Source organism: Eretmochelys imbricata, chromosome 27 (genome assembly GCF_965152235.1).
Source record: "Eretmochelys imbricata isolate rEreImb1 chromosome 27, rEreImb1.hap1, whole genome shotgun sequence".
NCBI classification, from domain to species: Eukaryota; Metazoa; Chordata; order Testudines; family Cheloniidae; genus Eretmochelys; species Eretmochelys imbricata.
This window is the reverse complement of record NC_135598.1, coordinates 1,964,314-2,025,261: the sequence shown is the minus strand read 5'-3', so window position 1 is coordinate 2,025,261 and position 60,948 is coordinate 1,964,314. Positions and strand designations below refer to the sequence as shown.

The 60,948-nt window shown below is 57.7% G+C and overlaps 1 protein-coding gene across 1 annotated transcript; it reads right to left on the bottom strand.

Annotated features, from left to right (window-relative positions):
* Positions 1-332: 332 nt before the first annotated feature.
* PLCD3 (phospholipase C delta 3) lies at positions 333-57,468 on the bottom strand. Its single transcript, XM_077806408.1, has 16 exons — positions 57,375-57,468; positions 30,254-30,415; positions 26,321-26,549; positions 25,102-25,231; positions 18,272-18,497; positions 14,352-14,553; positions 12,873-13,017; positions 12,386-12,538; positions 11,976-12,122; positions 7,945-7,980; positions 7,097-7,256; positions 3,477-3,593; positions 2,533-2,708; positions 2,085-2,217; positions 1,032-1,230; positions 333-405 (listed from the first exon to the last, which is right to left on the bottom strand). Exons 1-16 carry the CDS (start codon positions 57,466-57,468, stop codon positions 333-335), a joined length of 2,382 nt encoding a protein of 793 aa, XP_077662534.1.
* Between the last annotated feature and the right edge of the window lie 3,480 nt (positions 57,469-60,948).

Here is a 60,948-nt window from a genome sequence, read left to right as displayed (position 1 = left end):
AGCACGCTGGGGATGGGCGCAGCCCGCGGCCCTGGGGAGGAGGCAGGTGCAGAGGCTGGAGTCCTGGAGGAATTTAGCCCTCCCCAGGTTACTTTAGGGGGGTGGGAACCAAACCAGTCTCTGCAGCAGCTACGCCCTGGGCAGACAGAGCAGAGGCCTCACCTCCCCCTGCAGCCCAGCCCCCGGGTGTAGGTCTGGCTGGGCTGGGCCTCCACGCACCCAGCCGAGGAGGGTCACGTTGAACCGGCTCCTCCTGGGTCCTGCCACAGCCGCCTGGGTGCTGATCTCGCTGCCACTGATCCTCGGCCGTGTGCGCTCACATCTTCTTGGATTTAATGTGCACAAAGAGAGTGGCCGGTGCCAGGGACGCCCCGTCCCTGGAGCGCAGGTGGATGTGACGATACCCTGGGAACAGAGGGAGGGAGCAGGTGAGGCAGTGAAGCAACCAGGCCCTGGCCCTTTGGCCCCCTAGCCAGCGTTCGGAGCATAGCTTTGTGTAGCATTGTTGCAGTCCGCTAAGGAAGCTGGTTATCTGCTATTGAAATGCAGCCACCTCTGGGGTGGAGCAGGGCACAGCCGCGCTGCCCAGTGAGAGTAGGAAGGAATACTGTTGCCCTGGCTGGCACTGCAGGGCAGGGGTGTGGGCAGGCTTCCCTCCCAGCGATGCAAAGAAGAATGGGGGAAAGGCAGGTTGGGTCCCCCACTCTGGCCTGAAGGAGGGTGGCTAGCCCCAAAGGAAGCCAGCCAGACACCCTCTGCTCTGGTCTCCCTCGCAGCTTCTGGAGAGGGGATTGTGTGGTCCATGGAGCTGTAGGACACAGAGCCTGATGGCGGCAGGCCTGCAGCAGGAGTCGCTCAGCTCTGGGCCAGCGGGACTGACACCACAGGGTGAGCCCTGCTGAGCTGCGGGGTACCCTCCATTTCCCTAAGCATCCCCCAAACCTACTTTCATGGCCCCTCGCTGCAGCTCCCACACCCCCCATACAGGGGGCCTCTGGCCAGTGCTGCCCCTTGGTCGGCAGAATAGGCACCGCTGGCTGCCTGCCCCGTGGGCCTGGCCAGCCCCTGCCAGGCACCCACCTTCCCTCAGGCTGGTGAAGGGCAGGGTGAACTGCCCCACGAAGTCATTGCAGGAGGTGGTGTCATAATCTTCCACCACGAAGCGCACCAGGGCCAGCTCCGGCACCCACAGCTGGAAGCTCAGGGTCTCCTCCCAGCGTGGATTGAACCCTGCAGGGGTGGAGAATGGACAGGGTCCCAGACTGGGGCCAGCTACCCCTGCCCCCCCCCCAACCCAAGAGGGGCAGGCAGGAGGTGGCAAACAACTGCTCTGGCCCCTTCGCGCGGCGAGGTCACGTGCCCCTGAGCTAACAGGCTGCTCCTGGGTTCCAGCAGCAGCGGGATCCACGTCGCGCTCTGCAGGGCCTCAGGTTCGGTCTCTGCAGACTCCCTGCCCACCAGCAGCAAGGATTCCCTCCCCCCCCCCATTGATAATTACAGAATAACCCTGTAAAGGGGGGGTGCCCTCAGCCCCGTGGGTGATTTACACCCTGAAGCAGGAGGATTTCCAGCCCTTCTCTCCTCCTCGCTAGCTGCTCTTCTCAGATAAATGTCCAGGCCTCTCTGGAATCCTGCCTGTCTTGTGGTAGGGAGTCCCACCGGCTAACCAGGAATGATTTTCATTTCTCAGGGGCATGATCTCCAGCTCATTAACCTGCCTGTTACTGTGGGGCAGATTCTCTCTCTCAACCTGCAGGGGGCACTGTGGACTCCAGCATGAACCCAGGGTCATTAACAGACTCCGGCACTCCTGGATTCTGCTTCAGGGAGTGGTTCTGTCAGCCCGGCTGACCCAGGAGAGGCCAAGGGGCCCGACTCCCCTCCTGCCCAGGGCATTCCACAGAGCTCCTCGGGGTGCTGACAAGAGCGCCCCCTGCTGAACCCTGCTCTGCTGCCTGCAGCATTCCAGCTTGTCCCCGCAGGTCTCCCAGCCAGTGGCAGACCAGGTCTCCTCTGCTTAGCTTGGCCAGGCCCCAGCCCCAAAATCACACAGTGCCATGGGGTGGGGTCTGTGGCCCACTCACCATTGTTGAGCTTGTACTCGGTCTGTTTACTGCTGCAGTCGGCTCGGACGCCGTGGATCTCCACGCGCACGAAGGGGTCCACGATGGAGCTCTTCTTGTTGTTCAGCTTGGGGAGCTGCTGGGCTGTGATCACCTGCAGGGAGGTGGGGTTAGAGCGGGGGAGGGGACTGGCCACGATGTGGGGCGTGGTCCCCTCACTTGATGCACCATCACCCTCCCTGGGGAAGCTGGAACAGGGGCAGCAGCAAAGCTGGCCTAGGCCTGGGGGAGGGCAACAGGCTGGGCAGGGCCCGGGCCCCCGGCATTCGCAGCTCTGAGCCCCTCCCCTGGCACACACTAGCCATGTGGCATGGGCACCTACACACCCCTGCTGCACAGCCATCTGGCACAGCCCCACTGACCAGGCACCCCCGCTCCTCACACCCACACATGCCCCACCCCGCTGCACCTTGACCAGCAGCAGGGTGGCTCTGTGGCCGGGCCCTCGCCCGCTCTCGGGGTCAAAGGAGGTCTGGCGGCTCCGCAGGAAGCTGGGCTTGAGCACGTAGCCACAGCGCCCGTTCACCAGGAACCGCCCGTGGTTCAGATCCATCTCGCAGCCGGGGGTCTGGAAGTTGAGAGCCACTTCAAAATGAAACACAGAGAGCAGGCGGGTTTATACAGGCAGGGTCCAGGGGAGCCGCGTACACGGGTGGGGGCTGGCGGTGCCAGGGCAGGGCAGGGTCCAGGGGAGCCGCGTATAAGGGTGGCATCTGGAGATACCAGGGCAGAGTCTGGGGGAGCTGGTGTACATGGGTGGGGTCTGGAGGTGCCAGGGGAGGGGGAGGGGGAATCTGTCAGTCTCCCCGCATGGGACAAACAGCCTGTCACCGCCTGGCTTTCGTGAGGGGCGGCTGCTGCGGCTCACGGCAGGGCCCCATGTCGGTGCCCCAGGCCCAGGCTCCATGCCCCATGCCCAGCAGCTCTCCCGTGAGTCCCCCTGGGCTGCAGGGCTGGGTCTGCAGCCACAGCACACAGGCAATGGGAGGGTGACATGGAGCAGTACCCTTGTCCTGGGCTGCAGACAGATTCGGCACCTCGGGAGGCCAGTCACAGGGCCATGCCCTGGCTGGGCCCTCAGGGACACTGCCCAGGAAGGATCCATGAGAACCAGCAGGTGGTGCCATTCCTGGGAATAGTGATCAGACTCCCTGGAGCCTGGATCTGAATATTCCCCCCTCACCGTCGAGGGCATCAGCCTGGTGCCCCATGCAGCCCCCACTCCAGTAACCATCACTATGGCCTTTCTGGGCCCCTCCCCTCTCTGCACAGCACAAAGGAGTCCAATATCATTATTATCAATATCATAGATGGGGAAACTGAGGCACAGAGGGGAGTGGGCCCCCTTCTCACCGAGCTGGCAGCCGGCGTTCCACATCTCCTGGGGGTTGTAGTTTGAAGAGTTCATCTTCAGCCCCAAGGGGTAGATGCGGCTCAGCTGTCGGGTGTTGTACCGGACCAGGCCATTCCCTGCAGGAGGGGAAAGCAGCTGCCTGTTAGCGGGGCTGGGAGTGCGGGTCAGCTCCTCCCTGGGCCACCAGAGCCAGGCATAGCGAGGCCGTATCGCCCAGCTGGGGCTGCTGGCCAGGGCAAGTGACCAGTGATCTTGGGAGCCCAACAGGAGACACCTAATAGTACCTGAGATTGTGCAGCTCAGAGCAGGAACTCCTTGGGGCAGGGACCATCTGGGCCCTATGTCTGGGCCTGGGGGAGTTGCACTGTATGTAAGGGAGCAGTATGACTGCTCAGAGCTCCGCTATGAAACTGCAGAAAACCCTGAGAGTCTCTGGATTAAGTTTAGAAGTGTGAGCAACAAGGGTGACGTCGTGGTGGGAGTCTGCTAGAGACCACCGGACCAGGGGGATGAGGTGGATGAGGATTTCTTTCGACAACTAACGGAAGTTACTAGATCGCAGGCCCTGGTTCTCTTGAGGGACTTCAATCACCCTGATATCTGCTGGGAGAGCAATACAGCGGAGCACACACAATCCAGGAAGTTTTTGGAGAGTGTAGGGGACAATTTCCTGGTGCAAGTGCTGGAGGAACCAGCTAGGGGCAGAGCTCTTCTTGACCTGCTGCTCACAAACCGGGAAGAATTAGTAGGGGAAGCAAAAGTGGATGAACCTGGCAGGCAGTGACCATGAGATGGTCGAGTTCAGGATCCTGACACAGGGAAGAAAGCAGAGCAGCAGAATACGGACCCTGGACTTCAGAAAAGCAGACTTTGACTCCCTCAGGGAACTGATGGGCAGGATCCCCTGGGAGAATAACATGAGGGGGAAAGGAGTCCAGGAGAGCTGGCTGTATTTTAAAGAATCCTTATTGAGGTTACAGGGACAAACCATCCCAATGTGTAGAAAGAATAGTAAATATGGCAGACAACCAGCTTGGCTTAACAGTGAAATCCTTGCTGATCTTAAACACAAAAAGGAAGCTTACAAGTGGAAGATTGGGCAAATGACCAGGGAGGAGATAATGCTCAGGCATGCAGGAGTGAAATCAGGAAGGCCAAATCACAATTGGAGTTGCAGCTAGCAAGGGATGTTAAGAGTAACAAGAAGGGTTTCTTCAGGTATGTTAGCAACAAGAAGAAAGTCAAGGAAAGTGTGGGCCCCTTACTGAATGAAGGAGGCAACCTTGTGAGAGGGGATGTGGAAAAAGCGAATGTACTCAATGCTTTTTTTGCCTCTGTCTTCATGAACAAGGTCAGCTCCCAGACTGCTGCACTGGGCAGCACAGCATGGGGAGGAGGTGACCAGCCCTCTGTGGAGAAAGAAGTGGTTCAGGACTATTTAGAAAAGCTGGACGAGCACGAGTCCATGGGGCCAGATGCGCTGCATCTGAGGGTGCTAAAGGAGTTGGCAGATGTGATTGCAGAGCCATTGGCCATTATCTTTGAAAACTCATGGCGATCGGGGGAGGTCCCGGATGACTGGAAAAAGGCTAATGTAGTGCCCATCTTTAAAAAAGGGAAGAAGGAGGATCCTGGGAACTACAGGCCAGTCAGCCTCACCTCAGTCCTTGGGAAAATCATGGACCAGGTCCTCAAGGAATCAATTCTGAAGCACTTTGAGGAGAGGAAAGTGATCAGGAACAGTCAGCATGGATTCACCAAGGGCAAGTCATGCCTGAATAACCTGATTGCTTTCCATGACGAGATAACTGGCTCTGTGGATGAGGGGAAAGCAGTGGACGTGTTATTCCTTGACTTTAGCAAAGCTTTTGATACGGTCTCCCATAGTATTCTTGCCAGCAAGTTAAAGAAGTATGGGCTGGATGAATGGACTATAAGGTGGATAGAAACCTGGCTAGATTGTCGGGCTCAACGGGTAGTGATCAATGGCTCCATGTCTACTTGGCAGCCGGTATCAAGCGGCATGCCCCAAAGGTCGGTCCTGGGGGCTGGTTTTTTCAATATCTTCATAAATGATCTGGAGGATAGTGTGGATTGCACCCTCAGCAAATTTGCAGATGACACTAAACTGGGAGGAGAGATAGATACGCTGGAGGGTAGGGATAGGGTCCAGGGGGCCCTAGACAAATTAGAGGATTGGGCAAAAGAAATCTGATGAGGTTCAACAAGGACAAGTGCAGAGTCCTGCACTTAGGACGGAAGAATCCAATGCACCGCTACAGACTAGGGACCGAATGGCTCGGCAGCAGTTCTGAAGAAAAGGACCTGGGCGTTACAGTGGACGAGAAGCTGGATATGAGTCAACAGTGTGCCCTTGTTGCCAAGAAGGCTAAAGGCATTTTGGGCTGTATAAGTAGGGGCATTGCCAGCAGATCGAGGGACGTGATCATTCCCCTTTATTCGACATTGGTGAGGCCTCATCTGGAGTACTGTGTCCAGTTTTGGGCCCCACACTACAAGAAGGATGTGGACAAATTGGAAAGTGTCCAGCGGAGGGCAACAAAAATGATTAGGGGGCTGGAACACATGATTTATGAGGAGAGGCTGAGGGAACTGGGATTGTTTAGTCTGCAGAAGAGAAGAATGAGGGGGGATTTGATAGCTGCTTTCAACTACCTGAAGGGGGTTCCAAAGAGGATGGAGCTTGGCTGTTCTCAGTGGTAGCAGATGACAGAACAAGGAGTAATGGTCTCAAGTTGCAGTGGGGGAGGTTTAGGTTGGATATTAGGAAAAACGTTTTCACTGGAATGGGTTACCTAGGGAGATGGTGGAATCTCCTTGCTTAGAGGTTTTTAAGGCCCAGCTTGACAAAGCCCTGGCTGGGATGATTTAGTTGGGGGTTGGTCCTGCTTTGAGCAGGCGGTTGGACTAGATGACCTCCTGAGGTCCCTTCCAACCCTGATAGTCTATGATTCTGTGAGTGCTACCACAACACAGATGCTACTTAACAATCAGAGGGGCCAGCTTTCAGGAACTGCTGAGCCCAAGCCCTCCGGCAGCGTCCCAAACTCACTAGCCCTTTCAGAACATCTCAACTGCTAGCTGCAGTGCTGGGCCAGGCCAGTGCCCCAGACAGGTCTCTGCAGGGTCACCTCCCCCTTCCCCAGCGCAGCTCAGAGCAGAGGGATGAAAAGCATCCAAGGAAGAGGAGAGCCCCCCAAGTCACGCCCAGCAGGGAACCAAGCCCCACCGCAGCAGGTCGGCTCCATGCTCAGACAGCAGGAAGTCTGCTGGGTCCCGTGGGTCCCTGGCCTGCCTGACCCCAGCTCACCGCAACCAGAGCCAGTCTAACCCAGCTTCCTCCAATCTAGTCCCTGATCTCTTATTTCGGCTCAATGCAATCCCACCCCATCTAATGCACTGGATCCCAGTCTGATCCAGGCCAGCCCTGCCCCATGGAGCCCAGCCTGACCCCAGTGTGACCCAGTGCTCTGCAGCCCAGCCCAGCTGCCCTGGGGCCCAATCCTGCCATCCCCACTGAGGCCCAGCACCCACCGGCTGGTTGGAGTCGCACTAAGACCTGAAGAACCCAGTCTGTCTGCCCCTCCCCCAACCTTACCTGACTCCTTGATGAGCTTCCTGGCCTTCCTCTCGCTGAAGGAGGACATCTGGCAGGCCTGCTTGCTCCTGAGTGCGCGCTCCAGGCTCTGGAAGGGGACGGCCTGGCAGTACACCACCAGGTCGGAGAGCTCCTGGGAGATCTGCGCAGTGTCCTTCGCCTGCCGGGGAGCACACGCAGCGATGGGGTCACTGCCCCGGGAGTGCAGCGCGGCTCCCCCAGAACATCCACCCGTCAGCGCTCAGCTGGGACCTTTCAGCACCTTGGTGGGGGCGGGGGGTACTTGCTTCGCTGAGCCCGCTACTGCGTCCTGAACTTGCCCAGGGGGCAAGGGCTGGTGCTACACCCCCCACCCAACATCCCACTGCTGTGACAGGCCCCAGCCCTGCAGGTGCTGGGCACCCCAACTTCCATCAACATCCAAGTGAGCGCAGGGTGCTGAGCACCTCCCAGGCCAGGGCCCTCCAAGAGAAACCCCAGTGAGCACCAAGAGTGGCCTTCGTGCCAGGCAATAGGCACAGAGCCCTGCTCTCATCCACAGGGCCCTAGGACCCATGGCAGCCGCCCGCAGAGGACTGGGGCCCATGAGGGGTGAGCCTCCTGGGGGAGGGGGAGGCAGGAGGGGCTCACCTAGGAGTCAGCAGCCCTCAGTCAACCACCCGGCCAGGACAGCAACAGAGCACCGGCCCTAGGACTTGCCAACCTCCACCCCAGCCTAGGCCCAGGGGGCAGCCCCATACAGACATGCAGTGGGGTGCAAGAGGGGATGGAGTCAGTCCTACAGTCACACACAGAGACGGTACGTCCCCCCCAGCTCCGCCTAGACTCCACCTGATGGAAGCACTCACCTGGAGTGGCCTGATCTCCTGCAGCAAATGGGACGACTGGAAGAGAACAGAAAGCGTCGTATCAGGAGTTGGGGGAGCAGAAACCCGCGGTCTCAGGCCCTGCCCGAGGTGGTGGGATGGGAACGCTGCACACTTGGCCTCTGCCCTCACAGCCACTAGTCACCGGCCCCGGGATTCCCTCCACCAGCTCTGACCCCGCTGAGTCCATGGCCCCCGCCCAACAACTGACCCGGCTCCATGAGCTCTCTTCTCCCCAGCCAGCCTGCATCGCAGCCCCCACCTTTACAGACCCTCTCCAGACCCCGCACCCCTGCGGTGCAAACCTGGCAGCTAAGCACAGTGCTCAGCAGTGGGACAGGGAGCAACAGACTGCAGAGGAACCAGCAGGAGAGGTTCACATCAGGACTGTAAAGTGTGGCCTGGCCAGGCCACTAACCCCCTGAACTGGAAAACGCCATGGCACCTTTAATGGCCCTACGTGGCTAGCACCATGTAGACAGCAGCGCAGCGCCCCCGAGCACTTGCCCAAGGCATTGTCCCAGCGGGGTTTCTGCGGGAAAAGCCCCCCCCACCAGCACTTCCTGGGAATGTGGATTCAGCCCAAAGCCACAGAACAAACGTGACTGGCTTTGCTTCCTGCAAACAGCAGATCCTACCATCAGCAGGGGAAAGCAGCCCCCTCTCCCTGCAGGGACGGGAAGGTTGCTCCTTCGCCCCTACGAGGGCTTTACAAAGAATAGGGCGTTGGATCCTGCGCCAGCCCAGGCAAGGATTTCAAGGAATCCCTGTTGAGGTTACAGGGACAAACCATCCCAATGAGTCGAAAGAATAGTAAATATGGTAGGCGACCAGCTTGGCTTAATGGTGAAATCCTAGCGGATCTTAAACATAAAAAAGAAGCTTACAAGAAGTGTAAGGTTGGACATATGACCAGGGAAGAGTATAAAAATATTGCTCGGGCATGTAGGAATGATATCAGGAGGGCCAAATTGCACCTGGAGCTGCAGCTAGCAAGAGATGTCAAGAGTAACAAGAAGGGTTTCTTCAGGTATGTTGGCAACAAGAAGAAAGCCAAGGAAAGTGTGGGCCCCTTACTGAATGAGGGAGGCAACCTAGTGACAGAGGATGTGGAAAAAGCTAATGTACTCAATGCTTTTTTTGCCTCTGTCTTCACTAACAAGGTCAGCTCCCAGACTGCTGCGCTGGGCATCACAAAATGGGGAAGAGATGGCCAGCCCTCTGTGGAGATAGAGGTGGTTAGGGACTATTTAGAAAAGCTGGACGTGCACAAGTCCATGGGGCCGGACGAGTTGCATCCGAGAGTGCTGAAGGAATTGGCGGCTGTGATTGCAGAGCCATTGGCCATTATCTTTGAAAACTCGTGGCGAACCGGGGAAGTCCCGGGTGACTGGAAAAAGGCTAATGTAGTGCCAATCTTTAAAAAAGGGAAGAAGGAGGATCCTTGGAACTACAGGCCAGTCAGCCTCACCTCAGTCCCTGGAAAAATCATGGAGCAGGTCCTCAAAGAATCAATCCTGATGCACTTGCATGAGAGGAAAGTGATCAGGAACAGCCAGCATGGATTCACCAAGGGAAGGTCATGCCTGACTAATCTAATCGCCTTTTATGATGAGATTACTGGTTCTGTGGATGAAGGGAAAGCAGTGGATGTATTGTTTCTTGACTTTAGCAAAGCTTTTGACATGGTCTCCCACAGTATTCTTGTCAGCAAGTTAAGGAAGTATGGGCTGGATGAATGCACTATAAGGTGGGTAGAAAGCTGGCTAGATTGTCGGGCTCAACGGGTAGTGATCAATGGCTCCATGTCTAGTTGGCAGCCGGTATCAAGTGGAGTGCCCCAAGGGTCGGTCCTGGGGCCGGTTTTGTTCAATATCTTCATAAATGATCTGGAGGATGGTGTGGATTGCACTCTCAGCAAATTTGCAGATGATACTAAACTGGGAGGAGTGGTAGATACGCTGGAGGGGAGGGATAGGATACAGAAGGACCTAGACAAATTGGAGGACTGGGCCAAAAGAAATCTGATGAGGTTCAATAAGGATAAGTGCAGGGTCCTGCACTTAGGATGGAAGAATCCAATGCACCGCTACAGACTAGGGACCGAATGGTTAGGCAGCAGTTCTGCGGAAAAGGACCTAGGGGTGACAGTGGACGAGAAGCTGGATATGAGTCAGCAGTGTGCCCTTGTTGCCAAGAAGGCCAATGGCATTTTGGGATGTATAAGTAGGGGCATAGCGAGCAGATCGAGGGACGTGATCGTTCCCCTCTATTCAACATTGGTGAGGCCTCATCTGGAGTCCTGTGTCCAGTTTTGGGCCCCACACTACAAGAAGGATGTGGATAAATTGGAGAGAGTCCAGCGAAGGGCAACAAAAATGATTAGGGGTCTAGAACACATGACTTATGAGGAGAGGCTGAGGGAGCTGGGATTGTTTAGTCTGCAGAAGAGAAGAATGAGGGGGGATTTGATAGCTGCTTTCAACTACCTGAAAGGGGGTTCCAAAGAGGATGGCTCTAGACTGTTCTCAATGGTAGCAGATGACAGAACGAGGAGTAATGGTCTCAAGTTGCAGTGGGGGAGGTTTAGATTGGATATTAGGAAAAACTTTTTCACTAAGAGGGTGGTGAAACACTGGAATGCGTTACCTAGGGAGGTGGTAGAATCTCCTTGCTTAGAGGTTTTTAAGGTCAGGCTTGACAAAGCCCTGGCTGGGATGATTTAACTGGAAATTGGTCCTGCTTCGAGCAGGGGGTTGGACTAGATGACCTTCAGGGGTCCCTTCCAACCCTGATATTCTATGATTCTATGATTCTAAGACGGGCACAGGAGGCTATTCCAGAGCAGCTGCTCATGCCCAGAGCTGGCCAGAAGGGACTGATCTGGGACAGGGCAGCCGTGCAGCCCCCGATGCTCAGAACAGTTCACAGCCACTCCGGCTCGTCCATCCTGAGGAGAGCCAGGCTGGAAATTTCCACCAGAGTGAATTTCCAACAGAAAATCCCCTTTCCGCAAAACTGCAATTTTCCACAGGAAAAATTTCCATTTTGCCAAAAAAAAAAATAATCCCGCCCCCACCCCCTCCATCAGCAAAATAGAAATGTGGCTCTGCCCTGCCCGCCAGATGGCATGTCTCAATTTCACCTTCTCCCTACAAAAAATGAAATTGACAAGAGCCAGTCAGGCGAGCTGCCAGGGGCTCTGTGCCCAGCTCTCTGCCTGTCCAGCAGCTAGGCTGGGGGGAAGTGAGGAAGCTGGGGTCTGGTCTACACTAACGCATGCTGGCACAGCTGTGTCAGCTAGAAATGTGAAAAAAAAAACCCACAACTGACACTGCTAGGCCGGCAAAACCCACAGTGTAGACGCAGCTCTGCTGAGAGAAGACAGCTTCTGTCAGCACGTGGAGGTGGTGTTACGGCCCGGGCAGAACTTCTCCCTCCCTCTGTCTGCACGAGGGGTTAGGCCAGCGAAGCGAGGCCCGCACAGGCTCTGTAGTGCAGATGTGGTCTGAGAACCCGGGCAGGCCCTGGACAGCTCCTGTCAATTTCACTTTCTGCCAGCAGGGAAACAGCGCAATCGACAAGAGCCAGGCAGGCAGCAAGCTGAAACCTTCCTGGGGTTCTCCTGAAAGGGAATTTGTCTGGAAATCCGGGCAGTGGGGCAGGGGGCAGCTACACACAGGGCAACTTTCTTGGGAGTATCTGAATGAGAGGGAGTGAGAGAAATCCCCGTCGAGAGGCAGTAAATGCCGTGTCTATCTCAACACTGACAGGCCAGGGAGGAGGCAGCCCCCTGCTGCGAACTGGCTGCAAGCCCCTCTGTACCCTTTCCGAGGTGGCTTTGGGATCTCAGGGGCGCTGCCAGCCCGTCCCATGGGGCTGTTGCTCCCCAGCCTCCAGCTAGCGGAGGTCACGCACCAAAGCTGCAGCAGATGCTTTGGCTTCAGTGCCGCAGCCCATCGCTCCGTGCCACAATTCGCAACACGAGGGGCTGGCCCACGGTACCCCCGTACCCTCCTGCGGTCTTTGCGCAGCACCCGCTCCTCTTCCTCCTCTTCCTCCTCCTCCTCGTTGTTGTCGGAGAGGAAGCTCATGTTCTCGGGGTCACACACCAGGTCCGGCAGCTTCTTCCCTTTCACCAGGATCTTCCCTTTCAGTTGCTGCATGAGAGGAAAGCCCCTGTCAAAGCTCTGCACCCTGCCCAACCCCCTCCCACCCCCATTCCCAGGGGCTGTCTGCCCCACTGCGTGGTCCAAGCTGGCCAGGGGGCAGGGGATGGTGGGAGGCAGCACCCAGGGATGCCCATGTGATGAAGCCATGGAGCTTGGGGGTCTGGGTCCCCTCTCTGAGCATTCCCCCCTGCAGGAGTCCATGGGAATGCTGCCCAGGGATCCCTCCCACGGGAAGTCCCAGGGGGTGTTACCTCTGGTGACGGGAGCTCCTTGGGGACCTGCCCATCCAGCATCTGGGTCAGCAGCATGTCTCCCAAGATTGCCTTCATGTGCTGAACCATGGTCACCTGCTGCTCCAGCCCGCAGTGATTCTCCAGGGACAGGATCACGGGGTACGAGGAGTGCTGGGGAGATGGGGGGGGGGGGTCAGGGACAGTGCCATGTGGGACTGGGCCCCACCCCCTTCCCAGGCAGGCCAGCGTAGGCAGGACCCTGCAGCAGGGTCCACAGACTGACACCAGCCCACTGCTATGGGCTGAGTGTGGGATCCCACGGGCCCAGCCCTGGCCCTACTGATGTCAGGGGCAAAACTCCCACTCGTGGGTGGAAGCAGGGTTCAGCTCCATGGCTGGTGGTCACCAGGCAGCTGGGGACAGAGGGGCAAGAAGCACATTGGTGCAAACTCCAGTCCCCTCCTGCTGCAGCAGAGCTGGGCCCTCTGCCCGCCGTGGCACTCACCTTGAAGGCATAGTCCCGGATGATCTCGATGACATCCCTGAAGAGGATCTTAGAGGTCAGGGTGTGGCCGTGGTAGATGACAGGCTCCCCGTTGGAGCCCTCCCAGCAGTCCAGCTCCACACAGCGGCAGCCCTCCATGAACGCCCTGTCGGGGATGGCACGGTTCAGCCAGGGGCTGGCACCACAAACTGCCACCTCATGCCCTTAATACGAGCCCAGAGACTCCAGCGCAGCTGGGGCCCCTGAGCCTCCCCAGGCAGCCCTGCCCTGGCCCCTGCCCTGTGGTCATGATGTTCTCCCAGAGAACGACTCCCCCCAGAGGCAGTGCAGTGCGGCTGTTCACCCTGAGCTAGTGAGGGGCCCTGACCGTCCATCGACATCCTGTTTTACCCTGAGGAGAGCCTGGTGCAGGACACAGCTCGGAGCAGGCACGGAAAGGCAAAGCCCTGGAATGGTGGGCTTGGCTTGATTAAGGCTAAGTGGGGAGATGGGACTGGACAAGGAGTTTTAGACACCTATGGGAGGTGCAGAGCTATTCTGCTGACTCACCCTGCCTGCCAGATTAGGTAGGTCTCATTTAGCTACAGCTGAGCCGGGACAGCTAGAGGGAGGGCCTGCCAGGAGAAAGAGCTGGCTCAGGACAGAACACAGCCCTGCTTCAGGGATTTGTCTTAGGGGTCAGAACAAAGGCAAACCCTGGCATGGGGAGGGTAGAACTTGTAGCACAGCGTGGGGCTTGGCCATTACCAGAAAGTGAGAGTGGGATCACACTGGAGCATGTCAGGGAGTGAGGCACAGGTGGAGGGGGAGAGAGAGAGACAGTTACCCTGTGGAATTCACTGCTGCAGGATATAGTGGAGTAAATTACTTTGTGCCAAACCCTCATCCCCCAATACCAGGGCTGGTGCAGGAGTGACACAGGGTGCCCGCCCCATTGTGCCCAGAATCAACCAGCAGCTGCTCCTGCAGCCTCAGGGTTGCAGTTCCCTCTGCCCCTGTTGCACTGCTCCCCTCCACTGAGGGTTTGACTGGGGGATCCACACCACAAGATCCACCCACGAGTCAACTGCAGGGGGAGTCCCCACAGAGGTCTGCTCTCTGATAAGCCTCCTATTATGCTGCATTCAGAACACAGGCCCCATAGACACTGAAATCAACAGGAAAAGGATTCTGCAGCAAGCAGCGCTTGCTGGGATAAAAGTGATAAGACCTTTTAGCCCCCATGCTTCAGGGCACTGCCTGCGCCCTGGCTGGGGTCAGGCAGGAATTCCTGCAGATGGATATTGTCAGACAGTCAGAGACTTATCCCTTCTGGGGAAGCGCTCAGCATGGCTGCTGGCCACCAGCGCTGCTCTGCTTCAGCAGGACCAGGCCTATGCTCTAGGCCACCTCTCTGCCCTGCTGGCACACCCCCCTCCAGATGGGTCTCAATACCCTCCCAACCCTGCCAGTTCCCCATGTTCTGCCCGGCCCCCTTACCTGATGTAGGCTTCCGTGCTGCTGGCCCCCCCGATCTGATTGTCGGTCAGGTAGGTGTTGTGGGAGGTGGAGATGAAGTAATGGCAGAGGGGCTGGCTCATGTCCTGGTAGACGTCGGTGTGCTCCTGGTTCAGGATGTCACCAGCCGCAGACAGCAGGTACATCATGAACCCGTCCAGCATCATGCGGTTGTGCTGTTTGGCTGCAGGGACCACATTTCCAGGGGCTCTTTAAAGGCTCCTCCCCAGATTTCGGAACTAGTGTCTGTGCACGAGGCAACGTGTCCATGTCGGGAATTTCAAGCTGTCACAGCCTCTCACCCCTATTTGGAACCCTCGGGGGTTAGCAAGCCTAGGGGTTAGAGTCTGGGAGTCCTGATGCGACCCTGGCTGGGACAGGGATTGCGGGCGCTAAAGTAGGGGCTGGGGTGGCAGGAATCCTGGGCCCCGTGCCCAGCTCCATGAGGGGGTGTGGTCTGTCCTGGCTAGAGCTTGGCACTAGGACCTGGGTTCTCTCTGGCTCTGCTGCAGTCTCACTGTGTGGCCTTGGACACGTCCCCTTGCCCACTCTGTGCCTCGGTTTCCCCAGCTGTATCGCATTCCCCTCTCGCGCACACTCTGGTGCCATGTCCCTCCCACGGGGAGTAGACTAGGAAGCAGTGAAAAGTGCAGGGGTTGAGATCAGGCACAGGCTGGGGCGTGATTTCTGTCAGCCGTGCATTCCCACAGGGCGGCCTGGGCTGAGAGCTCTGTCATGGGGCCTCCATTTGTCCAGCTGTCAGTGAGTTTCTAGCGCCCCAATCAGCATCTACGCCACGAAGGCTCAGCCCCAGCGTCCTCTGCCCCAGCCATGGCAGGTGTCTGGATCTTGAGTTAGCAGCAATGGGGCCACGGGAGCGTTTGTCCAACGCTGCTGCCGTGCCAGCAAAGAAACCAGCCAGCCAGCTCCCCGAGGCAGCCCCACAGGGCACTTCACCCCCCAGCCTTGGGCCACTTGGTTCCTTTTCCTTATTGCTCATAAACCATCCTAGACACAACTGTGTGCCAGTCGCCCTGGGCTGAGATAGCCCAGCTGGGGCAACCAGGGGTCAGGACAGGAAGCGAGGCTCTCTGTGCCAGCTGGGAGCACACTCGGCTCTGAGAGGAACAGGAGAGACACCAACCGGGAATGCGGGAGTGGGGCTTCTGGGATTGCTTCAGCTGCGATTAGCATAACGAAGCACTGCCAAACCACATGCAAAACCTCAGCAGATCTCCCTTACCCACGGATGTGGCTCCGCTGACCGCAGTGGAATTACCCCTGATTCCTCCCCCCAGTAAACTACAGCACAGCTGGACCACTGGAGTCTCCCTCAGTTCCAGCCCTATTGCGTGGCTGGCCCCAGCTGCTTCAGGGGCTGCAGCAAAACCCTGGGTCTAAACTCCCCTGGGCTCAGAGGAGGTTCAGATCTGGGTCTGCAGCCTCAGTGCAACCATGCTCACAGCATGGGAAATGCCGAGAAAACCCCTCCAGCCCCTGAGCGCCTCAGCGCCACGGCAAACCAACACGGCAGAGGGCAAAGCCAGGATAGGCCGCAGTGTGCACTGGGGCAGCGGGACTGGAGTCTCAAGGCCTCAGAGATGCTGGAGCTTGTCCCACAACAAAGATCTTTTCTCCAGCTCTGGTTTCATGAGCGCTGTCGCAGCGGCACCGGGGCTGGGATGCAAAATATGGATCCGGATCCAAACCTCCTCGGAGTCCAGGGATGTTTATTGCTGCAGCCTGTTTACACAGCCACAAAGTTCAGCCAAGCCAGCTCCTAATGGTAAAGCTGGTTGCAATGCGCATGGCTGAGGCAGAGCAGACAAGGCGGAGAAAACGGTGTTACCCCACGGGCTCCCAGCTCTGCTGTACCCTCTGGGAGAACAGCTCCCAGCCTGGAAAGTCTAGCTGCCTCTGGACCCAGCTTCCAGCCCCCATCTCAGCCCCCTCAGTCTGGATCGTCTGTGGGCGCTCCTGCCTTCCCAGCCCACGACAGCTCCGCACAGTCACAGAGACACAGCGTTAAAGCCAGAGGGGCCACCAGGGCACAGGCCACCAGCCCTCCCAGCCCCCCACAAGAGTAAAGTCAATGAATTAGTGTGTGCCACAAGCAGAGATGGGAGCCGAAGGGCACCAGGGCCCGAGGCCTCGCAATGGCAGGGGAATGATGAAGTGAGAGACACCCAGATAATCCTGGCCAGTGACCCGCTCCCCACGCTGCAGTGGAAGGCGAAACCCGCCAGGACCCCACTTAAACTTCCTCACTGTGATCACACAGCACGGCCCTGAAGGCTCTCCGAGCCGGACTGGACCCAGACGGGCTCCCAGGATGAGGCCTGGCTGAGGTCAGGGGTGTTCACACGGGGCTGGCGCGTTGGTTCTGCCCATTGCAGAACCAGGGGCCGGATCCGGACACAAAGCTTGGCCCTGTCTAGCTGAACCAGCCATTCCAGACAGAGGGGCCAGGCGGAGCTGACCCAGCCCTGAGGTTCGGGGTGTCCTCATAGAATATCAGGATTGGAAGGGACCTCAGGAGGTCATCTAGTCCAACCCCCTGCTCAAAGCAGGGCCAATTCCCAATTTTTGCCCCAGATCCCTAAATGGCCCCTTCAAGGATTGAACTCACAACCCTGGGTTTAGCAGGCCAATGCTCAAACCACTGAGCTATCCCTCCCTCCCAGGGCAGGGCTGCTTTGGGCCACTCAGTATGAGAGAGAGAAGAACTCGCACCTGAGACTGCGAAGCAGGGACCAGGGGTGTTCTGATGCTGCCGGGTGGTCCTGGCGCCAGTCCCCTGCGGCCCATGCCTGCTAGAGCAGTTAGACCCCACACCTAGCTCCAGCCTGTTCCAGCCTGCTCAGGGAGGGGCTGCCAGGCCGGGCTCTGGGGAGTGCTCCCCACAAATGCCAGCTGCCTTCCGGGGCAGGCCCAGCTCCCCGCCATTGCACCAGCCTCTGCTCCTGCCCCTGCTGCTCCGTCCCTCACCGTTCCCCTTCAATCCAGGCCTGATTTGTGCGGCCACTTGCCCCAGCTCAGGTCAGCCCCATCACACCCACGGTGCAGGCCAGCCAGGCTGTATAGCACCTTTGATGGGAATGTCTCCAATTCATTAATCCTCACCAACCCCCTGACAGATGGGGAAACTGAGGCACAGAGTGAGGACCTGACTTGTCCAAGGTCTTGCAGCGAGTCAGTGGCAGAGCCAGGGACAGAACCCGGAAGTCTGACTGCCCATTCCCCTGTTGTAACCACCAGAACTTCCCCCCTTAGAACACAGGAAAGAACCCAGGTGTCCTGATACCCAGCCCGCTGCTATAACCACTAGACCATGTCTCCGTCTGTCTGGGCTGGAGAAAGGAGCCAGAAGAACCTGTGGACACCAACACTTGGGTATGCACAGAAGTGGCGCTGGTTTAAAACTGACGTTTGTTAATCAGGAGCAGCAATGGGGTTTGGACCTGCCCTGAGACCCGGGAGCATCTCCACCATGCGCCATCAGGAGTCCCCATGTCGCACAGCTGGGAATCCCCATGGAAACCCACCCTGCCAAGGCTCTTGCCCCTGTGAGCTGAGTTTGTCCATTCTCAGCCCAGTTTCTACTGGGAGGTGCAGCCAGGTCCCCAGAACCAACCACCATGACGCAGTGGTACCAGGCCCAAGGACTGAAAGAGCCACAGAGACTGTATCCACCTCTCCTTCCTAGATGGGCTCTTTGCAGGATCGGACTAGGCACAATGGCCAGGCGGCTAGACAGGCACCCGAGGGAGCCATGCATTGCTCGGGGCTAGAGCGCCAAGCTCTGAGTGCTGAGCTGGCTGTTCTCTGACAGCAGGGGGCGGTGGTGCACACCCCCGTGCTCCGGCCAGCCGCTGGGGCTGGGGCTCATGGGGGGACCCTACCTTTCTCGCTGAGCTCATAGGTCTGGATGATGGTGTGGGCATGCGCCAGGTCAGCATCCTCGCCCTGGTCCTGCAGGAACGCCCCCAGCTCCTTGGCCGACAGCACGCAGTCCTGCCCCGAGTAGCGGTGGAACAGCTCCTCCAGCTCGGGCCGCTTCATCAGCAGGGTGCAGAACTCCTCGATCTCGTGCTCCTCCAGCCGGTCGTTGCTGGACTTATCGCACTCCTGGGGGAGAGAAAGCCCAGCTCACACGCAGCCAGCCCCTCCCATCGGGAAGGCATCGAACAGCCTGGGATCAAAGCGGGGCCGCTGGAGCCCCCCGTGCCCTGCCCGAGGGAAAGGGGCTGGGTGCTGGACCAGACACAGCCACCCTGCTGGGTGCTGGGAGAGGAGTCTGGCGGGTCTCCGCTGCCCTTCTGTGACACTTCCATGGCCCCGCAGTATCTGAGCACTCGCAGCCTAATGTCCTCACAGCCATGCAGGCCTGGAAGGCAGGGCAGAGTGCTCCCACCCCCCGCCAGCTCAGAGGGGAAACTGAGGCACTGAGAGGCTACATGACTGCGCAAGGCACACAGGGAGTCTGTGGCAGAGCAGAGCCTCGAACCCAGGTGTTCTAGGCTAGTGCCCTAATCACCAGCCCATCCTTCCTCCGCCTGGTTGCCAGGTGCCCACATCCCTAGAGAGGCAGCTGGGGCCTTGTCAGCAGCCAGGGCCAGAGTCTGAACTGCCCTTCTCCCTGGGGGCACCTCATAGGCTGGAGCAGGCCTGGGGGGTGGGGGGGGCATCTGCCTTCCTGCCAGGGCATCCCTGCTGTGCAGATCTGCAGACCTTTGGGCCCCAGGACGGCCACACAGGTACCTTCCCCTTCCCCCACCCCATGGGCCTGGTCCAAAGCCCCTCCACGCTCTCAGCGGGCACAGCCCCAGGCCCCAGTTCACCCCCCCCACAGGGTGGCAGCCCAGCGCCCGCAGCAGGGAGGGGGTTTGTCAGGCCACTGGGTACTCGAGAGGGGAGGGGCCCAAGATCCTATGGACAGCGATGTGCCCAGGGCAGGAGCAAAACAGGCCCTGCTGGGACCCTGGCTGGAATAACAGGGGGGCTGCAGGTCAGGACCGAGTGGCACTGGCTAAGCCCCGGGCGGGAGCCGCAGAGGGTGCTGGGGTCAGGCAGGGCTGAGCTGGGCAGGGTCTCAGGACTGGAAGAGCCGGGGGGCTGCAAGGCCCCGCTGAGGAGTATTGGCAGGGCGGGGGCAGGGCGGGGAGCAGGTCCTGGGGTGGAAGAGCCGGGGGGCTGCAGTGAGGTGCAGCAGCAGAGCGGTGTGAGGATGTTGCCCATGCCCGGCCCACGCCTGTGTAACCAGAGCTATCCGTCTGCCTGTACCAACACCACACGGGGCCACCTCATCTGCAGGGGGCACAGCACAGAGCAGCCTGCCAGCAGCGCCCCGTTTAACGCCTTGGACGGGCATTTCCGCCGCAGCCAGGCGCGCCAGAGCTGGGGGGTGCCTGGGGGTGGCGGCAGGCAGGGTCTCTGCTCCATTGCTGTTCAACAGGAGTGAGTTGTGAGCCGCTGCACGCAGGGCCAGGCTGGGAGACGAATCCATAACCTCACAAGCTGTGGTGGGTGAGGCAACTCGCAGGAACCCGGGCGAGCCGGCGACCGAGTCTAAGCTGCCTGCGGACAGTCAGAACGGCCTGACACCAGGTGCCGCATGCCAGGACAGGCCATTTCATCCCCGTCTCGGGAGTTTCCGAGGAAGGAGCCTGATCTGATGGCCAGAGCTGGGAGCCAGGATGCCTGGGTTCTCCTCCTGCCCAGGAGGAGAGAAGCTCCATGCTCAAAGCAGGGGTATTACGAAGCCCTACAGCTGCGGGAACTTGGAGGAGGTGACCAACCCAAGGTCATGCAGTGAGTCAGTGGCAGAGCAGAGAACAGAGCCCAGGGCTGTATCTACACAGAGCCTCTCACATACCCTGGCTCCGTCCGTGCTGGCATTCGTACCGAGCAGGTGGGTTTACAGCCTGGCACTTGGCCACTCGGTGACCTTTGGGCAGAGCACTCAACCCCTCGCCCTGGCCCTCCCTCACTGGGGCTGGGCTCCAGCTGCTGCGTTTGGAGCCAGGCTTGGATTTCGGGGCACCAAAGTGCATGGGTGGAAGTTCCTCTCTGCTGCAGTGCCTAACCCACCATGCTGTGCCCAGGCAAACCCTGGGGGGAAGGGAGGTGCCACACCGCTCCCAAGAGCAGGCCTGGAGTCTGCACAAAGTCATCCTAGGGAACCTGCCCTGCTAGTCTGTGCAGAGCAGCCCAGAGCCAGCCGTACCCCAGCCTGGGCTGCTGCGCTCGGGGCCAGTGGCATGTGAGGCCCTAATTCTAGCTGGCCTGGCAGACAGGCTTTGGCATCATGCACACACCCCTGCAGGCAGCAGCTCCCCTGCCCGGCGGGACGGCGGGGTCCAAACACAGTGCGGGAGTGCAGCAAGGGGACCCAGGAGGGACGCTCTGCCAAGTGGGGACGTGATTCTGACCCTCCCTTGGTAAAGCACCTGGAGATCTCCAGATGGAAGGGGGAGATCCAGGGGCCCTGGCTGTCGGCCCAAGGACAGACCGCCCCAGGGTGCTGTGGCCGGTGGTGGAAATTCCCGCCCACCCCGTTAAAGCTCCTGCTGCTTGTTTCCAGCAGGCCCCTCCCTGCTAAAGCAGCTGCTCTCAGCTGATGAACAGATGGCGCCATGAGAAGCAGGGTGGTCCTGGGCGAGAACATGGAAATGGGGGGGCCATGATCCAGCCCTCCGACCCGGGTCTTAAGAAACTTCTTCCCATTGACCTCCCTGGTGTCCAGGCCCCGCTGTGCTCAGGGTCTGCCTTTGCCAGCAGGAACACGGGTGGGAAACCAAACCCTGGAGCTGGGCTGGGAGCTCAGGGCAGGCTCTGGCCTGGAGGGGAAGGGTGGATGTGTGGCCACGGTGCTGGACGAGGACTCAGGAGACTGGGACTCAGTTCCTGGCTCTGCCACTGACTCAGTGGCGTGACCTTGGCCAAGTCACAAAGGCCTGAAGTTTCCCAAGAACTTGGCAGGTTCTGAGCCCTTGTAACTCTCCCTCCAACAGGTGCCGCAAGGCCTGCACCCCCAGTGATCCTGATTTCCAGCACTGCTGGGAATGTTATTTACAACTGAGTTCGGTGGTGATGAAAGCAGCTGATTGGGCAAGTGGCTGCTGTGGGTGGGAGCCAGAGAACTGCTGGGAGTGACTCTGGATTCAGACCCCCACCTTCTCCTGAGCTCCTACCAGCTGAAGTTTTGCTCCCGAGACCAACTCCGCACAGCAAGCTGTGATTCATTTCACAAACAGCATCTCGCTGGCTGCATGACCAGCGCCCAGCCAGCAGGGCACGGAATTCAGAGACCTCGTCCTGCAAGACTCATTCAGGGTATGTCTCCACTGCATGGACACACCGCGGCTCGCCCGTGACAGCTGGTCAGGCTTGGGCTCGGGGGCTGGTTAACTACAGTGTAGACATTTGGGCTTCGGTTGGAGCCCAGGCTCTGGGACCCTACAAGGGGCGACTTTAGGTCATCTATGGCCACTGCTGACCTCACAGCTCCGAAGCCCTGGCCAGACGCCAGACTGGGGAATTCCAAATTCCCCCAGCGCTTTCTGTTGGAGACAGGATTCTCCTTCACTTGCTTCCTAAACTCCTGCCGTGTTGTTGTATGCTGATAGACTGTCGCCATGTTCCACCCCAGAGGTGGCTGCACCAGTGCACTGTGGTGGTCGGGCTCCGTTCTCTCCCACATGTATTGCAGGATCAAGCCTGGCCCGGGGCAGCTTGTGACAGGCGCTGGGGACGTTCTGGGTAAAAGCAGCTCAGATCCTAGCAACCTGCTTCCCGAGGACAGCTGTGCTGCTCTGGGGGAGGCAGTGCGGCCTCGCGGCCCCAACATCCAACTGGCACCAGGAGTCCTGACAGTGACTCAGCATGTGGCCTTGGATAACACCTCACACCTCCATGCCTCAGTTTCCCCATCTGTTCCAGACACACACAGACAAGCTAGCTAACATGTGAGACGCTCAGGAGAAGCCACCTCCCTTGGGGAAAACGGGGGTAATAAACAGCCCACTGGACTGTAGACCCCAGCCCTGGCCACACACACACAGCTGCAGGTTGGAGCTTTCAGGCATGAATTCCGGGAGTGGACGTCGGGGTGGCTGGTGGCCCCAGGCAGCAGGTCTGTGCCTTGAGGCCCCTCCCTCCTCCTTGGCTTTGTTTGTGATTCCAAGGAACAGGCTCCGGTCCTGGAAGCAGCCCTGCCCACGCCCTGGTCCCTCTCTCTTGACTTCTGGTTGCTCCTGAGCACCTAATGGGACACAGGTTTCAGAGTAACAGCCGTGTTAGTCTGTATTCGCAAAAAGAAAAGGAGGACTTGTGGCACCTTAGAGACTAACTAATTTATTTGAGCATAAGCTTTCGTGAGCTACAGCTCAGCTTATGCTCAAATAAATTAGTTAGTCTCTAAGGTGCCACAAGTCCTCCTTTTCTTAATGGGACACAGCTGTTCCTGACGCTGCAGCAACAGGTGGGGCTGGGAATGTAACCGTTGGAACGAGCTGCTCTACTCCATCAGGCCTGCAGGGCCCACAGGCTGGCTGGGGTGGGGGGAAGCACGGGAGGGCCCTGATCCTGGTCCTGGCCCTGGCCCTGCAGCCTATGACAAAGGTGCTCACAGATGCACTGAGTCTGACAGTTCTCTGACAGTGGGATCGGAGGCTCTGCCTCACTTGGCTTGGCTGGACTCAGGACCTTGCTGTAGGTGCTGGGCAAGCATCCCCGTGTTGGACCCAGAGACCTCGCTCCCAGACTCTGAAACGAGATCAGCAGCAGCCCCTCTGCAGCCGAGGGAAGTTCACACCTGGGTCAGAACTCTGCAGACTGGGCCCACGCAGCCCTTGCCATCTAGGGTCCTATGGGTGAGAGGCACAGGCTGGTGCCATCCCCTCTGTGACGCCCTCCCCAGGGCCAACCTTACAGGGGGGCAAGGAGCGGGGTGGGGCTGGGGTGTGAGGCCATAGAAGAGAGCTCAGGGCAATGCGGGGGAGGCAGCAGGACCCAGGGGTGATGGGGGGAGAGGCAGTGGGGACCAGGGAGGACGGATGCGGAGCCCCGGGAGGTGGAGGGGGCCAGCGGCGATGGAGGGATGGGGGGGGCCGTGGGAGGCAGGGTGGGCCCAGCGGCGATGGAAGGATGGGGGGGGGCCGTGGAAGGCAGTGGGGGCCAGGACGATGGAGGGATGGGGGTTGGGGGAAGCAGGCAGGACCAGGGGCAGTGGACGGATGGGCGGCACTGTTCCCTCTAAGCCGTGCGTGTGTGTGTGTGCACAGATCCTAAACCCCCCACACACGGCGAAACATCGCGCACACAACAATTTGCACAGAAGACATTTTTTGCACACACGGCCTGTCAAAAATTAGAAGGAACATTGATGGGTGGTGGGGGGCGGGGCAATGGAGGGATGGGTGGGGGCCGGGGAGGCAGGGTGAGCCAGGGCGATAGAGAGATTGAATGAATGCACTATAAGGTGGGTAGAAAGTTGGCTAGATTGTCGGGCTCAACGGGTAGTGATCAATGGCTCCATGTCTAGTTGGCAGCCGGTGTCAAGTGGAGTGCCCCAAGGGTCGGTCCTGGGGCCGGTTTTGTTCAATATCTTCATAAATGATCTGGAGGATGGTGTGGATTGCACTCTCAGCAAATTTGCGGATGATACTAAACTGGGAGGAGTGGTAGATATGCTGGAGGGGAGGAATAGGATACAGAAGGACCTAGACAAATTGGAGGATTGGGCCAAAAGAAATCTGATGAGGTTCAACAAGGACAAGTGCAGAGTCCTGCACTTAGGACGGAAGAATCCCATGCACCGCTACAGACTAGGGACCGAATGGCTCGGCAGCAGTTCTGTGGAAAAGGACCTAGGGGTGACAGTGGACAAGAAGCTGGATATGAGTCAGCAGTGTGCCCTTGTTGCCAAGAAGGCTAACGGCAGATTGGGCTGCATTAGTGGGAGCATTGCCAGCAGATCGAGGGAAGTGATTATTCCCCTCTATTCAGCACTGGTGAGGCCACATCTGGAGTATTGCGTCCAGTTTTGGACCCCCCACTACAGAAAGGACGTGGACAAATTGGAGAGTCCAGCGGAGGGGAACAAAAATGGTCAGGGGGCTGAGGCACACAACTTACGAGGAGAGGCTGAGGGAACTGGGGATGTTTAGTCTGCAGAAGAGAAGAGTGAGGGGGGATTTGATAGCTGCTTTCAACTACCTGAAGGGGGTTTCCAGAGAGGATGGATCTAGACTGTTCTCAGTGGTAGCAGATGACAGAACGAGGAGTAATGGTCTCACGTTGCAGTGGGGGAGGTCTAGGTTGGATATTAGGAAACACTTTTTCACTAGGAGGGTGATGAAGCACTGGAATGGGTTCCCTAGGGAGGTGGTGGAATCTCCATCCTGAGAGGTTTTTAAGGCCCGGCTTGACAAAGCCCTGGCTGGGATGATTTAGTTGGGGATTGGTCCTGCTTTGAGCAGGGGGTTGGACTAGATGACCTCCTGAGGTCTCTTCTAACCTTAATCTTCTATGAATCTATGATAGGTGGCAGTTGGGGGAGGCAGTGGGGGCCAGGGGCGATGGAGGGAGGGTGGGGGGCCAGAATGCTAAATAACAAAGTTCACCCAGGGCCCCATTTTCCCTAAGACCGGCTTTGCCCCTCCCACCAGAGACACGGTTCCCCTGGGGGGCGCGGTAGTGGGTAGTGGGCACAGCAGCAGGGGGGTGGTACCTGGAAGAGCTGGTAGGCGTAGATGTCATTCATGTCGATATTGATCATCTTCAGCATGTCCTTGATCTCCTTGAAGGTCATCTTGTTGTCCTTGTTCTTGTCGGCTCGGTGCAGGATGTCATGGATCCAGATGCAGGAGATATAAGGAAGGAACGCGGGTGACAGACTCCCGGTGCCCCCTCCCCACAAAGACTCCTCTAGGCCAGGCCTGCCTGGGGCTGTAATGAACTGGGGGGTGTGATGAGTTCACTCCTGTCTTTGCCCAGGATGGGGCCGAGGTCGACTCCAAAGGCCTGACCCAAAGACCCTGCAGGCAGTGAAAATGGGAAGGGCTTTGAGCAGAGGAGACCTGGCTTCCCTGCTGTGCCCCGCAGCAGCTGTCCCGCTCCCAGCGCCCCCAGGCAGTCCCAGCCCCCTGCGCAGCTGCCTGATGGTGGTGCTATATCATCCAGTCATTTCACACACAGCTAGTGCCCCAGGGTAGCTCGTACAACAAAACCTACAGCTGCTAGGCGGTGGAGGGTTTTCCTGTGCTATATGCATGAGCCCTCCGTGCCAGGGCTCAGTGTTTGCACAAGGGGCCCTATCCTCACTCCCTTTATGCTGGGGGCATGAGGGGCAGAGAGGGGATGTGCCCTACACCAGGACATGACACAGCCAGGAACAGATTCCTGCCCCTGCCTCCTAGCCTCGCGGCTGATCTGCCTCACCCGGCTTCCTCCTGGTACCTCACTAGGGCTTTGCGAGCCACAGGTGGGCAGCGCTATGTGGGGAGAAAGCATCAGCCTGTAGCCAGGCACAGGGCTGGGGGACAGCTCTGCCATGCCGCCCCTCCAGCCCACCTGGCAGACGAAGGAGACAGTCACGCTGCGTGCTTGGACCAGCAAGGTGTGTGGGGCAGGGCTGGAGGGTCACCGTGCAGCCTGCCCTGTGCGCTTAGCCCAGACATGTTTCCACTCCAGGAGCTGTGGCCAGGGCTGGGCCCGTTTGTAGGGTCAGTCGGGGCATTTCTGGCCAGGCGCTCAGGGCCATTGACCCCGCTGGCCGGGGTCGGGCCTGGCTTGCTTGGGCTACGTGCAAAGAGACAGACCCTGAAGCGGCCCCATGTCACCTAACAGCAGGCTGGAAGCCCAGACCTGAGCCACCCCGCCCATCATCCATCGCGGCATGGACCCCAGGAACAGGGGAGCCGAGCCCTGCCGGTCAATGGAAAGGATATTGATCAAGCTTCTCTTGCTGGCTCATGGCTTCCACCTTGGCCATCAGCTTCTTCAGCCCCTGGGCCCACCGCTTCGCCTCCTCCTCACTCTGGGCAGCCAGATCCAGGTTCTTCCGCCGGCCCTTGAAGACGATGGTGAAGCACTGCGTCTCCGGGAAGAAACTGCCGTGCTTGCGGAGCCCCTCGGACTGGTAGCCCTCCCGCACGCCGTCCATGTGCATGATGGGGACTGCAGGAGACAAGGCCCAGCAACGGGGATGCGGTCAGAGTCCTGTGCTGTGCCTGGCCCACTCGCTTCTGGGCTTTGGCCTCTCTTCCCTGCCTCCCTCTAGCTGGCTGAGAGGCCTTGAGAGCCGGCCTACCGGCCAGTGGGGCCCAGCCACCAACGGGGCCCAAGAGAGTATCACAGAGCGGCACGTTTCAGGTGATCAGTGAAACCCTCCAGCCCCCACTCCATGGCTGTGCTCGGGGGGCTGGAAGGGAGGGGAAGGGGTCCCCCAACATATGCACCAATGACTAGCCTGCCCTGGCATCCCTCGCCCCATTATCTTGGCCTTGTCCCATATGTTCTGTTCCCTCCCTAAACCGCAGCCAAGAATGTCTCCCTTCTCCCATTCCTCTCCTCCCCAGGAACTCTGCCCCGTTCCCCGTCCCTAGCAGGGAACTCAAGCCAATTGTTGCTTGAGGGTCTGAAATGCTCAGCTAAGTTGATGGAGATTTTCCATCTCATTGCCAGCTGAGGGCTCCTGGGCCCAAACCAACAACCCCAATCCAGCCCTGCAACCCCTGGGGAAAGCTTGGCTCCACCTTCGCTGCTGGCCCATTTTTATTACAGGCAAATCCCCAACCCCCAGCTGGGCCTGGCCACTGGGGTCCCACCTGGCCTGGGGGACTTGTTCCTGTAGGGCTGCCAGCACCAAGCGGGGAAAGTTCAGAGAGCCCTGATCTGGTGTGTCTCCAGCTTGTCCTTCAGGGCAGCTCTGCACAGGTGCCTGCCTCTAGGGCCAGGGAAATCTGAACATGCCCAAATGGGGCCATGAAGGCTGGTAAAACCAGAGCCAGGATTGCAGCAGAGCTCAGGTTTCCAAGGGTCCAGCCCCCATCCCGGGGGCAGACGGTCAAAGCAGCAAGGCTCCCAACATGCCGAGCCCTTGGAAAGGGCAACCCCGGGCCAACGTGTGCCTTCCGCAGCACGCACTGGTTCCACATTGTTTGGAGCCCGAAGCCGGCAGCTCAGCTCCGAGGTCTGGGGAGACTCACCCGCAGCAGCAGCAGCAAGCTTGGCCTGTCTAGCCCCGCTCTGCAGCGCCGGCTCTCAGTGGCGTGTCCCTGCCCTCTCGGGGCGCGTGGGAGCGAGCTGGGAGGGAGCCCTGCTAGCGGGCACAGAGCAGTGGAGCTGAGGTGGCGCGAGCGGCAGGAGGGGTTAGCCACCCCGAGTACCTGCCTCGGGGCTTGTACAGGATCGGACCAGGCACTGGCCCCTCCTGCCGCTCACCTCACCACAGCTGCACAGCCGTGGTCAGCGTGCTGGCTCGCTCCGCTGTCTCCTGGCGTGCGGACTCCCCCAGATCCAGGGCAGACACGCCTTTACCTGCACAGCAAACGGCAGCGCCACGGGCAGCATGTTCCCAAGGGCTCGGTGCCGTGGCCAGGGCTCTCAGGAGAGCTGGGCACACGCTGGGAGCTGAGCTCTTTGGAGTGAATGGCCCCAGCCCTCGTTGCTCTGTTCAGTAAGGACCTGCCAGGGCCCGTGCTTGGTACATTCCAGGAGCAGGGGCCTTAAGACCCACCCACCAAGCTGCCCTTCTCCAGAGACAGCTGAGATGAAGGCCGTAACCCTATCTGCTGGGGTGCCATCTTATGGGGCTCTTGCAAACTGTCCTCCTCCCACCTGCTCTCTGCGGACTCTCTCGAGACGATGCTGTGAGGTGCTGAGCACCCTCCGCTCCCCAGGACTTCGCAGCATCAGGCGGCCAGATTTTGACAAGAACTCGGCCCGCTGGGTGCTGAGCTCTTGTGAAATGTTGGCCCAGCTAGTGGGTGCTGACACACGACAATCTGACCCCCAGGAGCTTAGTCAGCAGGTGGATGCTGGTCAGCAGCGTCCGACTACACCCAGTGCTCATGTGCAAAGGCAGGAGGAGCAGCCGTGGGCTGAGTGTGATGGGCAGCTGAGCCAGGGTCTGTATCCTATTCCTGGCTCTCGTTAGCATTTTATTTAGTCAGTAGTGGATCTAGCCTATTGGCTGTGTTTCTTCTGGGTGTCTTAATACCAGAAGGGCACAGGTAACATAGGGGGAATTCAGCAAAACAAAGATCTGAGGAGCTAGAGAGACATTTAACGGACCCAAGTCAGCCTGCAAATGCGTCTCTGGCTGTTTCACTTTGTGCACCTGGGACAGGCCCATGGGGACACATGGAAGATGGAGCCCTGGATGAACAAAGCAGTGTGGGAACTTCTGCAGGGAAGGGCCTGGCCCTGGGAGCAGGGAACTGGGTGAGCAGCAGTTCTGCAGAAAAGGAGCTGGGGATTACACTGGACGAGAAGCTGGATATGACTCAGCAGTGTGCCCTTGTTACCAAGAAGGCCAATGGCATTTTGGGCTGTATAAGTAGGGGCATTGCCAGCAGATCAAGGGACGTGATCGTTCCCCTCTATTCTACATTGGTGAGGCCTCGTCTGGAGTACTGTGTCCAGTTTTGGGCCCCACACTACAGAAAGGATGTGGACAAATTAGAAAGTCCAGCGGAGGGCAACGAAAATGATCAGGGGGCTGGGGCACATGACTTATGAGGAGAGGCTGAGGGAACTGGGATTGTTTAGCCTGCAGAAGAGAAGAGTGAGGGGGGATTTGATAGCAGCCTCCAACTACCTGAAGGGGGGGTTCCAAAGGGGATGGAGCTCGGCTGTTCTCAGTGGTAGCAGATGACAGAACGAGGAGTAATGGTCTCAAGTTGCAGTGGGGGAGGTTTAGGTTGGATATTAGGAAACACTATTTCACTAGGAGGGTGGTGACACACTGGAGTGGGTTCCCTAGGGAGGTGGTAGAATCTCCTTCCTTAGAGGTTTTTAAGGGCCGGCTTGACAAAGCCCTGGCTGGGATGATTTAGTTGGGGTTGGTCCTGCTTTGAGCAGGGGGTTGGACTAGATGACCTCCTGAGGTCTCTTCTAACCCTAATCTTCTATGATTCTATGACATAATGGGTCTATGACATAATGGGTATTATTTAATCTCTAATTTCTGTCGTTCTAATCCCAGGCCAGACAGAGCCCATGTAAGCGTAGGATTTGCTGTCTCCAACAGAGACACTGACAGCAGTTGCTGTTGTGAAGCATCAGAGCAGTGTCTAGGGTCGCCATGTCCAGGATCGAGGAGGAGATCTCTCTGTTCACCCAGAAATCAAACCCAATGCTTTTGATGGGGGAGAGAGAGGGGTTTCTAAGCAGAGTGAGGGACCTTCATGACTGGGAGGTAAAGGACGAAAATGCACCTTAAACCTGTTACTCGTGTCTGCTGTCCTGCCAGGAACAGAAACAGGAGCCTGGAGCTGAGAACCTGCTCGGCTCATCACACTGGAAGGCATGCAGCTGGATTTTACAGGGCTCCAGACTTGAGCCAGTTAAGTTCTGTGCTTGGGTGGGTGAATCTGGATTCCAGGTTCTATGCTGGGGGTTCTAGGTTCTGTGCTGGGTGGGGTTTTATGTTCTAGTTTCTGGCCTCAGGTTCTAGGTTATGTGCTCTACATTATGCATTGGGCGGAGCATTGGGTTGTAAAATTTGCATTGGTTGGGGGTTAGGTTCTAGGTCGGTGGGTGGGAGGGGTTCTCGGTTCTGTGTTGGAGGTGGGTTGGGTTCTAGGTTCTGAACTGGGATCTGGATTTCTTGTTTCCAGGAGTATTTGTGCCCCTGAGCCTCAGCCACTGGGACTTACAGATCTGCTTGGAGCGAGCCCGTTTAAAGCAGCTCTCAGACAAGATGGTCAAGCCGTCCTCCTGCAAGCGGTAGAACCGCTCCGTCTTCCGTCTGCGTGACTTGATCTTCCAGAGAAAGGAGCCCTTCAGCATCACCTTGATGTCTTCATCATCCGTCAGGCCTGCAGGGAGCAAAGGGAAAGAACCCATCAAGTCCCGCAAAGCCACCACTTCTGCGGCAAGGCTAGTAACGCGGCTGCCAGTGCAGTGTCACTCTGCAAGTAGCCAGCTGGCCCGCCCGCCCGGTGCCTGAGGTTTGCCAGCTGACCCGGGCCCTGTGAGAAAGGAGCGTGAGGGGCATCTGGCCACTGCACAGTCAGCGTTCTGTCCTGCCTTGCAGGGAACCAACGTCCCTAACCAACGAACACACAAACACCAGCTCAAAGGCACGGGCAGTATCCACTCTGAAGGGGGGGCCTCCCGTTCCATCCAACCCAGATGCCTACAGCCTGCCCTCACGGAAATTCTCGTCTATCGACAGTAGAGGTCGTACACCCACACTGTCCACAGCTGCACTCGCTCGTGCTCTCTCTCTCACACACACGCGCGCTGTCCACAGCTGATCTCTCACACACACATGGCCTCACAATGGTCTCGAGCATCACACAACTGGAACGTTGCCAGGGTTTGCTACTGAGATGGCAACCCTTGGTGTGTCTCCCTGGCTCGCTGATCGTGTGGGCATCAGCCCAGGAAGCTCCATGTGTTGCTCAGTGGACGGGTCCAGGTAACGTTCCTGCAGGAGAAACGTGAATCGGAAGCTGGGCCATGGCAGGCAAGTCAAGGAGAAACGGCGTTAACAGCTCTTTGCCCTTCGATAGCACCTTGCAGAGCAGAACCTCGCTGCACTTCATAAACAGTACGGATTTTAGTCTCACACCACCCCTGTGAGGTAGCTCCCCATGTTATCCATGTGGAAACTGAGGCCCAGAGGGGCAGTGACTTACCCAAGGCAACCAGCAGGTAAATGGCAGAGCCAGAAATAGAACCCAGGCATCCTGACTTTGTTACGAATTATACCTGACAGGTCACGCACACAAACTGCTGCGAATTATACCTGACAGGTCACACACAGTTCGAGTCTTGGCTGAGGCACCAGGTCACACACAGTTCGAGTCTAGGCTGAGGCACACGAACAAAGTCCACAACTGCGGAGTTCCCAAAGATACTAAGTTTATTACGCTCAAGTGTGGTGCCCCCCTCCTAATCAGGAGGGGACCCCGCATGCAGGTTATACAAAGATTATATACCTTTTAGCAAAGCATGTTGCCCTCGTGCATCAGGAACCTTAGCCAATAGACAAACCCTTCCCTTATCTACCACCTATCCCGGCTAGGTACATTCCCCGTGCTAAACCATGACTTTAACTACATTAGCTGGTCCTAAAGCCATGCATCAGTAACTTTTCTTATCAGGATGGGAGGCCCACATCAAGGCCAGGAGGCAGGGAGTTAGGAACAGACGAAGAACAGAAACCAGGAGTCAAGACAGGCTGGAAACAAGGGGGGGTTTCTCACAGGAATGCAGTATCTAAGGAGCACTCCTCCTGGTGTACGATGTGTTTGCTTTCAGACAATGGTGGGCCCCAAACCAAAATGGAGTCACACGTGCTACCTTTTCCTTAACAACTTCCAGCCCCCATTACTACAACTACTAGACACTGCTCCCCTCCCAGAACCAAGAATGGAGCCAGATCCCCAGTCCTTCGGCTCGAACCCTCACTCCCCTCCCAGAACCAAGAATGGAGCCAGATCCCCAGTCCTTCGGCTCGAACCCTCACTCCCCTCCCAGAACGGAGCCAGATCCCCAGTCCTTCGGCTCGAACCCTCACTCCCCTCCCAGAACCAAGAATGGAGCCAGATCCCCAGTCCTTCGGCTCGAACCCTCACTCCCCTCCCAGAACTGGAAGTGGAACCCAGGTGTCCTGATTCCTAGGACCCCTGCTCTCACCTTAGACCCCATTCCCTCCCTTAAATACCTTGGGCCAAATTCACTGACGCCTGAGGCCTTGTGAACATGAGCATGTTGCAGGAGCAGCAGGGTGAACTGGAACCAGTGCAGAGCTCGGGGCGCACACTCGCTTCAGCAGGAAAAAGCCTCTTCCAGTGCAGTGTGCATCCGCTGGGAAGAGGTTTAAGTGAAACCGACACAAGCTTCTCTTAAACTGAAATAAGCGCACACAGGTGAGCTGCCCAGGAGCTACCTGCTAGTCTGAGGGACTTGCCTGGCCCCCATCACTACAGGGTCTGAGCCCCTCAAAGCTTTAAGGTATTTATCCTCACACACCCCAGTGAGGTCAGGCAGTGCTATGACCCCCATTGTACAGATGGGGAAGGGAGACACAGAGAAGTTAAGGAACTTGCCCAAGGTTACGCAGGCAGTCTGTGGCAGAGCTGGGAATTGTGCCCCAGGCTCATGGCCTAGCCACGGGGCCATTCTTCCTCTCACCTACATTGGTTTGGAAACCACTTGAAGCGAAGCAGCTGCAACTTTCCCATGCAGCCAATGCCGAAGGGGCTGCATCTCAACTGAAATCAATGGAATTTCACCTCTTACACCTGTGGCCAGGTCCAGTCCCTTTCTCTACAACAGGGGTCTCAAACTTCCTTGCACCATGACTCCCTTCTGACAACAAAAATTGCTACACGACCCCAGGACGGGGGAACAAAGCCTGAGCCCTGCCACTGCAGGCAGGGGGGCCAGAGCCAAAGCCAGAGCCCCACTGCTCTTGGCGGGGTGGAAGGGCGGCAAAGCCGAACCCCAAGGGCTTCTTCCCCAGGCCTGTAACCTGAGTCCCATCCCCTCACTCAGGGCTGAAGCCCTTGGGCTTTGGCCCCGGGTAGTGGGGCTCAGGCTTCGGCCCTGGGGATGAAGCCCTTGGGATTCTAAGAGAGACTGGCTCAAGCTCTGAAGCAGGAGGGTTAATATCCCTGCCAGAATTTTTGCTAGCAATAATTAGGATAACTCATGATTTTCTGGTATCCATGGAAATATCCAAGCCTCTTTTGAATCTTGCGACGTTCCTGGCATCAGGGGTTTCTGTGGCAGTGAGTTCCACAGGCTAAATAACTGTTGTGTGGAAAAGCGTTTCCCTCGGTCAGTGTTAAGAATAGTGTCCGAATCTGTTTCCGACAGAGCTTTGTGCCTTGCCCGCCAGCCCAGGAGCGCGTCTCCTCTCAGAGCTGCAGGGGGGTTGTGGTTAAGCCAAGCACGGGCATTGGCCAGGATGCTCTGTGTTGTGACGTTATGTAAAGGCATCTGAAGAATGACCAAAGGGGCCAACTCAACTAATCCAAACAAATATCCAATGGGAGGAGGGTAGATTGATTTCGGACCCCAGCTGACGATCAGCATGGAGCAGGCCGCGCTGCATTGCCTGGCAGATTATCCGAGCAGAGGTGCTCTGAGATCATGGCGTGCCACGTGCAGCCAGAGAGGCCATTGGAACAATGCTGAGGGCGCCCTTGGCTCAGCATTCCCCTCTGTGTGGGCGCTCGAGGGAAGAGCTTGGGAGGTGGAGGGGCACGCTGTGTGTTCGTTTTGGCCCTGTGTGCGGGCAGATGTCAGGCCATAGCCACATCCTGAGAGAGTTCGTCTCCCGCAGAGCCTACAAGCCCCCCCCTCCCCCCGATCTTCCCAGGTCTCCGGGGGGAAGATCCCAGTGTGCATTGCACCGCATGAGGAAAGCCACCCAGACTCCTCTGTCTTCAGCACCAGCAGCCCAGATTCTCCCGGATTCAAATGCACCTGTGCAGAGCGGGAGCTGTGAACGGAACCCCTGGGCCCGGACTGTTCAGGGATTCCTAGACGGTCAGGCCCCAAGGGAGCATTACAATCTCCCGGTCTGCGCTCCTGCCTGCCCCAGGCATTCCTGCACCCCGCCCAGAACTTCTGCAGAGTGAACGCACATCGGTTAGAAAGAGACGCCCCGTCTTGACGGCAAGTGGCTGCGATCCCACCACATCCCAAGGCTGAAATGGCTGAGTCAAGACAAATGCAGCTGCATGGACCTTGCAGCTCTCTGCTCACTGGAACGGTGCCGGACACAGACAGTTCCCAGGACACTGGGCAACACAGGTGGGGCGTTGGCAGCATGACCCAGGGTCCAGCGCCCCACGCTGGGCGTCGGGAGACGCAGGTTCCACGCTCGGCTCTGGCAATGGCTTGTCTGATCACTTAGGCCAAGTGTCCAGTCGGACAATGTACAGTCCCTCCAGATGGGCTCCCCAAAACTGAGACATTTGAAAGCAGAGACCTTTGAAAATTGCAGCCTTAACCACTTCTGTCCCCAACCCCGTCCTGCGTGCTGGGCGCTCTCGGGACACGAAGAGCCCGGAGTAAGAGTTCATGCCGCACCCCTCGGTCTCCTTGGCATCATGCCGTTTGCAATCACAGTGCCATTCAACTCAAGCCTGTCTTGAGCAAATATCTATGTTGCGAGCAAATATCCATGTTGCAAGCAAAGCACGGAGGGAGCTGGCAGCTGTGAGGGTTTCTAGATGTAAACACAGCGCAGGCTGGGCTTCGGCTGTAAATATCCTGCCTGCCTGACCAATCCACGCCCTGGAGAGCAGCCAACAAAGCGTCAGCCTCCCGCAAACCACAGCGAGGGACACGCACTTCTGAGCAGAGCTTGCCTTGAACCTTTCCCTGGGGGCCGCTCTCCTCGATAGTCCAATGCCGACCTGCAATCTTCCCAGGAGGGGTCTCAATAAAAGGGGTACGTGTTCCCAGCACGATCTCAGGGAAGGTTAGAATGGGAGCTAGTAAAATATAACAAAGGAAGCAGCATGGTAAGTTAGCAGGCGGGGGCAGTGGGTGCTCGGACGCCTGGGTTCTATTCCTGTGTCTGTCACTGCGTGCGCTTGGGCCACATCTCCGAGGGCCCCGCACCCACAGGTCAGGGCCAGATTTTCAGACACCAGCAACCAGCACTTTTCAGGTGGGCTAAGCATCTGCTGCTACCCCCAGCAGCTCAGCCTCTCCAGGAGCCCATGCTATGGGCAGGGGGCCGTGGCCTCCCACGGGGGCGGTCAGGCTGTTTGAGAAGCACTTGGATACCCACCGCAGCAGGATGCTGGTGAAGTTCAAAGCGCTGGTACCTTTAACTAGGGAACACCCGGTGCAGCTGAGTCCCAAGGTCGCTGTGGAGCACACGTCCACCCAAGTCATTGCTATGGACTTGCAGAACATCCTCCATCCCAAACGCAGGGTCGAGGTCCCTGCCAGTGGGAAAGGGCAGGATCTTAGCCTCTTAGCCTCGGTGTGATCCCGACATTGAGGCCAAAGACTCGGAGGAGAGTGTATCTGATGCTCCAGGCTGCTCTTGTCTATCCCACGTGCAGCAGGCGAGACAACCGCTGGCTCTGGGTGGGTTTCCGAAGGAGGGTGTTGTGCAGTAAAGGACATGTAATCGCAATAAGTAAATCAAATTACTGGCTGTGTCGAAGCCCCCCAGAGCAGCAGGGGATGCAACAGCATCCAGCTATAATCTGGTCTGAAACTCATCACTAGGCAATGGCCTGATTTAGGACCTAAACTCACCCAGGGATTTATTCGGACCTACTAAATGCTCCAGGCACTCAGGCACGGAGCTAAAGAGGTGCTAGTTTTAAGCCCCACATTTAATTCTCAGATACATTTTTTAAAGGGTTACAAAAGCTACTACAGATTTTATTTGGGGGAAGGGAGAGTTTTTTCTGGGATCAGCAGAGCATCCAAGGTGGGCAGGGAATTTCACTGGGATTTGGGCACCAAACTCCCTCAGGCTCCGATGAGATTCCCAGTCTTAAACCTTCCCCCGTGGAACGTGACCCAGCTCTCTGCCCTAGCAGGGGAAGAAGGAAGTGAAACTGGCTAGAAACACTGCCAGCCTAGTTTCCCTGTCTATGCGGAGCGAAAGGCAAGACACAAACAAGCCACATGCATGGTGAGAAGTAAGCTTGGCTCTGCAATTCCTCCCTGCTGCAGTCACCTGCTGCTGCAAACAGCACAGGGCAAGGAAGTGGTTTGGAACAGAGGATTGTTCTCTGACTGGTGGGTTTGATTCTCCTTTGACGCAGGCATAGAGAGGGAGGCACTGCACTGAGCCAATGGAGTTACCCAGGGGTAAAACTGGGGGAAGGGAGAGGAGTACCAGGCCCAATGTCTCTTAAACTCATCAAACTATATGGAAATTCAAGGGCCATGGAAAATCCATCCACTGGCTTGTCAGGGAAATAGCCAGAAATGGGGAGTAAACTCAGTTTCCATTGCTTCTTGTACGTGATTTCTCCCTCATGGAATGGAAACATGAACGAATCTCCCCCCGGGCCCGACACTGCCCAGATTACAGGGTCCCTTTTCGTGTGCCAAGGTTCCGAAGCCTTTTGATGAATGAGTGCACTGATCAGAAAGGCCCAGGCACACGGCTGCCCCCAGCCCCACCCCCGCCTCGCCCAGCGCACTCGGCAAGGCCCACACTGCTGGACACGAGAATGAAAGCAAGAGAGAGACTGACTCACTCTGACCCTGCTCCCACTCCATGGAAACACTTCCATTCACTTGAAGGGCTCAGGCTCCCAATGGGGAAATGTGTCAGAGTCCAGATTACGGGCCTCTGCCAATGCTTGGGCTGACTGAAGGCAGGAACAGGGAAGAAACAAAACTACTTAACCTGTGATGATTAAAGCGGAGCAAACGCCTTCCGTTCCTGGCCCCGTAGAGTCCTGTTTCAAGCAGCCCGCTGGACGCATCCGCTGGAGGCAGCTGGAACACCCCAGGTGCCATCCAATGGTGGCAGAACAGAGGCCAGCAGCATAAGGGCCTGATCCAGCTCCCCTGAAAGCCAGGGGAAAGACTCCTGTTGATCTCAGTGGGAACTGGGTCAGGCTCTCTGAGATCCACAGCATGCCCCACACCCCAGTTATCTACCCTTGGTCTCTTACAGTGGTTTTGGGGGGCAGTCCCTGCTCCCCTCCCAGCCCATGAAAACCCCTCCGCTCTCCATTTCCAGAGCGGGGAAAGCACCTCTGGCCACTTTTGGAGTTTACTCTGTGATCGCAGTTCCTAGATTCAGCCCTGGAGGGTTGAGCAATCTTTGCCTCTGGCTCACTGGAGCGCTGAGCCTGCCCCTGGTCAGTGTTGTGAGTTCCACACTGATTCACATCTGGCCAAGCGGTGCCTCCTGAGCCAGCTCCTGTTTGTGTCCCCAGAGCATCGCTCTCCCGTGTTACCTTCAGACCCTTCTCCGCGGTTGCACTTTGCAGAGCCGAGCAAGAGCAGCCTGCCCAGGGGCTCCACCCCATGCTTTCCAAGCACACTAAGGAGCTTGACAAGGGTTTAAACCAGTGCAAGAACCAGGCTGGAAACTCACCGGCCAGGCGTAATTCCCAGCTCTGCTTCCCAGCCAGGCCCAGACTGACCCCCCTACTCAGCACTGAGTTAGCTCTGTCACAGGGACTCCAAAGCACCTTACGCACACAAGTTAACTAACCCTCACTCCTCTCCTGGGAGGCAGGTCATTATTATCCCCCGTTCCTAGATGGGGAAACTGAGACAAAGAGGGGTGCAGTGACTTGACCAAGGTCACACAGAGAGGCAGGAGCAGAGCCAGGAATAGAACCCAGGCGTCCTGAGTGATATGCAGGCCTGTGCTTCACTACGCTGCTCCCTCCCCTTCACTGCAAATGCTGAAAGCTCCAGTCCTCGTGGAGACTTACGAAAGAACTGTCACTCCAGCTCCTCCCCCGAGTGGGCTTGGCTTGTGGTGCTAGCAGAGACGGGGGCCGCATTCAGCACTGATGCCAACAGATGGAAACTGCAGCCCAGGGTCTAGACCTGCCAGAGGCTGCAAACGCCATCCCAGCCATGCCCACAGGGCCCAGGCAACGCCGCAGCCCCTCGCACCCAGGACTTCCTCCCCCACTGCAAGGCACTCCCCCCAGGGACACAGGGCAGATCACTTTACTCTTTTGGCCCCCTTCGCCCATCTGCAAAACAGGAACAATACCCAGCTCCCGGCCACACCTGAGCCTTCACTCCTGCGTGACTCACCAATCTGCAGTGCCTGAAATCCTCCCTGAAAAGGGGCTAGCCAAGGGCAAAGGATTATTCTGAGGCCTACAGTCTTTGAAGGGTTAATTTAGGAGGCCAGCTCCAGCCCAGCACTCAGACACCCCAGTGCTGTGACAGCCCCCATGGCTATCCCTGTCCCTGCCTCTGGCACAGACTCACCACCCAGGGCACATCCAGGCCATCGTTCCCTGGCCCCTCCCGCGCTGGGCCGTTCGCACTCACGCACAGAGCCGGCTCTGCCCTGCCCGTGAGCACGGCAGCGGGAGTTCTGGCAAACCAAGAGCAGCAGGGTTTGGCCGCTGGCTCTCCCGGGGCACTGCCCAAGCTGGCTCCAGCCCCAAGAGGGGAGAGATGAAGGGTGTGAGGAGGCTGGGCCATCCCGAGGCTGAGCCAGGCCTGCTGCAGGGGACTGGCCTGGCTTGTACCTCTGGACACCTGGGCTCTGGCCTCCCCACTTTCGCTGTCCTCTCCTCACCTGACACCATCTCTCGCTGTCCAAAAACACTCAGCGCCTCCTGTCTAAACACGGGCTCTGTGTTGATCCTGCACATTCCTCCAGCAGCCAGCTCCACTGGGAGAGGACACGGCTCCTTACTTCCGCCCCAGCTTCCAGCTCTGCTTCCCCTGCCAGCATCCCTTTGCTCTTTGCCTTCAAGAGGAATTTACTGGGCCAGCTTGGTGGGGGAGCTTTACATAAGGGCTCCCCTCTGATCCAGATTGTTCCTGGCAGCTCTGGCTCAGCCCTGCTCAGTTTTACTCCGGGGCAGTTTTATCCCCTTGGGAACAGATGCAAAAAAATTCTATGAGGGAGAAATAGCAACGCAAATCAGCACTGCCGAGGCAAGGGCCCTCCAGCGACCGCGCCGGGGGAAGGATTGCAAATGTCTACCGCAAGTCCCTGCACCTGATTCCAGTCCAGGAGCCTGGGTGAAGGAGCTCTGGGGGCTGGATTCCTACCCTACAGCTTGTGCAACGGAAAAGGCTCCACGTCCCTCTGTGGCTGCTGCTGCTCCACTCTTGCTACGTGGGGGGGGTCAAAGGCTGTTGAATCCACGGCCCCATCCCCAAGCCCGGCTCTTCTTCCTCTGCAGTAAAACCACAGCATTTCCCTGGGCGGGGCAGGATTTGGGCACAGAGAATTCTGGAGGAGTTTGATGATGGGTCCAGCAGGCCACGCGGATTGGCAGCCAGCCCATTTCTCCAGCCGCTCTGGCTCCCGGCGCCCGGCTCCCCAGAGGTCAGGTGGTGACAGGTGGAGCTGCTGTTCTGAACACGGCCAGAGCCGCGATGGGAGACTCTAAAAATACTGCTGGACTGTCCCAGCTAGTTATAAACAGCTCCCCAGATAAGGGCATCTGGGTGTATCCAGAAAGCCAATGGAGCAGCTGTTAGCTTCAGAGACCCTCTAGCGTCTCTCCGCAATCTTGTTTTGCAATGCTGGGTCTGCAAACACGGGGACTAACTTTTGCAAACCCCACCAGGCCCCTCCCTGCACCTTCGGGTTCCTTGGCCCCTGTGTAACCCTGGCCCTGAATATGGCCCACAGGCTGCCTCAGGCTACCTTACTTGTGCTGTTCCCAAGCCCTTCTAGCCAATCAGAAAGCAGCTGACAAGGCCTCCCCTTAGCAGCCCAGTGTGTGACCGTTAACCCGTTCACTCCTGGACTGAACTGTAATACTGGACAAAGTAAATATCTAACATCAGCCCAGTGAAGAGGCTGTGAATAGATTATGGTACTGGGAGCTGGCACGCCTGAGTTTTAATTCTGACTGCCATCAGCTTGCCTTGGGCAAGTCATTTCTCTGCTCTGTGCCTTGGTTTCCCCATAGCACTCTGTACCTCAAAGCAGCACCCTAGGCCCCCCATATTCTCCCCGTCATATAATTATGATATATTTCATACAAAGCATGTCATAGAAGATATCATAGGAAAGGTCATGATCTGTTGAAACCCATTGTTCTGTCCAAATATGTATATCCTTAGTGTGTATGAAGTTATGAGATTGTGCCATATGGTTGTTACAGAAATACAGAAATGTGGTAAGTTTGAGAATCATCCACTGTCAGTTCCCCAGTGACAACAGAGAGGATCCACTCCCAGGAGGGTGTTAAATGACCATTAGTCAGCAGGGGAGTTGTAAAGAAGGGATTTACAATGCTGTAAGAAAGCTGCACAAGCATCGCACAAGGGCGGGCGGGCGGGGGGGTTGCTCAACTCTGTGACTCAGCAAAGCCCACCAGGACATGTCTTGGGCTAGTGTTTTCCAGGCAGCTGGATGGAGGAGATAAAGTAAGGGACAGTGGCATCATGCTTTTACCTTTCTCTTCACCCACCAATGCTGGAAGCAACAAGAATACTGGGAAGACAAAGACTTGAACTGAGGAGACTTGTCCCAGGCCTAAAGGGGAAGCCTGTGTATTAAGAACTGTAACCTACCTACAACATTCCATGGAGTGATAAAACTGCTTGATCCAAATACTGCCTACTGTAATAAGGTTTAAGATTTAGACTGTGTGCTTACTTTTTATTTTCTGTGGTAACTATCTCTGACCTTTAGTGCCTATCACCTATAATCACTTAAAATCGATGGTTCTGTAGTTAATAAATCTGTTTTATATTTTACCTAAAGCAGTGTGTTTTGGTGGAAGTGCTTGGGAAATCTTAGCTCAGATACAAAGGCTAGTCTGTGTCCTTTCCGCATGGAGGGAGGGGCGGACTGGGTAATGAACATCAGGCTTCTGACCAGGGAAAGACAGTCTATTCCTGGGTGCCAGGCTCGAGAGAATTGGCTGGTGCCTTTCTCTGTGTGATTCGTGAGCGGTTTTCGGAGCATTCATGCAATCTAGCTGGGTGTGGGGCTCCACATGCTGTGGTGCTGAGTGATCACAGCCCCTGGAGGGGTTTGCTGTTTGTCACGAGCAAAGCACTGTGAGTCAGCCCAGGCTGGAGAGTTAAGGAGGCACAGCGGAACCCCAGTTCCAGGTTGTACCCCAGGGATCCCATCACAGGATGACAACACTGACCACTAGTCACCTCAGCATATTAATAAGAGGGAGGCATCTGTCTGAATTATTACAGTAACATCTAGAGGTCCCCAGGATGCTGGGATCTATATGTACACATGCAAAGAGGCTGTCCCTGCCTTGACGAGCTACAACCAAATTAGACCAGACAAAGGTGCTGGGGGAAGGGACTATTCCAAGATCACAGGAGAGCTCAGTAGCAGATTCAGGACTCCTGAGTGCCAGGCCAGTGCTCTATCCACTACACCATACTGGCTCCATGACTGCCCCTGCTAGGGATCATTCTCTCCAGCCCATCGGGGAGCGGTGGGCAGGCAGTCACATGGATGGCATGTGCCCAGGCTGAGGGCTGGCGGAGTGTTGACACTCTGTGCCCAGTTGGTAAAAGTTGCTGCAATATGCCTGGGGCCAATGCGCCACCATCTCAAGGGGCCTGTCAATCTGCAGAGCTCACAGGGGTCAAGGAAGCAAGGAGAAACTCCCTGGGACCCCACGTAGGGAGTGCCAGACCCTCAAGCTGGGGAGGGGCTAGTTCAGCAGAAAATATCTGCTTGTTTTCCTTTTAACATCGTCTCCCCCTCCCGTTTTACACCGGCGCACATGCAGACTCACAGTCACCCACTAGCTCACACACAGGCCAGGTTCCCCTCCAGGTTCTCCCAGACTCGCCCCTTTTTCGAGGGAGCTGTCCCAGGAAACCCAGAAGGGTGCTCAGTGCGTGCTGCCAGCTGTCCAGTTTTATGGGTTCCAGATCATCCTGGAGGTCCTGGGTTTTGTTCCTCAGAGGTGGCAGCCCATTCCCCTTGGCCCGGCACATTGTAGGCAAGGTGCTGCCCTGGCAGGGCCAAGCAGAGAATTCTCAGCTAGTGATTCCTTATTCAAAGGCCTCGCACAGCCACAAAGCAGTCCAGCAGCCAGCCTGCTGGCCTGCAAGTTGGAACACCTGGGCTCCATTCCCAGCCTTGCCACTGACCTGCCCTGTGACCTCGGCCATGTCACTTCACCCTCTCCCCCACTCTGTCAGTGTTGTCAGTGGAGCAGGGCCCGTCTCTCTGGATGTGCATGGGTGCTGCCTGGCACAAGGGGGCCCTGATCTCAGCGGGGCCATGCTGGGCGTTACTGCAGCAAGAATACGGTGTGAGGTCAGGGTGGCTCAGGCAGGGAGACGGGTGGCTACTGATCTCATATCGCAACCCAAGCCACAAACTCACTCCTCGTTTTCATGCTCTCTGCCACGGGGAGCTGCCCAGGAAAAAGATCCCAAATGGAATCCTCCACAACCAGCCCATCGGGTCAGTCTTTCCTTCTCTTCCCTGGGCCCGGGCCTCGTGTGGGCCGGAGGCACCACTGGAAGCCTCTGAGTAATGCAGGAAATGGAGGTGAGTCACTGGGCCTGCTGTCCAAACTGCTGCTCTTGCTGAGAATGGCAGTTCAGATTCGGCAGAAAAATTGTTTGGCCAGTCTGCCGGCCATAAATTGTTCTGTATTCCAGGTGGGGAAGGGGAACGAAGCCAGGCAGATGGGAGCAGAGAAACCACTGCAGAGGTCACGTGAGGTCACAGGGCACCGGAAGGTACCCCCAGGGCTACGACTGAAATGCACAAAGCCCGTTCGGTCTTTGCCCTGAGCCTGGGGCTTTGGTCACAGGGGGCCCCTCTCGCTGGCAGGAGCAGCGGCGTAAGCACGCCCTGGGCTCAGCCACGCTAAGACTTTTCCAGCTGTTCTCCAAAAACGAAGTCAGTTACTGACCCTTAATTCTTGCATTTTCTGTTCTCTGTGAAACTAGATTCCCAAGGCATTTTAAAGGGACACTCAGTGTAAGGACACCACAGTCACTTTCTTTGCCTCTGGTCCTAACATCAGAGATTAATCTTTTTTTAGATTAAACCAACTTTCTGCTGGTTTAGATGTTTGTTTGCCCCACCCCTCCTGCCCTGCACTCCCCTGATCTGAGCCAATGGAAATCCACAAAGTCAATTTCCATTTTGTGTATGGTCCGTTACTGCTTTTAATGTGAAATGGATGGTCCTGGGACTCAGGAAACTTGGCTCCGGTTCTGGCTCAGCCACTGACGTGCTGTGTCACCCTGGCTGAGTCACTTAATCTACCTTGTGCCTTAGTTCCTCTTCTGTACAATGGGGATAAGATTTCCCGAGCTCATAGAGGGGTTGTGAGACTAAACCCACAAATAGCCGAGAGGCTCAGACACTCTGCTGATGAGTGCCAGGTCAGTATACAGATAGCAAGCCTTAGCTGCAGAGCAGAAACATGGCCAAGTGGTTAGGGCACTTGGAGGGATGTTGGAAACGAGACTTCAATTCCCCACTCTGCCACAGGCTTCCTGTGTGACCTTAGGCAAGTCTCCTCGCCTTCCCATGCCTCAGTATCCCTCCTGCACAATAGGGATAAGAGCACTGTGCTGCCCCCCGGGCGTTGTGGGGAAAGATATTAAAAGCCGTGACATGCTAGGAGAGTGATGGGGCCAGAGAGGTGCCTACGATGCCGAACTGGCTCAGGGGGTCGTGGTGTGCCACGCCTGCAGGCGAACATGGATTTCTTCCTTTAAAATGTCTAACCAAGGAAAGTAAAAACAATTATAAATCACAGGAATCCCCTGGGCGAGTCTCATGGCCTGTTGCCTTCTGCCTGTCTAGTCTATTCAGACTGTACAGACCTCAGGGCACGGCCTGGCTCTCACTCAGTGTCTGTGCAGCACCCGGCACCACCAGGCCGGCGGAGCCTCATATCAGAAAGGGCTCAGGGCCACGCCGCTAAGTGCTCGGCCCCCAGGTCAGGGTCAGTTCTCACAGGGGCCCATGCTGAGCGGTTTGAGGAACCCATCCCTCTGGGTCTCATGCTGGGCAGCTCAAACTGGAGACACCAAAAGCCAGCAGCTGCTTACGACAGGGCAGGACCCTCGTGAGCCTGCCCCAGAGCCATCTCAGCAGACGTGCCCATGAGGGTCTGCAGGGTTGGACTCGAACCCGGCTCTGTACCAGCTAATGCCGTTGTGCTGCCACCCGGCAGCCATGGTTGGGCTGCCTGCTTTGCTACCTCGACCCACGGAGAGGAACTCCACAGGCCGGAGCACATCCAAAGGCTGGCCTGACAGCTTCCCCCATGCCCCGCTTGCTCCCGGCGCCCGAGGTAAGCCCAGGAGGAGTTCCCGGCAGCGTCCGTGCAGCGAGGACTCACTCCCAGCCAGCCGCAGTGAGGGACATGCATCTCAGCTGGCTTGGGCTTCAGCACATGGACTCTGACGCTAGACACAGACACTGGCTTTGCCCCCTGTGCCCCGGCTCCATTCCTGCCCCCTGGCATTGGTCCTAGACTCCAGCCCCAGTTCTAAGCCCTGACCTAGGCACCTGGACTCTGGCACTGGCCTGCCCACCCTCGTCCTGGTTGTGACAGTGCCCCTCGTAAGTATGTACACGTAAGGGATGGGGCCTTGGCAGTCAGGCCTAGCGGTCACAGCTGGGCTGGCGCCCACAAGGCAGGGATGGCCACGAGGCAGGACAGTCAGCAAGCAGGGATCAGAGCAAGCAGCAAGAGCCAGGGTCAGGCGGGGGTCGGAGCCAGAGATCAGAGGTAGTCCCCAGGGTGGAATCAGGCTCAGAGTCAAAGTCGGGCTTGGGTGGAAGGCTGGCAATCTGCCAACAGCCTGGGCCACCCTCCAGGGTTAAATAATGAGCATGGGCCAATCAGAAGGCTGCAGGGACCTGTCAATCTGGACCCTATGGGCGTCACTTCCTGCCTAAAAATCTTCACAGAGCTCCTTAGACTCCACTGGCCCTTGCCAGAGAGCCCAAAGCTCTGGCTGTTCGCATCACCCTGCTCCAACCCAGCCCCGAATTCCCTCCTGCACCCAGCCACGCCTGCAGCCCTGGACTCAGGGTGAACATGACGCTCTGCACATTCTCCTCCACGCAACCGGAAGTGACGGCTCTGTTATAATAACTCGCTCATTAGGATCATCTCATATATGGGCCTCGTTAGGCTGTAATTAACCCTGCTGCATCCTGTAGAGTGTCTATTTCAATTAGCTCTTTGGGTGTGATATGACGTGCAGGTGCCCATGGCCCCTGCCTGGGCGTATGCGAGTTACGTAAGAGGCTATTTTTAGCCCTGTGTTACATCACATCTTTGGCCCCGGGCATTCTGGAGAGGCCGGGCCCCCGAGGGGTCATGGCACCAGGATCTCTGCTCGGCTTAGGCACGATCGGCATTGTTGGTATGTGCCCAAGCTGGCCTGGCTCTCAGGACCCGTCACGCCACGGAGGACGTGGAGCCAGGTGAAGAGTTCTCCTCCCCATCGCCCGGCTGGGAAGGATTTGGGGGCTGATCTCACATCCGGCTGGTCTGGGCTTTGTCAGTGTCTCCTGTTGGAGGGAATGTCTATTAACCCCTTCCTGACTGGTGTTCTGCATTCCTCCTCGGGCACCCCATGGCAGCATGGGCCAGTGTCCCATCACTGCAGACCAGCTACGCAGAGCTCAGCAGCAGGTGTGTTTAGGCCCCTCGACCTGGCACCCTGGGAGATGCGGCAGCTGCTTAGCACAGGAGCGGGAGCGTGTAGGCTGGTTCTGGTCCTGGCTCCACCACTAACTCACTGGGTGACTCGGGCACTGACAGGGGCAGGCTGTCGCCCACATCCCGAAGCAGGGGTCACGCTCCCTGCATCCCCTGGGGGCTGGGAGCTGAATGCAGGGACATGTGTAAAACGGACGAGAAGCGTTACAGAGAGGCAAAGCGTTCCAGCTAGTGCATCCCTCTCCTGTGCACAGCTCCCCTGCCCCTCTGGTGCCCCCAGGGACACTGAGACAAACACCCCACAGGGCTGGTGCCCCTCAGAGTGGTCGAGCGGCTGAGGAAGGGCGCTTGGAGCTGGTAGAGGGTCCTGTCAGGGCAATGCTGCATGGGGATTGGTTTGGGCTGCCCTTGTTTCGACTGTTCGAGCCGAATGAGCCCAGTGCACAGATGCGTTGGCAGACACAGAAGCAAACTCCCTCATATGCCAGGGCAGCGCCTGTCCTGCCAGGTGCTCCATGCCAGGCGGGTTAGGAAGGACTGCGATTAACCCCGGAGCTGTGACATTCCTCCCCATCCCTCCCAAGGGGAGGAATTCCTCCCTCCCCGCTGCACTGCTCCGCTCAGCAGGGGCGGGTGCGTCTGAGCTTCCACGCCGGGGATAGTGCGCTGGGCTGGACCCTCCCCTGGCACAGCCCCCGGGCACTCACCACAAACTTCAGCCCAAGCGTCCTCCGCGTTTGCCCCTCACTCCTCCAGCACGCAGCAGGCTGCTCCCGCCCTGGCGCCAGCTTCAGCCCTCCCACCCAAGACTGCTCACAGCTGTCACCAGACGGAGCCCCAGCCAGTGCCGCAACACACGGCCACACACGCGGACACCGGGGGCTGGGGCAAGGTGTAGAGTCGGGGGCGCAGAGAGCCACCGAACCAAACTGTAAACCCTGCATGTGACGGAAACCGCCTCAGGCCAGGGGCTGCAGCAGCCCCCAGCACCCCTAGGTGCAGCACCTTTGATGGACACGCACATACATGTCCATACACGGACTCACAGACGCACGTATATATGCCAGGCATACTCACTTACACACGCGCGTGAGAGCGTTAGCACAAGTCCAGGCTCCAGGGCAAAGCATCCCCCTGCGAGCTGCCTGGGCGCTAATGTGCAGAGCACATGCAGCCTTCAGAACAATGGTGGCTGGGTGCTGACTGCATCCTGCCCAGAACAATAATATTTCTCTTGCCAAATGAATTCCCAGGGCCTGAGCCGAAGGCTGGCCTGCCACGCACCCCCTGCTGCTGTTCCCAGATACACCTCACAGAGGTCACCCCGAGTGCAAGCCAGGGCTGCCTTTGGCTTCTCTGGGGAACAAGCATGCAGCGGGGGGGTCTAATCCTGTGAGAGGGGTGCTGCAGAGCCTTTCAGCGCCCTCCCCGCTTACAGACTTTGGTGAGAGGGTCTCCGAGGGCTGGGCGAGGCACAAGAATTCCAGCTCACAAAAACCGTTGCGGTTCCAACGTTTGTTTTCATTCTGCATTGGACTGAAATTGAGACCTTGCAGAAAGCAGAGCGAGCCCACCCCGGCATAGCCATGCCTCAGCGCTCTGCTCCGCCTGGTTCAAGGCAAGGACTCGCACTCGGTCTCCCCCATCGTAGGGGAGGGCCTGACCACCAGGCAAGCGGCTGTTACAGGCCATGCTCTGGCTCTCACTCGCTCTTTCCTTTCTGCAAAAAGGTTTGGTTTCATTTTCCGACAAATAAACGTATCCTAGAAAGTCTCCCAACCCGCTCCAGTTCTCAGCCCTGGCAGGGGTGGGAGCCAGAAGTACATCTTGGCATTGGAGAACCAGTAACCCACAGTCTTCCCCATTCACAGTGACATGCTCTGGTCTGACCCACCTGCCTCCATCTGAGATTAAGCTACAGAGCTGTAGCTCACGAAAGCTTCTGCTCAAATAAATTGGTTAGTCTCTAAGGTGCCACGAGTCCTCCTTTTCTTTTTTGCGAATACCAACTAACACGGCTGCTACTCTGATACCTGTCATCTGAGGTTGTTGATCTAGAGGATCACTGTTTATTTAATTTTGAAAAGAAAAGACGTCCCTTGACCCCTTAGATACAACTGGGTACATACGGGAATGCCAGCCAGCTGGCAGCCACAAGTCCCCTGCACGCACCGGTCCCATTTGACAAAGCGCTCTCCCAGCCATGCAGCACAGATTGGGGGCATGGTGCCAGCTAGGGCAATGCCAGCCATGCACTAACCCCGCCACACCCTGCAGCACCACAAGTACTGGCCTGACCCCACTTAGCCCCTGAGAGGATGACCCCCACCCCACCCCAAGCCCTACTCCTGGCATGGCTTCGGGTGATGCTGATACAGGATTGGCACTTCCAGCAGTGTTCTCAATCCAGACTGTGGCTGGCTCGGAGGGTACACAAAGGCCCAACCAGCCCCTCTCCCCAAGGAGAGCCGGTACCCAGCCCGCGCCGGCAGGCACTCACCGTGCAGGGACACAGACACACCGGCCATCCTGTACGACTGCCCCTTTGCTAGTACCAGTATCCCAGGTTCCAAGGGAAATGGGGGATGGGCAGAAGGGGGACCCTGTATCCAGACAAAATCCTGTTCCGCTGAGTGCCTGGGATCTCCCTGATGCGTCCCAGCGAGCCTGGCCCACGCAGCAGGCCGGGGAGCCCTCCCTGGGAAGGGGGAGGCGGTTTGGCTCCAGGGGCTCCCTGGGCAGGGCAGGGCGCTGCTGCGGACAGCCTGTTGGCAGGTCTGGCCCCACGTGCTGACACGCTGCAGCCCTGCCTGCTGAGCCCCGGTTTGACGAGCTCGTCCGCACGCAGGCAGAGCTGATGGGACTCTGAGTCCCGGAGCAGCCTGGCCAGCAGCTCAAGGTGCAGCAGACACGCAGCGCTGCCAGGGCAAGAGGGGAGCTCAGACACCAGTGACTGGCCCCTTACCGACCCCGCAGCACCCACTCAGCCATGCCTGCTGCCTGCCACGCAGCCCTCTCCCCACACGGCCCCTCTGAGCCCTGGCCACCACGTGCGCTGGGGTGCCTGGCTCACTCGCTTACACCGGCCCTGGCCTATCATAGGGTGGCAGCTCAGGACATTTAACTGCAGGTAGAATCAGATCTCAGCCCTGGTCTACACTACGGGGTTAGGTCGAGTTTAGCCGCGTGAGGTCGATTTTATAATGAATGCGTCTACACAACCAACCCTGTTCCGTCAACCTAAAGGGCTCTTAACATCGACTTCTGAACTCCTCCCTGGCGAGGGGAGTAGCGCTACCAGCGACCCTGCTGGGTCGAATTTGGGGTCGTGCAGACGCAATTCGGCGGTATTGGCCTCCGGGAGCTATCCCAGAGTGCTCCAGGGTGACCGCTCTGGACAGCACTCTCAACTCCGATGCACTAGCCAGGTACGCAGGAAAAGCCAGGGCTGGCCGCAGGCACCAGCTTTCCAAGCAGGTGCTTGGGCAGCAGTGTGAGCGGGGGCGCGGCCATGTCCCACGGCGGCAATTCGGCAGCGACTGCTTGGGGTGGCAAAATTGGTCGAGCCACCCTTGGGAAAAGCCCCGGGAAATTTTGAATTGCATTTCCTATTTGGTCAGTGCGGCAACCCTGCAGTCCCCCCAGAATCGCAAACAAGCTCCAGCATGGACCGAAAGGGAGACACTGGATCTGACTGCTGTATGGGGAGATGAATCTGTGCAGGCCGAACTGCAATCAGAAAGAAGAAATGCTGATATATATGCCCAAATCGCAGAGGGCATGATGGAGAGAGGCTACACCAGGGACACACAGCAGTGCCACGTGAAAGTCAAGGAGCTCCCGCAAGCCTGCCAAAAGACAAAGGAGGCAAACGGCCACTCCGGGTCAGAGCCCCATACATGCCACTTCTATGACCAGCTGCATGGCCTTCTAGGGGGGAACCCTACCACTACCCCACCACTGTCCATGGACACCTGCAAGGGGGAGTCTCACGCAACAGGGAGAAGGATTTTGTGGATGAGGAAGAGGAGGAGAATGCCCAGCAGGCAAGCGGTGAATCAGTTCTCCCTGACAGACAGGACCTTTTCATCACCTTGGAGCCAATACCCTCCGAAGGCGGGATCCCAGACCCTGAAGCCGGAGAAGGCAGCTCTGGTGAGTGCACATTTGTAACTACAGTACAGGGTTTAGAAGCAATAGTGTTTAATGTTTGATTTGCCCTGAAGAATTGGGATGCATTCGGGGCCAGTACAGCTACTGGAAAAGTCGGTTAACGTGTCTGGGGATGGAGCGGGAATCCTCCAGGGACATCTCCATGAAGCTCTCCTGGAGGTACTCTGAAAGCCTTTGTAGAAGGTTTCTGGGGAGGGCTGCCTTATTTCGTCCTCCACGGTAAGGCACTTTACCACTCCAAGCCAGTAGTAAGTAGTCTGGAATCACTGCAAATGTTTCTATGCTCCCGCAATCATCTGCATCCCTGAGGTTATCACATATTAGAAGGCAAAAAAACACACTCGTGATGACATGTTTTCTGAGCTCATACAGTCCTCCCGCACTGATAGCTTAATGCATGGAGGCATTCAGTGGCAGAGGCCAAAAAAACCATTAAGTGGGCGCGAAGAGGCAGGAGGTGATGCTGAGGCTAATGGGGGAGTAAACAGACATGATGAAGCATCTGTTGGAGCTGCAGGAAAGCGAACAAGAGCACAGACCTCCAGCTGCATCCACTGTATAACCGCCTGCCCTCTTCCCCAAGTTCCATATCCTCCTCACCCAGACGCCCAAGAACGCGGGGTGGGGAGGCTCCGGGCATCCAGCCACTCCATTCCAGAGGATGGCCCAAACAACAGAAGGCTGTCATTCAAACAGTTTTGATTTGTAGTGTGGCTACAATAAGCAATGTGGCCTTGTCCTTCCCTCCTCCCGCACCCCACCCCACCCAGGCTACCCTGTCAGTTATCTCACTTTTTTTTTAATTAATAAAGAAAGAATGCATGGTTTTAAAACAATAGTTACTTTTTTCAGATAGCAGCCTTGTCAGTCTGTATCCGCAGAAAGAAAAGGAGTACTTGTGGCACCTTAGAGTGGAATGCATCCGATGAAGTGAGCTGTAGCTGTAGCTCACGAAAGCTCATGCTCAAATAAATTTGTTAGTCTCTAAGGTGCCACAAGTCCTCCTGTTCTTTTTAATAGTTACTTTATTTCCTTTGCCAGCTGTGATTGAAGCAGGGAGGGTGGATGGCTTACAGGGAATTAAAATCAACAAAGGGGGCAGGTTTGCAGCAAGGAGAAACACACACAACTGTCACACCGTGGCCTGACCAGTCATGAAACTGGTTTTCAAAGCCTCTCTGATGCGCAGCGCACCTCACTGTGCTCTTCTAATTGCCCTGGTGTCTGGCTGCTCAAAATCGGCCACCAGACAATTTGCCTCAACCTCCCACCCCGACATAAACTTCTCCCCCTTACTCTCACAGATATTATGGAGCACACAGCAAGCAGCAATAACAATGGGAATGTTGGTTGCGCTGAGGTCTAACCTAGTCAGTAAACAGCGCCAGCGTGCTTTTAAAAGTCCAAAGGCACATTCTACCACCATTCTGCACTTGCTCAGCCTAGAGTTGAACAGCTCCTGACTACTGTTCAGGCTTCCTGTGTAAGGCTTCATGAGCCATGGGAGCAAGGGGTAGGCTGGGTCCCCAAGGATAACTACTGGCATTTCAACATCCCCAACGGTAATTGTCTGGTCTGGGAAGTAAGTCCCTTCTTGCAACTGCTTGAACAACCCGGAGTTCCTAAAGATGTGAGCATCATGCACCTTTCCTGGGCATCCCACGTTGATGTCGGTAAAACTTCCCTTGTGATCCACCAGTGCTTGCAGCACCATTGAGAAGTACCCCTTGGGGTTTACGTGCTGGTTGGCAAGATAGGGATATGTGTTCTGTCTATCGCCCCACCACAGTTAGGGAACCCCATTGTAGCAAAGCCATCCAGTATGACCTGTACATTTCCCAGAGTCATTACCCTTGATAGCAGAACGTCAGTGATTGCGTTGGCTACTTGGATCATAGCAGCTTTCACAGTTGACTTGCCCATTCCAAATTGATTCCTGACTAACCGGTAGCAGTCAGGCATTGCAAGCTTCCACAGGGCTGTCGCCACTCGCTTCTCAACTGTCAGGGCAGCTCTCATCTTGGTATTCTTGCACTTCAGGGCAGGGGAAAGCAACTCACAAAGTTCAAGGAGAGTGGCCTTATGCATGCGAAAGTTTCGCAGCCACTGTGAATCATCCCATACCTGCAACACTATGCAGTCCCACCAGTCTGTGCTTGTTTGCCGGGCCCAGAATCAGTGTTCCACTGTATCAACCAGCCCCACTGCCACCACGATGTCCCAACTGCCACAGCCCGTGCTTTCAGGAACGTCTGTGTCCAACGTCTGTGTCTGTGTACATGTCCTCCTCACAATCGTCCTTGTGCTGGCGTCTTAGCCCGGTTCTGCACATACTCCAGGAAAATGCACAAGGTGTTTACAATGCTCACAACAGAAGCGGTGAGCTGAGCGGGCTCCTTGCTTGCCGTGTTATGGCGTCTGCATGGGTAACCCAGGAAAAAAGGCACGAAATGATTGTCTGCCGTTGCTTTCAGGGAGGGAGGGACGGAGGGGTGACTGACGACAAGTACCCAAAACCACCCGCGACAATGTTTTTGCCCCATCGGGCATTGGGAGCTTAACCCAGAATTCCAATGGGCAGCGGAGACTGCGGGAACTATGGGCTAGCTACCCACAGTGCACCGCTCCGTAAGTCGACGCTAGCCATGGTATTGAGGACACACTCCACCCACTTAATGCGCTTAGTGGGGACATACATAATCGACTGTATAAAATCGATTTCTAAAAATCGACTTCTATAAAATCGACCTAATTTCCTAGCGTAGACATACCCTCAGTGACATCGGAGTAAGTCTGGAGTCAGTGCAGTGACTCCGGATTGACACCAGCTAAAGCATCAGAATCCAGCCAGTGGCCAGAAGCCGACGCAGTTGCAATGGCCCCTTCCTGCTCCATCTCCGCTCCCTGTGGGTGCCTAAATCATACCTGCCCCCGGTACAGCCACACACAAGCCACGGGAATTACAGAGAAGTCTCCTGCTTCACAGCAGAGCACTCGGCCCAGTCGGTTGCAGGCCAGACAGTCCAGAAGGTTACACAGATTTGGAGCCAGTTTCTCCACTGCCCGGCACCATGTGTCACCATTTACACCAGTGCAAAGTAAGTGTGAAACGCTGCTAAGCAGGAAAGGGAGCAATTTGCACCCTCTGCACTGGTGTGAATGACTGCAGGAGGTGCAGGGCAATGGCCAGGCAGGCCCTGTGAGCTAACGAACTGGGACTCCCTCCACTCACTGTTAGTGTCCCAGATCTGCACTGTCACTCTCCCCTCCGCCTCCGCAATCCTCCAGTGCAGGGACCTCAGCCTTTCACATTCCTCCCCCTCCCTGTGCAGCTCAGACCCGTCCAGCATCCTCCTCCCAACAGCAACCTGGGAAGGGCCCCTGGGCATGACCGAGGGCCTCAGCCGCGGACCCCCCGCCTGCTTTTCCAGAGGCCAAGCTGAGCTTTTCTCCATGAAACCTCAGCTTGGAGGGCAACAGGGACAATGGCAAACTGGTTCCTGCCTGAGCTCTCTGGGCTGGGCCACAGGCAGGCAGGGAGGAGAGAAAACGGAAGCAATTTGCTGAGTTCCAGCTTTATGCCAAGTGGTTAGGTGGCTGCCTTGTAAATCCCCAGCCAGGAGACTGTTCTGGGGCAGCCTGAGCAGACTCCGCCCTGTCTCCTCCCCTCCCCCCAATCCCCCCCTCGCCCCCATCCCTCAGCTCCAGATGGGGCGGGGGCGCTCGCCCTGGCTGTGCTTGCCCTGTGGCTAGAGGATTTGCCCCTGGAAGTATCAATCCAGCACCAGTCACGGGAGCGAAATTCTCTCTCACACACGTGTAAGAGCATTTCTGCCTCCCATCCCTCCAAGCCCCCCCAGGGCAGCCCTTGTGGAGTCCCTGCCCCACTGCTGGGCTGGGGGAAAGCAGAGGATGATGGAAGAAATCTGGGCAAACCCTGCACATCCAAAGACAGATTTATTCAGCCCAGGCCCCTGTGTGGGGCAGGGGGTTAAGTCCCTTTTGCTGTACAGATCCAGGGGGCACACAGCAACTCATTCAGATGAGCCACAGGGGGATTCTTTCTGGCCCTCCCCTGCCCCTCGCTCCATTCCTGCTGTCAGGTGAGGTGTGCACACCACGGGAAAATGAACTGAACGCTCCTTGCTGGGGCTGGGCAGAAGCTCCGGTTTCATGTGACCTGACGGCTTCCAAAATCAGACAGTGCCCTGACTCCATCAGATGCTGCCTCCCCACCAAGGGATAACCCTTTCCCTGGCCTGGGGTAACCACGTCTGGGCTACAGCACAGAGCCCCTGGGCTCACTCACTCGCGGTTCCACAAACTGGTCACTAGCACAGTCCTGGAACCCCCTTGTCCCCCATGAACCACTCCAGCCCGGCACCAATAGCTCCGGATCCAAAGCCAGGGTCCACAATAATCCAGGTCAGGCCCCCTGGCCAGCACACGTGAGCTGAGCACACTGTAGCAGGACAAATCGCTCTCTGATGGCCTCAGAGGAACTCAGCCAGAAAGGAAGCTAGCCCAGGGATGCGTCGCTTACAGGTGTCTGGGCCAGAAGGCTTCCGGGAGTCTCATCAAATGAAAAGGGCACCTGAGCTCTCTCGATCTGAGGGCCAGACCCACCAAGGCACCTGGGCGCTGCAGTGCTGTACCACCCACCAGAGGTGCTCTGCCTCGTGGAGTCCCCAGCCATGAGCTGGGTGCCCAGGCTCCCCATACGATGCATGGGGAGAGTCAGGGATCCGCAGGAGCCAGCACGCTGAGCAGGGTGTCTCCAAAGCAGGAGTGAAATGTGGAGCAAAGGGGCAGGGCTCAGCGCACGGCTCCCCGAAAGTCTGGGGGCCTTGACTGACAGGCTGGAATCCCTCCACTTGGGAGCCTGAAGTGTGAGCCCTCTTCTGGGCCAGGTCAGCAGCTGAGATAGCCTTGTGTGCTCTGATCCTGCCTGCCTGGCTTACACACTCCCCTGCAGTGCCAGACCTTGGTCAGCCCTTGTGCTTTTCCCTGGAGGAAAACTTAATGTTGCCCAACATTTCCCCCATGGCAACTAAGACCTTAACCCCTTCACTGCTGCACTTGAGTCAGCTGCAGTTCCATCTCGGTGAACGCAATGCTGGCCTGGGAGAAACTTATCTTGGCACATGCTCATTTCACTATCTCAAAGAGCTTTAATACACTTGCAAACCAGATTAGAGAGTACAGATTATCCAGCCGGCGCAGACTCTGAAAACAGCATTGTGTTTACGCAGGTTATTTGAGCGTGCACTATCTAAAGTTAGTGAAATTAACGCCCCACGTAGACAAGCCCTTGCCCTCCACCTACAGGAGTCTTATGGCTGATGCACAGGACTGGGAGTCAGGAGACGTGGGTTTTAGTTCTGGCTCTGCCACTGGCTCATTAGGCAAGTCATTTCCCCTCTCTGTGCCTCACTTTCCCCACCTGCAAAATGGGAATAATAGTACTCTCCTGCCTCTCAAGGGGATTGTGATGTTTAACTCACTCATGCTTGTGAAATGCTTTGAGATCCTCAGATTACAGCAGCCACAGCACTGTGGACTATTATCTTACAGCTGGGTAAACTGAGGCACAGAGAGGTTAGCGACTTGCCCGGGGTCACACTTGGTTGAACCAGAACCCAGGAGCTGGACGGCTGAGCGTAATAAATGCTACTACTTAGCTCTTAGGCTTCTCCCCACACTGCAACCAATCAAGGGAAAGAATCACTGTCCCCACTTTTCAGAGGAGGAAACGGAGTCCCAGGGAGAGGAAGCAACCTTCCCAAGGTGTCAGCACAGGAACAGAGCCCAGGACTGAGGCAGGAACGGGACTGAGGCCCACCAGACTCATTGCACACAGGCCACCGAGCAGTGGTCACTACGGTACTGGGTTAGTTGTGAAAGCAGCCTCAAGGCCTCGTCTTGCACACACACGCGCGTGCACACACACACACATACACCCCGGGCCAGCCAGTCCCCAGGACCCTTGGCTTTTGGATCGCGAACAACTGTGGATTTTATTGCACGCCGAATTTACTGCAACAAAATGGGCATTAACCCCTTACTTGCTGCAGCCTCTTTGCTCCCTCATGTTCCCGGGGCATCCCCAACAAACAGTGGCCACGTACCCAAGACCTGGGGCACGGCTGGACATGGGGCCTGCCATCAAGTGGATTGAGTGGGAATCAGCAGCACCCACGGATGGCAAGGGGAGACTCCAGCAGGTCCTTTGCCCTGGAGGAAGGGAGTCCCTGGCCACAGCCCAGGCAGGTCCCCAGAGTCAGGTCCTCAGTGGGGAGTTGAAGTGGGGGTTGGAAGCGAAGAGGGGCAGCTCTGTGGAAAGGAGGCCTGCCCAGCTGGGAGTGCGGACCTGGCATGACTCTGCCAGGCACAGCAGGCCCCCACTACAGGGGCTGGGGTCCCAGCCACAGCGAGCGCCGGCTGGGGCCAACAGAGATTCACAACACAGAGCCCAGGTCCAGCCACGCCAGAGCCCCCATCCTGGGGCAGCCCTTGCCCACCCGAAGCGCCCTCAGCCCCCACTGCCCCCTCTGCAGCTTGCGCCCCCCCAGCCCATGAATCCAGCTGGGAGCAGGGTCTGTTTCGTCCCGTTCGGGGGAGGGGAGGGAGTCAGCTCCAGGGTGATGCTGAGGGGGGCATGGGGGGGGTGGGGAGGATGTTCCACAGACACGGGAATGGGGATTACAATAAAGCAAGTCCCCGGTCCACAGGCAGCTATTAACCCCTCGCGGTGCGCGCTCCTACCCTGGGGGGCAGCCCTGCCCCCTGCACCTCGGCCCAGGACCCTGGGGGCTCCCCCCTACCCCACCCCCAGGTCAGTGCCTTGGCCCGGAGAAGGCTCCTGGCATCAGTCGGGCCGGGCGCTGGGCAGGGGGGAGACGGGCCCGGTAGCGAACTCCTGCCCCGCTCCGAGCGCCCGGGGCCCCGGCGCTGTGACCCGCCCGGCTGGGGCAGGAGTCGGGCCCGGCTCGGCTCGGGGGCGCAGCGTGAGGAGCACCCCCGAGCCGAGCCCCAGGGCCAGCGCCCATCCTCGCAGCTTCGGGCCCCGGGCCGAACGCTCCCGCGCTTCGGGGAAGTTCCGACCCGGATCCCTCGGCGCGAGCCTGGCCCGAGCTGCATCCGAGACGCCCTCCCACCCCGGCGGCGCCTCGGCCGGGGTCCGGGGGCAGCCGGGCGGCGGGGTGTCGCCCCCTGGAGAGGCGGGGCTGGGGCCCAGGCGGCGGCAGGATCGGGCCCGGGGGCGCTGGGGGCGGGCGGCGCGGGGGTCCCCGGCACTGACCCATATTCTTCAAGGCTCTGTCCGGGCGCCTGGTGCCGCCGCCGTGCTGCGGGGGCCGCTCCGGGCGGGATTTCTTCCTCCAGCCGCAGATCATGGTGTCCGGGCGAGGCCGCGCCCGGGGCCCCTCCGCCCGCCGCGGGCTCCCTGCGAGGAGCGAGCCGCCGGAGCCAGCCCAGCCGCAGCCGTGACGGAGCCGGCCCGTCCCAGCCGGCTCGGGGAAGGAGTCACATTTCAGGGCACGGAGAGCGATTATGAACCGCGTGGGGCTGGAGAGCTCCGCCCACGGGCTGCGCGCTGCCCCGGGCCCCGGCACCAGCGGGCAGCCCTCTCTCCGCTGCGCAGCGGGCAGCAAGGGGGCCCAGCCCAGCACCCGTGGGGCAACGCCTCCCAGACGGGCTCTGGGAGCCCGGAGCGGCAGGAGACGGGCACTGCCCAGGGCAGGAGAGGGGCTAGAGTGGCAGGAGATGGGCACTGCCCCACGGCAGGAGAGGGGCTCTGGGAGCCCGGAGTGGCAGGAGACGGGCACTGCCCAGGGCAGGAGAGGGGCTCTGGGAGCCCAGAGCGGCAGGAGACGGGCACTGCCCAGGGCAGGAGAGGGGCTAGAGTGGCAGGAGACAGGCACTGCCCAGGGCAGGAGAGGGGCTAGAGTGGCAGGAGATGGGCACTGCCCCACGGCAGGAGAGGGGCTAGAGCGGCAGGAGATGGGCACTGCCCCACGGCAGGAGAGGGGCTCTGGGAGCCCGGAGTGGCAGGAGACGGGCACTGCCCAGGGCAGGAGAGGGGCTCTGGGAGCCCAGAGCGGCAGGAGATGGGCACTGCCCAGGGCAGGAGAGGGGCTAGAGTGGCAGGAGACGGGCACTGCCCCAGGGCAGGAGATGGGCTCTGTGAGCCCAGAGCGGCAGGAGACGGGCACTGCCCAGGGCAGGAGAGGGGCTAGAGTGGCAGGAGACGGGCACTGCCCCAGGGCAGGAGAGGGGCTCTGTGAGCCCAGAGTGGCAGGAGACGGGCTAGAGTGGCAGGAGATGGGCACTGCCCCAGGGCACGAGAGGGGCTCTGTGAGCCCAGAGCGGCAGGAGACGGGCACTGCCCAGGGCAGGAGAGGGGCTAGAGCGGCAGGAGACGGGCAGTGCCTGAGGACAGGAGACGGGCGTGGTCCAGCATGACTGAGGCACTGAGGTGACCCTGCCCAGTCTGGTCAGCGCCTGGCCCTAGCAGCCACATTCTAGGCCTGGCCCATCAGTGTGATGGGCCCAGGGATCACTGGCCAGTCACCTGCCTCTGGGACCTCTGGCAGTGGAGCCCAGGCCTCTCGCCTCCCAGGGAATGCCCAGCAACAGGCTGGGCCTGGGGGCGTCTCCCACCCCTCCCAGGGCGGGCCGAGGAGTTTTCTTGCCCAGGGCAGGGGACGTTTTGGGTGCCCACCAAACAGCTGAGCAAAAACAACACCACAAAACAAAACCACAACCCAGAAGTTGGCATTCAGGGCAACCACCCGGATCGCCGGCCCCTCCAGCCAGTCCTGTCCTACCAGTGTCAGCACCAGTGCCCTCCCCTGCCAGTCTGCTTCAGGGGATGTTACTCTCCAGGGAACCCAGACCTATATGAAAACCAGCTCCAGGGCAAGCACAGGCTGGCAGGCTAAAACAGCCGAGGATTCCCACTGGGGCTGGAGCCAGGCTCTGAGACCCACCCCCCACATCAGGTGTCAGAGCCCCGGCTCCAGCCCAAGCAGGAATGTCTACGTGGCTATCTTTAGCCCTGTGAGCCCAAGTCAGTTGATCTGGGCTCTGAGACTCACTGCACTGGGGTTTTGCAGTGGAGATTTGCCCTGGACATACACCCACCACAGGGCCTGGGATCTGAAAGCGCTCAGTGACGCACTACACAGCAGGAATTGTTCCTAGCAATGACTAGGGTTATTTTTTCTGTGTTCTCCAGGCAGCCCAGCTCTGGGGGCCTCAACCGGCACAGTGTCCTCTGGGCAGCCTGGCTCAGACTCGCCTTCCCTGCCTCCTGGTGTAGCTAGTTTCAAGGACTGAGGAAGGCAACAGGCAAAAGGGGAGGAAGGATCCAGCAGGCAAAAATCCAGCAGGCATTACCTGTCTCCCAGTCACTGATAACTTGGAAGAATGTGATCGCGAACGCTTATGGATCAATGTCCTAACAGATAAAGCACGAGATGGTGTATTAGTTGGTGTCTGCTCCAGACCACCAAATCAGACTGGGGAACTGAGTGACCGGCTCCTTACGCAGTTATCTATAATGTGCAGGGGAAAAAGCAGCATGATCCTGGAGGAGGTCAATCTGAGTGACGCATGCCGGAGATCTCATGTTGCCAGCACTAAAATATCCTTGGCATTTCTAAACATTATAGATGACAATTTCCTAACTCAGAAAGTGTTGCAGCCAACACGGGGGAATTCTTTATTAGACCTTTAATAGAGTTCCCAGCCAATGGACGCTGCGGAGCTAGCACTCAGGGCGGGGCGGGACGGGGTGGGGCGGGGCCAGCATGCAGAGCCACCTGCCACGCCTCCGCCTAGGAGCAGTATGGACAGGTCACTCCTTGCGGGGAGCCACCCGAGGTGAGCATCCCCCGGATCTAGCACCCCAAGCCCCCTCCCGTGCCCCAACCCCCTGCTCTGAGCCCCCTCCTGCACCCAAACTGCCTCCTAGAGCCCGCACCCCCTGCCATACCCCAACCCCCAGCCCTGCACCCAAACTCCCTCCCTCCTGCGGGGCACAGGCTCTGGGAGGGAGTTTGGAATTTTTCACTTAGCCGCACCCCCATTTCCCCAACATGCCAGATAAAAAAGCTTTTACCGTACTGACTTTGCTAGTGCTTTTTATGTAGCCTGTTGTAAAACGAGGCAAATCTCTAAATGAGTTGATGTACCCTCTGGAAGACCTCTGCTGCCCCCAGGAGTACGTGTACCCCGGTGGAGAACCACGGCTGTAGGCCATACTTACAGGATGGGCGTCTCTGTCTTGGGAAGCAGTGACTCTGAAAAAGATTTGGGGTTCGTGGTGGGTAATCAGCTGAATGTGAGCTCCCAGGACGACGCTGTGGCCAAAGAGCTAATGCCATCCTGGGATGCATAAACAGGAGAATCTCAAGTGGGAGGAGAAACATTATTTTACCTCCGCATTTGGCACAGGGGCAACTGCTGCTGGAATCCTGGGTCCAGTTCTGGTGCCCACAACTCCAAAAGGCTGCTGATAAATTGGAGAGGGCTCAGAGAATAGCCATGAGAATGATTAAAGGATTAGTAAAAATGCCTTACGGTGACAGACTCTACAAGCTTAATGAAGAGGTAAAGGGGAGACTCGGTCACAGTTGAGAAGTATCTACAGGGGAACAAATAGTTAATAATGGGCTCTTGGGTCTAGCAGAGAAAGTATACCAGGATCCAACGGCTGGAAGTGGAAACTAGCCACATTCAGACAGGAAATAAGGAGTAAGTGTTTGACAGGGAGGGTAATTCACCACTGGAGCAATTTCCCAAGGGTTGTGGTGGAGTCTCCATCGCTGGCAATGTTTGAATCCAGACTGGCTGTTTCTCTAGAAGCTCTG

What these genes read in the sequence shown, in the direction of transcription:
- PLCD3 (XM_077806408.1), bottom strand. Translation starts at nt 57,468, where the DNA reads ATGATCTGCGGCTGGAGGAAGAAATCCCGCCCGGAGCGGCCCCCGCAG. An exon ending in CAGAGCCTTGAAGAATATGG is followed by an intron (nt 30,416 to 57,374) that starts GTCAGTGCCGGG and finishes TGCTCCCTGCAG; the next exon opens with GCCTGACGGATGATGAAGAC. An exon ending in CAGCAAGAGAAGCTTGATCA is followed by an intron (nt 25,232 to 26,320) that starts ATATCCTTTCCA and finishes TATCTCCTGCAT; the next exon opens with CTGGATCCATGACATCCTGC.